Source organism: Lepidothrix coronata, unplaced genomic scaffold (assembly GCF_001604755.1).
Source record: "Lepidothrix coronata isolate B3197 unplaced genomic scaffold, Lepidothrix_coronata-1.0 Scaffold39, whole genome shotgun sequence".
Classification (NCBI taxonomy): Eukaryota; Metazoa; Chordata; class Aves; order Passeriformes; family Pipridae; genus Lepidothrix; species Lepidothrix coronata.
In genome coordinates this window covers 2,957,771-3,029,859 of record NW_016690219.1, presented here as the reverse complement: position 1 = coordinate 3,029,859, position 72,089 = coordinate 2,957,771, and the positions used below count along the sequence as shown (strand labels likewise).

Genomic DNA, 72,089 nt, shown 5'->3' with positions numbered 1-72,089 from the left:
GGCTGCAGGGGGGTCTCTGCACCCCAATGGTCCTCCATGGGCTGCAGGGGCACAGCTGCCCCACCACAGTCTGCACCACGGGCTGCAGGGGCCACAGCTCTGGTGCCTGGAGCACCTCCTGCCCCTCCTTCTGCACTGACCTTGGTGTCTACCTTGTTATTCCCATGTTCTCACTCCGCTCTTCCCTGGCTGGAATTTATTCTGTGCAAAGACCTTCTTTTCTTAAATGTTATCGCAGAGTCGTTACTATTACTCCTAATTGGCTCGGCCCTGGCCAGTGGCAGGAAGTCCATCCCGGAGCCGGCTGGCATTGGCTCCACAGGACAGGGGAAGCTTCTAGCAGCTTCCAGCAGAAGCTACCTCTGTAGCTCCCCCCACTACCAAAACCCAGCTGCAGAAACCCACTAGACCTGCACATTAAAGTACTCCCACATGTCAGAAAACAAGATTAAAGAACAGTGATATTGCACTCACAAAAGCAGGTCTCTGTTTCTTTGTCTTGATTTCTGTATTATTCAGCTTCAGAAAAAGGGCTCTGAACATTTCCAACAGCATGAAGCTGTGTGATAATTTGATTTCATCCCTTAGATGGACTATTATTGGGGTAGGTGTTTGGTCTAAACTCATAAAAACAAATTCAGGGCTCCAGCTGGGTATACGTGAACATTTTTGCCTGCACAAGCAATAGCTATTTTTCAGGCTGAACTGCCATCTTTTATAATCTTCACTATTGATTTTAGTGTTGGTTTAAAAACGCCTAAAATACTTACAAATTCATTGTGACCAAAGGCCCTACCTGTCTTAGATTATTAAAAATAAAAACAAATGAAAAAACTTGACTGTGCACTTCACTATTGATTTTTATTTTCTTATCAGTTTTCCTCCCAAATTAAAAAAATCTTCTTGAGAAAAAAAGGGGGTTTGGACTGTTTTCTTCATTTAAATTTCCAATCTTATTTGGAATTTTCAGGTTCAAAAACTGGGGGGGAAAAACTCATAGAAAAAAAACTTGTAGAACTTGTTTTCCTTTTTATTTAAAATTAAAACTGTCTGTTCCTTGGTGTTACCCTTTAAAGTGAGATTTTTTCCACCACTACAATAATAATTGACATTTTTGAGTAGTCATTTGCTACTGCTTGAACTATTTGGTTGGTAGTATGTTCAGGCTGAGGCGAAGTCATCATCCTCTCAAGAAGCCAAATTTTCCATTAATCTATTTTCAAAGAAGTCTAGTGGTGAATAGGCTGGATTCCTCCCCATAAAACCTCCTCCCAGGACCTGCTGTACTGCATTTGTGCACAGCAAGCTGTCTCTTTGGAAGCAGAGCACTTTCCAGGCAAACTCCTGCTTTCCCAAACACCACAGGAGAGCACGTCCAGGCCAACCTGGGAGGGAGGAGAAGCAGCCAGGGCAGGGGGCACAGCGGGGTGCAAGGGCTCTGCTGCCCATGGATCGGGGGGTTCACCTCTTTCAGGACTTTCTTTTGAAAGCTGTAAGAACCAAAAGAGAGTGGTCTATTCAAGCTCCAAATACACAGGGTCTCTTTGGTATGAGTTTTTTTTGTCAGTAAAAACCAAATCCAAGCTCCACGTCCCTGTGTGCAACCCAATTATGGAGATTTCAAAGCCAGGCAGGGCTATTAAGCCTGTTTAGCCAGAACTCCACCATAACACAGGTCTTAGGTGTTCACACGACAAACCTTTCACTGAAGTTCAATAACTTCAAAAAGAAGTATTCACTGAGCAAACCCTTGCATTTTGAATTGAAAAGCTCCAAACAAGCAAAAATCTGTGGCATACCTTCATAAGCAACACTAACAGTTAATTACTGTCCTTGTTAAATGCTTGCATCTTGTTTCCAGCAAGAATTACTCACAACTGGATACAGGCCCAGGCGCTCTCTATCTGAGGTAAATGAGTGTATTTTTCTCCTCTCAGTTCCTTTCCCTATACTTCTGGAATACAAAATAAGATCCCCTCATGGTAATTGAGCTGTTGACAAGTCTTCCCGGCCAGGAACATAGAATTAGTGTTTCTAACCTTCATAATTTAAATTACAAACCTAACAGTAATTGGTGTTTTTCTTGGAGCTCCATCTCCTGGAGACAGGTGATTATGGGAGAATCCTTATTTTACTTACATTCAAAGTATATTTTAGACACCATGGAAAAATCTAGAAGTACCTTGAGTAACTGTAACAGATGTATGGGTACAACCAAAGACAGATTGAATTAATTATCACTTTACTTATTTCTCATTAAAGTAATTATTACTGCTATAGCAGATGTCATGATTTGTCACTGTTGAGTGTTTGGAGAGAGAGAGACTGCAGTTATCTCTGAGACAATTAAAGGCTGAGAATATCAAAGGAAACCAAAAAGCCCTTCTGGGACTGAGAGGAAAAGGGATGACCATGAGTTTTCAGATTTGAACAGTCACCACGAGCAGAAATGATGCAGGCACCAAGGGAGCTCACATCAGTGTTGCTGGCAACTCTGGGAAATCAAGTATCAACTCTCATCACTGGAAAAGTCTGAAGACTGCTTTGCCAAGGGAAATCTTCTCTGGCCAAGAAGACCTACAAAAACTCTTTACAATGAGGTGCTGGAACAGGTTGCCCAAAGAAGCTGTGGATTCCCTATCCCTGGAAGTGTTCAAGGCCAGGTTGGACAGGACTTTGAGAAACCAGGTCTAGTGATAGGTGTCCCTGCCCATGGCAGGGGGGTTGGAACCCAATGATCTTCAGGATCCCTTCCAACCCAAACCATTCTGTGATTCTACACCTATATGCAATATCAGCTGAGACACAGAAAAATCATCATGCTCCTGATTCGACCACATCAAGGTAGGTGTATATCCTGCAGTTGTTCTGGTGGCACAGGACAGGCAAGTCCTACACAGTAGCTGAGAAATGATGACTACTATAAAATATCACTGCTACTACTTAATGATAATCCATTAACTGAAAACGACTCGTGCTACTCTATTATTTGAATGTGATATTTGATTTGAGCTAGTAAGTTTAAAAGAAGACAACAGAAATCTAATTGAAACTTCCCTGCAGGCTGGTCCATGTGGATTCTGAAAACCAAGACAAACATCTTTTACAAACACAGAGTGACCTCCCTGATTTAACAAAAGGCAGCACCAACTAATCTGCAAGAGCATTCAGGACTTTCAGCTTTCACATTCTTCACATGTTTTTCTTCTTCTGAATCTGCACTGTCAGTGTTTGTCTCCCAGTTCAATTTGCCTCAAGGGCAATATAACAGTCCTCAGGTTCTTGCACTACACAGGGTTAAGTTGTGTGAATTCGGTCCATCTCCCACTGACCTCAGACAAACAGGTCCACCCCAGGCAGGGGAAACGCACCCTGAGAAGGACTGCACACTATTAGTAGCAGTTGACACCCCCTTCTATCAATAAAATAACATTTTCTAGTGTCTGCAGTAATCATGGAAGGTATTTTCCCTGGGAATTCAGCCTTCCCTGCTCAGTTGGAAAAAGATCTTACACACAAATAGCAAATTTATGCTTTATTTCTGACTATTCAATAAAAAATTCTACTCATGGCATGGTAAACAGATTATTGGGTGCTGTTTTACTGAGTTACAGCTCTGCAGAAAGCCATTTGATAGATTATCTCTTCCTTGGATGTGATCCCAGAAGACAATGCCAGAGGTCTCCTATGAGTAAATGCTCCTGTTCAGCCTGTAAATGCTTCACCCTTTTTGCTTATTTTTGCTTTCAGTGTGTGGCAGACAGGAAGATGATCCCACAGTCAGGTTGCAGTGCATAATCTCACTATATGTTTATGTGATTTCCCCATTTACCTCTGTGCTGCACCAAGTCCCACCTTACCTGCTCCAAGCATCATCATTCCCACAAGCATTTCCCCACTGACTCTTCACTTAACTGACAATCCCTTTGATAACTCTTGATATTCAGATAGCATAGTCTAAAATACATATCTATAAAAGGTTTAATTGTCCTTAATTTATTAACTCTGATTTCCCTTTTTCTCAAAATACAGTGCAAGAGAAAAATAACTAACTTCCACCTATGCTGCTTCTTCAGCAACGGCATCAAATAAGAGTCTGCAATGAATCTCTAACTTACAAGCACATTTTAAAAGCACTAGTAAACCCCGTTAGAAGTTTTAAAATAAGTTAATATTTAACTTGTATCTACATGTTTTAAAAGTTTATTCTCCTTTGGATTTTTGTTCCAAAAGTGGGTTTTGTGTGTAAAAGTTTAACAAGAAATGCTTCCAAATAGGGAAATCCAATTTGATTTGGCTGTGCTGCTGCTCTGTTTGTCTTAGAATTATATAGAAAATATTTATTTATTTATGATACAATTAAATATGTTTAAATATTATAACTTTATACAAATTGAATATATATATTTTTTTAAAAAAATCCAGATACACACCAAAATTTAGCATTTCCATAGAATTGTTAAATATTTTTTGAGTCTCAGTCTTCTTTACAAGTGGAATATATGCTACAGATACCTAGAAACTAACAGAGGGATAAATGAGGAATCCAGGATTGCTTTTAAAAGTAGAGCAAAGAGAATATATCCCCCTCCTAGAACTGTCAGTTGGCATCGGCTTCCAGCTACATCTGCATGGGTTTATAAATGGGAAACAATAGTGCAGAATGGCAATCTCTAGCTGCACCTGATCAAGACAGCATTTTCAACTGTGACAGCTGAAAACACCACGGAATTGATGGGAAAAGCAACCTTTCCAAAGGCATGTGCAGAAGCATTAGGCACCTGTTTGCTTTATTGACAGGGCGGGCTTTGTTTCAGAAGAATAGCAGGCATATTTAATCTTCATGTCAAAAGACACAGTGGCATTAAAGGGTAGAGAGTTACCTCAGGGACAAAACTGCAGTCTTTAATCATCCCGATCTCCATTGTTTTGGTCACTGGAGCTTGATTCAATAACTTCACCCTTGTGTTCTTTGTCCCCTCTTCCACTGCGCTGACTTCGAAAGGTTGGGGACTCCAGCCCTCGTTTTAAAGGTGGTAATTACACAAAACTGGCAACACCAACAGGTTCTGGTTCCAGGTCAAGTAACACCAGAGAGTAAGAAGGAGATATTAATTATAGAGAGTGGATAATTGCTTCCTTAGCAGCTAATCCTCCCATTTATCCACCCAAAAGGTCAGATCCAGAAACCCGACACCCTTTCAAAGTACAGTGAATAATCTGTCCTTGTGGCCCTATGCCAGAACTCTTGACTCTGCCGTAATCTGGACTACTCCAGGGCGAAGAGCCTGCATCAGCATTTAAAGAAAATATAAATACTCGTCTTTCTTCCTGCTGGGCGAAGCACTCAGGTGCTCTTCTCTTTCCCATGGGGATAGAAGGCAGATTTTATCAGTCCTGCCAATAGTGAGCACATAACCAGCACTGCCAAAGCACATCTCTGAACAGACAAATCAAAGCCATTTGCCAAGGGAATAGTCTGGTTATTGACCTCTGACTAATCAGAACAAACCAAATAATAAAGTTAACATTGATTTCCTCTAATGAATCCTATTAATCAACCACCTTGGATGTATGACATGCAGAAAATCACAGTGAGGTCTTTAAGGCAGAATATTACTGGTCTTTTTTCACTCTTTGAAGAACCTGCACACCCATCAAACAAGCAGACCTGCCCCATTATCTCTAGCTCTCACCTCCAAACCATGTGCTCTATTTTATTTTGGTCAGACTATTCTTACATCCCCATTCACAAGCCTTCTCATGTGGCAGGCAGAGGGACAGCAAGCCACATCGTGGGGGAAAAGCCATGGGGCCAGGAAACAGTTGGAAATCTGCTCTGTGCTGCAAGCCTTTCCACAACTCCTGTACACATTTTCCCCCATCCCAACTGCAGAACAAGACCACACTTCTGAATTAATATAAAATTAAACCCATCAAACTCAGTTTTAACAACTTTGAAAACACAGAGGAAATTCTTACATTACAATGTTGCAGAATTTGGATTGCAGAAGCCCTAAAGTCAGATTTCCTTTTTGGTAAGATTAGACTCCCATAGCAAAGTTTTGTTCCATTCATTATTCCAAAGACAAATAATCCAGTAACTTAAAGCTCAGACCCAGATTCAACACAATATTTAGCTCTTGGGTCCTGCTTGAAACCCTTACTTTTCACAAAAAAACAACCAAGAAGCCAGGAGCCTGAGCAGGAGCTAAGGTCCTACTTAGTTAAGATCTTACTTAAATTTCAGTTCCTCCTCATTCAGAGGAACTAATTTCTGGGACTGCATTTCCCACCTTGATGCCCATTAGGGAACTATAACAACACTGAATGTGGAAGAAGCTAAATTCCAGCCCCCCAGGTAAGGAGACATCATTGCAAAGCAGTATTTTCACACAAGAAACCACCTCAGATCAAAGCAGAGCAAGGCAATTTTGCTCTATGTCCTGTAATATCTAGATAATTCAAATAAGCCTTGATAGCTTCTTACACAAAATTGGAGAAACAAAGTAATGGGGCCCACACAAAAGAGATAAATTAATGCATCAGGCAAAACAATTATGCCCTCCATGACATTTTAAAATGATGCAATATCTTTTATTTCATGTGTCATCGACAAGTCACATCTGTTTTCTTTTTTGATGGCACCTTTTTCTTCCTACACATATCAGAATATCAGTTTGTTACAGGACAACAGAAACTCTTTTGCTTTTGTATTTAATGTCAGTTTGTTTGATGCATGTGGAGAGTATTTTGAAACGTCATATTTCCCAGTCTCTACTCTGCTTACTCTGGTGGTCTAGTGGTTAGGGTGCAGGACTCTCACCGCTGCGACCCGGGTTCGATTCCCAGCCCCCCGGGCAGATGGAGCTCATCAGCCCTGTAAGGCAATCCATCTAAGAGAAGGTCACTCTAAACAAACCTACGTCCTGGGGACCTCACTGCCACTGTCCAAGTTTGCTCGGCCCCGGCAGATGAACCTCAGGATTAAAGGGTGGGCTCAGTTCAGCGCACGCTGTGTCTCACCTAAAAAATCCACTGTGCAGGCTCGAAGGGTTAATGACCTTTCCCAAATCTTCGCTCGCGAAGACTGGCCATTATTATTACATTACACTCTGCTTACTGATCAGGAAATGACTGAAGAGCTGGGAAAAGCCAAAGCCAGTGCCTCAGCAGCAGCTGGCAGAGGTAACAGCCTGTTCTTCCCTCTTCAGTTATGTCTTTGCTGCCTTGGAAAGAAAGAGCAGGAGGAAGAACTTCACAACATCAAATTTAGGCAGGATTTCATCTTCCCTTCAACACAGGAAACACCACAGAATCAAACTCTGTAAAAAAATAAATCAGTTTTCAGCTACAGTCCTGTGGCAAAGACTTCATTATCTGAAGAGTGCCAGCTTTGTGTTTGAACTACACATTTTGGGTTTCCCCCTGGTTTTAGTCTTTTTAAAACTCTTTTCCCTCACCCTGCTTGTGAGTCAATCTCTGCCTGCAACATTCCTCAGAGAAATGCCTTTGTTTCCTTTCCTGTTGGGAAAATGCCTGCCGTACAGTGGGCACCATCACAGCCTAGTAACTTGGCACTTTGTTAGGCTTTTCCACTCCAACAGCTCCCTGCAAGCCATCAGCTGCAAAACAGCCTACAGAGGCTGCCAATTAATTTACTGGGCCATTAATCAATGTATCCTACACCGGTAACTTTCAAACAGATAAAAGCTATCCAGGACCAGAGCAGAGGCTCCAGACTGCCCATGCTTGGCTAAGCTGTACTTGGTTCAGTTTCTTCTAAGGGTGAAAAGGGAGAGGAGAGGTTGGAAAGCAGCTGGGAGGGCTCCAAAAGACGGATGGTGGTACATTAAAATCAGATGGTTGAAGCTATTTTCCTGCCTCCTCTCCTTTGTTGGAAACATCAAATTCACACACAATTTGGCTCCTGAACTGACAGTTCTTACTGTGTTTAGTTGAAGAGGTGCCCAACCTTTGGCTAGGACAAGTCAAACAGGCTGCTCACTTCAAACAGCTTTATTTACAATGTGAGCACAAACCAGATGAAGGACAGAACATGAAAATCATACCTGAATCCCAATATCCACATTTCTATTGTGCATATACAAGTGACAGAGGCATTTGTGTTTGCATCATATAACACTTGGACAAGTGCCTACCAGGTGACATGGGACCAAAAGAGTCCCTCTGAGACTGTGACAGGGAGAGGTCACAATAACAGTTCAGGTGGCCAGAGGCTATTCCCTGTCCACATGTTGAGGGGATTCAGTAAAGAGGATGCCTGGGAGCAGAGAAGGTCAATTTTTCTGGCAAAGACCTCCACTGCAGGAAATTCAGGAAACCTCAAAATGCTTGTCCTCCTGACCACAGTTCCCAGGCACACAGCATATTTACATCTCACTTCCAGCTAAACCATCGGGGCTGCCAGAACCTTATGCTGGGTCATTGGGGTACCCAGGCACAGAGCTGGCAATGAAGTGTGAGAATCCTCCTCCACCCAGGAGCAGCAGCCCCCTGCACACGCTCAGGCTGGGTGGGTACATATGTATGTATGTACATAAAGACATGACCTGCTTCAGGCATGGTTTCAAGCACATGCTGGCAACAACCACCACCCCAAACACAACCCATCCCCTCTGTCAGGGAACCACAGTGCTGAACAGCATCGTCCCTGGACCACCAATACTGCGCTCATAGGGGCTAACTCCAGTTAATGTTTATGTGGGGTTTACCCTGCCCAATTCCTTCCAGGCTTTTACTACCAGACCAATCTGAATTGACACTGTTACTTGACACAAACATTACCAGAGAGAGGAGCATTGAATGTCTCCAAGCCCATTTACCCCCACCTCATAAGGTACAGGGGTGGGTCCTGTATAAACAGGTTTTTTGTTTGAGGGCGCCTGACAGAGCAGAGCCTGACCTTTCCACTTCGGGGGAACAGCAGGCTTCAATCAAACCTTGCTGAGGGCTGGGGCTATTTTCCCTTCTCGCAGGTCAGGGTGATGCTTGAACTCTCCTTGCCTCAGCTCCCCCACCCACCCCATCAATCTCCTCTCTGCTCTGCCTGACATCTGGGGCCACTGTGACTTACAGCAAACTCCCCCGAGGCTGTGTCTCCACAGGGACTTTCCCTGCCACTGCTGAGTGACTCCACTCACTGGACTGCCAGGCAGTCAGGTCCCCTTACAACAGCAGAACCCAGACCCTTTGCAGGAGATTACTTGCCAGATTAAAGTTTTCCATGATAAATTCTACTTCCCGCACGTGGCCTGGTCTTAGGAAGGTGTTAGGTTGGAAGTGGCTCAGCCATATGCATTGTGTCAAAGTACTGCAGTGTGCAAGGAACTTATGGCTAAAAAATTTGCTAATTCTGCCCCATGATAAAGTAAATAGGACTCGAGATGGAGGCTAAGAAACCACAGCCCTTATTACTCTTTGGAGATGGTAAAGGATACTGGCATGTTTAACCCACTCTCAGGCACTCTCAGGTTGTACACAGATCACTATCACTGCAGCATCACTGCCATCAGACCTACTTTATTGTACACCCACTGAAGATCCAGCCCCAAGAGCTTTCATAATACCAAACACACTCAGCTAAAACACACTAAAAAGTTCCTCCTTTCCCTTCTGCCAGGAAATACAGGTGCTGACTGGCTGTGTTCCAGTTACGAGTACATTTTTCAATAAGATTTCTTATCATAAATACACTTTTCATTATTTCACTGGCCACCATTCTGGACACTGCTTCAAGGACTAAGAGCCCTTATCAGACTGTTCCAAGTTTGGGTACTCTTCAGTAGAGCTGCTGCAATGGCCCAGAGCCCAGGACAAGCTTCTGCCTGCACTGGATGCTCACTAAAAGAAAATAGCACTGGGGTGCTGCCAGGTAGAGTCGCCAGCATGTGCAATTGGATTTCCTCAGCTTTTGTTTTAGGCAATACAGCCAAGCTTGGCAAACCCTTCTCATTGTTTTTTTCCTGGAAAAGTGTTGGTGAGGGTAGGCAAGGGAGGTAAGGAATGCGTGCTTGTATCAACCATGGAGCAAAGTGCAAAAGGACTACAACTTCTTCCCACTTACCTTTGGAGTATCTCTTGTGGCACAACCCTGCAAAGAAACTCGGGATGGGAAGTGCCTCAGTGTGTGCTGGTGCCAAGCACACAAAAACTGAATGGAAATTAAAGGAGTCAGTGGGTCCTCCGTGAAAGCAAAACCTGGTGACGGTATCTCAGCTTGGGCCAAGCCAAAGTAGAGATGTTCCTGTCTCAGAGATCACTCTTGAAAACTGCAATTTTTTTTCTACTCTATTTTTTATCCTCCATACCTCTATCTCTTGCCTATTTTTGTGAGGATGAAAGGACTGATCCCAGAAAATGAAGAGCTGAGCCTAGACAAATGATTATGCTGAAAGAGCCTACAATCTCATCCCAAAAACAAATATTGGGATTTCTGAATCTTAAGTATTACCCATTTGTGGATAAGGGGACACCATAAACACAACCTTCCCTACTAAGATAATTAAATAATCAGCCACTTCCAAAAGAATGAGCAGTCAGGACTATTTCCTCTTGCTGAGCCACAGATCATACAAGCACAGCAACATACTGCCAGTGCCTCATTAACTTTTGCTGGAGGATTGTCTGCTGCTGCCCAAAAGTGGCCAAAAAGGCAAAAAAAAAGAAAAAAGAAGACAGCAGGTCTGGATGGATCCCACAGGCCTCCACTCAACTGAGAAATCACAAAAACAGGTTTTTAGCTCAGAGAATCACATGCCACCTCTTGCTACAGCTTTTGTTCTTCTAAGCTACTGTTGGCTCTCCTTCCTCACAAATTAGTGGACCTACTGTGCCAGGCCATCTGGCACATCAAAATTTATCTTCATATTTCATTATCCAGCCCACTGATCCCAGTGTTTCCTCCCACTGACTAATGAGATTAGCCCATCACCTCCTAATTGCAGCAGTTACACCTAGTCTGTTTTACAACACCCAAGAAAACAAATCCCCACGTTGTTTCAGAGTGAATGAACATCATTCTGCTCTTCAAACAAGTGCAACATTTCTAAGAACAGGAGATGGCACATACATCAAAACAATGAATGGAAATCCCTAGGCTGAAAAGTGAAAACTAGAAAACCCAAATGTACTAATCCCAAACCACTGAGGTCAGTGTCACTCCTTGGGCTTGTTTGGCTCCATCAAAACAGTACAAGGAGTTTTACCTGGTATTTCTTGGGGTAGGGGAGCAACTGTAAGGCTACCAATCCACTGTATAGACATTACTTGTAAGGACACAGAGTTAGTGTCCAGTTCCACACCTCATACCCCCAACAGGAAGTGTCCTAAAAAAAGAGTCCTAAAAAGAATGACAGAAGGAGTTACAGAATCCCATTATATCCGTTTGCATTTCAACAACATGCCAAGACCTAAAACAGGCCAGGAGATGGGCTAGAAGGCAGATTGTCAGCTTTGCTGCTCCCCACTTTAGTAAGGTTTCGATCAGGATTCATCTAGTCTAAAGGAGCTGTGTGGATCCTCTTTGAGTTGATGGAGAGAAACCAGCAACCCTGGGATGCCAGTGATCTCTAGATGTAGCTGCAAGGCAAATCAGATGAAGTATCCCCTAGAAATCCAAAGGAACAACTTAGGTGAGATGAAGGTGTCTTTGGAACAGTTAAGGAAAACAATTCCACTGCCAATGGTACAATCTGTGCCTCAGTTTCTTCATCTGCAAAATAGTGCTATCAGTATTTATTCTCTACAGTAAAATCCTTCTACAGCCATGAATGATCAATGACCTGCAACTGTGAGTTACTTCTGAAAGATTTATTGAATGTGTTTGTTAGCTGGAGATCTGCTGGAAATTCAGAACTAGAGGGAGAAGAGGGAAGAAACACTACAACTCACAAAGTAAAGCTAGAAAATTTAGTTAAATAACAAACAAAAAGCACCTGGCCTGCCTTGCCTTGAAGGCCAAGCCCCCAAGGTGTTTAATTTGCAGGCTTACATTTTACTATTGCAGGTTTAAAAGTTTCCAGAGCAATCTTAAAAGCCTCATTAGACAGCAAAAATTATTTACCCCTGAAGTACTAGCATGAACAAGCCATCAGACTGAGAATAAAACAGCTTTCCTCAGACTGTTCAAAATACACCAAGTTTTGCTTGTGCATGGACATTAGGAAGGCTGGATCCTCCCTTCACACAGCCAGGCAAGATTAAGGTGGAGAAAAACCTGGGAGAGTAAATTTTCACCTCAGTCCACCAATTTCCTGCATGCTCAGTCTCTGTTTAAATACACCATCTGAGAGGTATTTCCCTATCTCTCCCCACCACATTTCTGTGATATGTGTTCCCTCCATATGCCTGATGTCTCAGAAAACTTCTTACCCTCATTGCACATCCCACAGTGGCTGGAGCACAGCTGAGCCCTCTTATCACATGAGCCAGACACCATTTACATGACAGCTTCTCTACAATGCAAATCAAGCTTATTGTCACCAATGGAAAAAACCCTGAGTGAAAATTTATTGGCCCTGGTTAGCCAATCCTTCGAGAGCAGAAAAAGGTGTTGACCTCACTCTTGCCCCATCACCAGGTCAAGTGTTCAGGGAAAAGCCTGATCTCTCCACATTCATCAGTGCTGCCATTATGCCAGTGGCATACAGCTGGGATGGAGGCAGCTCTGATGTTCTCCAGAAAACCATACTAGGAAATGGGCCAGAAAGGTCCTGAAACAAAGGATCAGGCATCCAGCCAGCCTCCCTCCCCATCCAGCATTCTGTAGCTTGGGCTGCTTTGGCCGGCAGACACAGAAATGCAACTTTGTACTAATCCATCAATACCAACAAGGCTGAGAAGGGCTTTATAAGGCAATTCCACATTCAACAGGCATGGACACTAGGGTAAATCTCACTAACAGCATCCTGCAGCCCTCTCTAACCCCATGGCAGAAAAGTAGTTTTCAACCAGTAGAAGATATTTGCACAAAGGGACAAGTCTGAGTTTAAAGACAATTCTGAAATCTCAGAACCACAGAACAGTTTGGATTTGAAGGGACCTTTAAAGATCATCCAGTCCAACCTCCCCAACACCTTTCAGTAGATCAGGTTGCCCAAAGTGCTCTCCACCATAACCTTGAATGCTTCCAGGGATGGGGCACCCACAGCTTCTCTAAGCAACAGCAACCTGTTCCAATGTCTCACTACACTCACCATTAAAAATTTTCTTTCTTATGTCTAGTCTAAACATTTCAGTTTAAAACCATTACCTCTTGTCCTACCACTGTAGGCCTTTGTAAAAAATATATCTCTGTCTTTCTTATTAAAAGAAAGTACTGACAGGCTGCAACAAGATCTCCCCTGGGGATCAAGTTGGGTCGGGCTGATTTGGTCCTTTGCAAGACAATATATGAAGTTTGGACCCAGATAATTCTGATACTGCATCAGGGAGCAGAGGGGGATGGACCACACCCTCAGTGGTGAAAAAAAATCAGTAGAAGTGTTTAGTTCTCTACTACTTTCACAAGAGAGACATGGAGATATTGGAGAAAGTAATATCAGAGCCCATCATCAGGCCCAGCTGACAAAGAAAATGGTCCTACCAGCCACATCTGCATGATATAGGCAGACAGCCAGCATTGATCTTGGAGGCTGGCAACTTGCTACTGCAGTGTCTCATCAAAAACAATGCGGGCAAACTTCACAGATGTGGGCAAACTCTCTGTATGCTACTTTTGAGCCTATTCCAATATTCTGAACTGCAGCAATACAAATAAAGGCATCCTTTCCAGGATTAACTTCATCTACCTAGTCACAGACAGGATCATTCACTTGAAAGCAGCAGACAGACCTTCTAGATAGACAGACTGTCTACCTAACCATCTGCTCAGAGTTATCTCTCTACTTTAGGAGACCTTTTTGTCCCAGAAAGTCTTCAGGGAGGCAGCACTATTAGTGGACGAGTACACATCCTTCAACTTCCCGAACTATAGAAGTTACCACAATCCAGGTAACAGTGGAATTTGGGCTCCAAGAAAACCAGCAAGGACTCAAGTTACAGTAAAAGACACATGGAGACAATCAGGGAACATTTAATGAGAAGAGACAGGCATGAAAACAGAAACTGGGTCCCATAGGCCCCAGCTCTCACAGTGAGTTTCAGGGCTGTGTAGGCAGGGACACACAGAAGGTTTGTGACAGTCTCTTTAATGACAGGCTCCCGTCACACTTGAACCAGGCTTGGGGCTACAGCCTCAGACTTCAGGACACCCAAGGACTGTGGCTCCAATTGGCTTGATGATATTTCATTTCACTGCATGTGAACTCTTTCCCATATGCCTCATTCCCTTCTGTGCACATAAAGGATGGAAACCTTGAAAAAATGACTGAGAGAAGTTCAGGGTGGGCATTAGTTACTATTTTTGACAGCACTAAAACAATATATGAAAGGGGGTTTGGGTTTTTTTGCTGCGATTTGTTTTCTCTGAGTTGCAGCTTATAGGGGGAAAACAGAAGACAATGTCCCATCCGATGTCTGCCTGATGGAGTGACAGGGGCTGGCTCTGCCACAGCACTGCAGTAGTTGTGCTTTTGGAGGAGTATAGTTTTTATTTCAGGAGAAGAAAAAAAAAAAGGAAATGAGCAATCCCAGAAGGAAAGGGTCTGAATGCTTGCTCAGGCTGCACCATGAAGAAAAGAGATTGCTATTGTCAACGGGTGTTTCATTGTTCTGGTCTTTCTGAGAAACCTTAAAATATATCCAGAAATGTAGCAAGAACAGAAAACAGATCTGTTTCTTTGGCTGCCCATTTGCAGCCTGGCTAGTGAGAGACAGACTCTATCTTAACAGTGCTAATTACCCTGGTTAACCCTTGTTCTCACTTATGACACATATTTAAAAAAAAACAACTTCATATTCATCTGGAGTGGGTATAAGTGAATAGCCCCACTGCTTTATATTGAGTTACTCACCAAGTCAGGCCTCCTCACCACTTCAGCATCAGCCTCCAGGTTACTCAATTGCAACAACTTACTACAATAACTGGCCAGGCTCATTCTTTAATTGGTGCCACTTTCAAACACTGGCCACAGTCTGCCCTCCCTTGACAGATTGCTTCAAGCACAAACTTCCAAGCCAGGAGTCATGCTTGAGGCAATACCTCCAAGACCAGTCAGAGAAGACATAGGAGAGTTGCAAGGGCACAAGGATTTCCTCAAGGATCAGAAAATGCACTTTAAGCCAGGAAGAAGTGGGATTTGCCCCTGTTAGCATCCTTAGCATGGCTTCATCTCATGGCAGCGGTTAGAATCAGCCAGGACTGTACCTTTCATCTCCCAGAGCTGAGGGAAATCAGGAAGAGGAAAAATTGCAGATAATACAAATAAGTAGACAAATAGACAGACAGATAGAGTGGACGGCAAAAGCAGAATGTGAGGACGCAAAGGGAAGAAAGCAAACAACAGATAACAGCAGCAGGTACAACACCAGCACTGAGTTAGGACCAACACAGTCAGGCCCATGAGCATCCATAAGCAGCACCCCCACAGCTCAGCACTGCTCCTGAGCCATGACATCTCCCAAAGACCCTCTTGCAGGCACAGCTGTGCTATTCTCTTGCTGGCACTGGTGTGCACAGAGTCATCTCAGGGCTCTCAGTCCCAACTGCCTCATAAAGCAGCTTGGACAGTCCACATGCAACCCACCAGGAACCAACAACCAGCACCAAGAAGGACAAACAGGTCACAGTTGAAAAGGTTTGTCTTTCTTTTGCCCCGTGTTTAAATGTTGTGAAGACTGGTGTGAACAGGTCCCGATTTTCTGATCTGTAGAAGACAGTAACACTGAGAGGCAGAAAAGGATCAACTTCTGTCTCACAGGTCAAACGAGTGAAAATTGGCCCTTAATCTTCAAAACAGTGCAAAAGAAAACTTGGTTGGTCTGGTACTGCCATGCCTTGAATCAAAAGAAACATTTTAAAAACACTTTATCATTCACATTGTGATACCACACTGGCCAATCAGCTTCCTTTTCACCCCTCAGCAGGCTTTGCTTGAGCAGAAGTAATCACCCCCAGCTCCACCACACAGATGTAGAGCGATGGGAAAGCTCAGAGGAGGCTGAGTGAACAAAGGGCACTTCAGGCCTGCTGGGGTCAGAATGTGGATCTGCATGGTAGGTTGGACTTTCACTAATCCAGCTCTGTTTCTAATGAGATTGGTTCCCACTACAGCAAAAGGAGCTCCATGGCTTGATTTGCCAAGGGGACTATTGTCATGCAGCTTAGGGAAGCAAAATAATCTTATCAGTTTGAACTTGAACTTTGCCCTCCAATTATATGGACAACGTTTATGAAAAGAGAGATAAAGTGATTTTCATTTATCTGGCAAGAAAAATGTATTGTCTAACACCAAGCATTCAGTTTCCTGCAGCTGCTGATAGACCTTTACACTCCAGCCACTGGCTGTACCATTGCCAAAATGCACTAACTACTATCTGTGCACATTAACTCTGAACCAAACCCATGGCAAATGACACCATCCGCATTTACAGTGCAACTTATAGGTATAGCAGAGTTTCTACTCCTGTAGTACAGCCAAAGTAAAAGCCTCGGGTTGTCAGCTAAAGACAAGCAAACCCAAAGAGCAGGCAGAATCAGAAAAATTTTTCACCCCTTCGTGCTGACCCTCTGTCTCTGTGTCCCCATCCAATCCATCAGCACCCCCTTGGCTGCTATAGAGACCATCCTCTTCTGGGAGTTCTGCATCCCTCACAACGCAGCTAAAACAAAGAACATTTTGGCAAATAACAGCCAGGCTTCATCTATTCTTTTTTCTATACAATTCATTCCATCAAAGTTGTTTAGCTGAACAAAACCCCAGCGCTCTCCTTTATTGTGAGGCCAACAATAAACTAACATGTGAGCACAGCGTGGGTCACAGATGTGTGCGCTTCATCATCAACTGTGGAGCCACTTCCTTGTTCCACTCACTTTTATAAAGCTTTAACTTCTTTGAGCTGGAATTCAGAGGAGCACATAAACCAGGAAGCAAACAGCGTTAACACAACAGAAGCAGCCTCTGTACAAAAGACACATGAGGAGACGGACGTGCTTTGGAAACAGTCACATCAACAACCTCGTTTTCCAAGGGGTTACCCACACAATAAAAATCTAGGGAGAAATCAACTGAACAAATCCCAGGGGCTCTATTTTTAGCAATATCACTTGCACTGCAGGATCTTTATTTGTGTCTTTGAATAGACGCATTTACTTTTTTTTTTCCTTTCCTATGAAGTGACAGAAGCGAATAAAAAAAGTTTGGAGGAAGAACGTCTTCAAAACTCATTTTTATAGATCTCTTAGAATATGTTCCAAGGACAGACCCCAAATTTGCAACCCAATTTTAAATACTGCTATCTCATCCCAAATAAAGTAACCCTTAAAGCATGAGGAAAAAACCAAACAAACAAAGGCAACAAAAACTATGCTTCCTGTAATATCCACCCACTCATATTACACATAAAATACAAGTATAATGTTGCCCTTTCCTCAGTGTACTGGGTCTGGCTGTGATGGAGTTAATTTTCATTGTAGCAACTTGTACAGTGCTGTGCTTTGGATCTGTAACCAAAACAGTACTGATAAAATATTAACGTTTTAGCTATTGGTGAACAGTGTTTGCACAGCGTTAAGTCTTTCTCTGTTTCTCTGCCCCCTCACAGTGAATAGATTGAGAGTCTGCACAAGGGGTTGGAAGGAACACAACCAGGCAGGTGACCTCAGCTAACCAAAGAGATATTCTATGCCATACAACATCATGTTCAGCAATAAAACAGAGTGGAGCAGGGTTTAGATCAGTCAGCCATCCATGCTTGGGAACTGGCTGGGCATCAGTCTGCCTGTGGGAGGCAGTGAGTGATTGCCTTTACATCACTTATTTTGCTTTCTTTTTTATTTCTTCCACTTCTCTTCTTTCATTACTTTCAGCTCAACCCATGAGTTTATTTGCTTTTACTCTTCGCTTCCCCTTTCCTTTCTCCTGTCCTACTGGGGATGGGAAGGGGTGGTGCTTAGCTGCCTGTGGGTGCTGACCCACAACATTTAGTTATGTGCAATTGTCTTTGCAACTATAACGTTCATTTTAACCTGTGCAATCTATTTTCATACAGGTATTATAGTGTTGCAAAAGAAATTGTGTACTGATTACCACATATTTCTTCCTCTCACAACTTGAGAGAAGGGTAAGGGGCTGCTCTCAGAGAAAAAGGTAGATACTGAACTATCTCTGGAATAGTGGACAGTTGGAGCTCATGATGCCAATCTCTGCCTCAGATCCTCATCTGTGCAACGCAGGTAACATTCCAGACTCTCCTTCCAGAAGGGTAAGTACATCCCTGTTTGTTGGACACTTACAACAAGCAGAATGGGGTTTAAATAACAGAATAAGGTTTAAATAGCATTAAACACATGGTAAATAATGCTCCAGGGCCATAAGGATCAGAAGAATAAAGAAAACAATTGTGAGGCAACTGTCCCATGGGCAACACAGGAGTCCTACAGAGGTGGAAAAAACAGTATATTCTCATTAAAAAGTAACACATAACATAAAAAGCTGGATTTAAATAAGTAAAACTACTTTTATGTTTAACATTTCCTAATTTCCAAATGTTTGATTTGCAAGCCTAATTCTGTTATTCGAATGTTCCACACAAAAGCTAAACTTCTTCAAAACCAAAGTGCAGAATTTTGTCCCACATCCTCGCCAGGGCCACAGCAGCACTGCATGTACAGACCCAACACAGACCACAGGGAGAAGAGATTTCCCAAAGACTGAGGCCCAAAATAATAATCCATAATCCAGCTACAGCAGCTCAAGTTACCACCTATCACTATAATTTCACTAAGTGTCTGCACTCTTGGTCCAATACAACTTTAAGGGAAGTGTGAGCCAAAAGCCTTTGCAAAATACAGCAAACATGGGAAATAAATGTCAGGAATGGTACTTGCCATAGAGCAACTTTAATATAAATGCAGAGGAGCAATCAATAAATGATCACAGCTGAGCCCACAAGTCCAAGGCACAGGAGGCAGGTCACCCCAGCCCACAGTGTGATACAAAATGCACAGAGGAAACATTAGCAGAAAATCCCCCCACTGCTGCATTTGGTTTTATATTTATTTGTTGGAGTAAAAGCCCACTTTAAACCCTGGAGGTTAATACAACACGTGTTGATAATATCATAGCAGCAAAACCACAGGCATCTGATAGCAGATGAAAATAAAACAATACAAGCACACAGGGGGTCTCAGAGTAGGTGGTCTGAATGGCCCCTTTTTGACAAGCAGCACCATCAGATACCCAGCCTGTCAAGGGTTGAGTATATCTCACCTAAGTCAGCTCTCTCTCAAACACTGATGATTCTGGTGCCTTTATGGGCTGCTGGAGGAGTGAAAAATGTGTCTGCTGGCAACTAGTGTGTTGATACCAGGTCAGAAGTTGGTGCACAAGAATACATGACAAAGTTCTTTGATTGCAAATGGTTGATTAATCTCCTCTGGCTCTCTAGGCCTTCTTCTCTTAATGCAAAATTTAAAAAGGAACTATTTTTTTACATTTTTCTTTCTCTGTTGTTAAGGATCTGGGATACTTTGCCAGCAGCTGGATGTGACCTCCCCTGCCCACTACAACTAAAGTGCTTGGACAACATCTACTGCAAACTCTTTAGCAGCATTCTACATCCATCTGTTCATTCACATTTCTGATACCTGAACAATCAGAGTTTGCCCAAACTGCAGGTCACTCACACAAGGCCCCATCTTCATGCAAGGATACAAATGGATCCAAGAGTGATTACTGAATAGCAAGCCTTAATATCCACAGGAGCCCCATTAACACTGATACCACAGCATTTACCAACCAAGTTCAAGAGCACAAAGTATATCTAAAAAACCTCAGACAAAATTTATTTTACTGTGCAACTCAGAACTACCAAACCATTATTGTCTCTCTGATGTAAGAAGACACTGGGTTCCAGGCAGCCAGGCATTAAGTATGCCTGAAAGAGCAGACATTCATAGTTTAATTACTACAAATGAGCTCATATCCTCAGTTAGTGAGCTGAGCCAGGCACACTTGGATCAGCCCAAACCCAGGCTGAGAGTCACAACTCACCATCCTTCCTCAGGCAAAAGGAGCAGCTAAGTAAATTAATAATAATAGGTAACCCAAGCAGCTCTCTTAAAGATGTTCACAGTTAGTACTTCTACACTAGTTTTAATCAGCAAGATGAGTTGGGATTATCTTCTGTGCTTCTGTTCATCCTGCAAAGCTCTTGGCAAGTCAGCAAAGTTGCCTCTCAGCTGAGCAGAATTTGACCGTTGCCTGTCTTTTGGAAAGAGCACAAAACCCCCAGACAACAGCAGTGCTAGATCAGTGATCAGTGAGGCACAGCACTGGCAAGGACACAAGGAACCTTGTAGCATTTTACAAAACCAACCTGACCAAAAGTCCTCTAGGCTATTTTGAGGAGCACACTGGGTCTGTTCCTGCAGGCAGTCACACACCTTTCAAGGAACAGAATCTGTGAAGGTCTTGGGTATCTATATAAAGAAATTACAAGAAGTACAAAAAAACAAAACAAATCAGGGAGAGTTGCTTCCAATGGTCTCCCCCAGACTCTGGGGTTGCTATCTTGGAACAGAAAGCAGAAAGTTCAATCTGTACCTGCACAACCATGCCAAGCATAAGCAGCCAGTCTCAAATAAGACATGTAAACAGTCCTGGTGTTGGCCACCTAAATCACTGCACACCCACCTAAACACAGTATAGCTCAATCTTCAGTTCTGAACACCGAGCACTTTGGGAGATCAGGCCATGTTTAAATTAGCATCAACAAAAGGATCAGCAAAAGTGCCAAGTATAAATACATAGTTTTCCTCTTCCTGCAGAGACTAAGCTTATTCTCACCACCCTCACAGCTTATATTGTGATTTTAGCTTCCAAGTATCTAATCTGAAAAAGGGATAAGTTAAAATTCACACTTTTTTTTTTTAATTGACAAAACTCTTTGTGATATATAAAATCTGCTTTCACAGCATCTTAAATCAGGGAAAATTTTTACCAGAGGACATAAACAGTTGCCTTTTTTAATTCTGCAGCATTTGTATCCCCAATAAGACAGAAAATGCTGCAAGGAAAATTTCCTCAAATAGTCTGTGCATCTAGTGGGCACTGATAACCTGGGATACTTTGAAGTAATTAAAATTGCCACAGTGGATTTTTCTTTTTGCTAATAATACTAATTAAATAAAGTGTTCCCGGTACTAACAAAAGTTTGCATCTGTGGATCAGTTTCTGGGCCCCTGCAATTAGTAAATATTATATAAATATTGCCAGTCATCACACAGAGGTCATGTATGTTGATGCCACAGAGTTGCACTCCTGATGATAAACTGGAATAACTCTCTAAGGCACCAAAATAGCCCCAGCTTCTCTGCTGCTCCTCCTCCTCTCGCAAGAGCAGCGGAATTGGCACTCATCCCCACACTGATTTCCTCCTCCAACACCTCTCAGCTCTCTCAGGTCTTTAGACTGTTTTCCTCTGGCAGACAGACATACATGACACAAAACTCTCTTGCAGCTTCCCACTGTGAGAACCCTCAGCCGTGGCTCCCAGACCCAGCCGTACCCTTCAGCTCCTTCCCCTTGCAGACACATCTCCAGAATGTCACCAGAAGAGGCCAACAGTGGTTTTTAACTAGCTTTGATGAGGTTTTGGATTTTGTCACCTCTCCAAAGGAGAATTTCTCTACTCCAGCACAGACAGCTGACCCTCAGTAAACCAAACTGCAGCTATGATGGATGGGTTGGCACATAAGGCTTCCAGCTGAGGACAAAAATATCACCTGGGGGGCAAGGACCTCTTTGAGCAACAACCTGAGGCCCATCCAACCTCATCACTCAGAGCCCTTCCCCAAGAGTAGGTATGGAGGTGGCCTGGGTTTTGCCCAGTCTTTAAACAAAATCTAGAGCATATCTGTTTGCCCCTGGGGCCAAAAGCTCCTTACTGAGTTACACCACCACACCGGAAAAGAAATTTTCTGCTTTTTTCTTGAAAATCCCACTTTCACAGCCTGAAATCTTCAACACATGGGCCACCCTTGATACCATGGATTCATTCAGGGCTGTTAGGCAGTCAGAAGCTGTTACTATGTAGATTTTGGTGATAATTTGGTGAATAGAGTTGTCAAACAAATTGCCTTTATTAAGGACTGATTAAATGCAATCAGAGAGTGCCCTTCCCCTCCCAACCCCAGTCCTCATCAGCTCAAACAAACACACTGAGCCAATTAGCAGTGAGGTGGCAAAAGCAGCTTTCACTTGAAACCTGATATTCTTGGGGAAAAGAAAAAGAAAAAAAAGAAAAAAACCACCAACAAAAAAACCCTCTTTGCACTTTCAAAGCCAAGAAGAGCCTCCGGGGAGAGATCCTGAAAGCTACCCTAGGCTCACCTGCAGGGTGTGGATGGGAATTATCAGTATTCATCTGGCTGGATGCCAGATCAGCTCCCTTAAGCACTGTGCTGCTCACGTCCAGCTTGTGCCAAATATAATGCGAAGAACGTAAATATTAAAGCAGGCCTAAGGGGAGCAGCACTACCAGGGCTGTTTTTCCTTTGGCTGCATTCTGTATCAAAACAGGCATGAGCTCCTAGCCAAGCTATTTCCATGCCTAGAAACCTAAATTTTTGGATTAGGTCCTTGCAGTGGAATCTCTGGTGTCTGCAAATGCCTGAGTTCACAGTACAACCCTTTCTGCAGTAGTGAAGGGACCTGTCTCCATCAACACAAAACTCATGGCAACCACATAGATTTGCTGGCACTACCCTTCTGTGCCTGAAATTATGATTCATAGAATCATAGAATCAGCTGAGTTGGAAAGGACCTCTGAGATTATCAAGTCCAACCCTTGATCCACTACCACCGTGGTTACCAGACTATGGCACTAAGTGTCACATCCAGTCTCATCTTAAAAACCTCCAGGGATGGAGAATCCACTATTTCCCTGGGCAGCCCATTCCAATGCTTGATTATCCTCTCTGCAAAGACTATCTTCCTAATATCTAACCTAAACCTCCCCTGGCAGAGCTTAAGACCATGCCCTCTTGTCTTACTGATAGCTGCCTGGGAGAAGAGACCAACCCCCACCTGGCTACAGCCTCCTTTCAGGTAGTTGTAAAAAGTGATGAGGTCTCCTCTGAGCCTCCTCTTCTCCAGGCTAAATAACCCCAGCTCCCTCAGCCTCTCCTCACAGGACTTGTGCTCGAGTCCCTTCACCAGCCTTGTTGTTCTTCTCTGGACCTGCTCCAGCACCTCAATATCCTTCCTGAACTGAGGGGTCCAGAACTGGACACAGCACTGCAGGTGTGGCCTCACGAGGGCTGAGTACAGGGGAAGAATCGCTTCCCTGGTCCTGCTGGCCACGCTGTTCCTGGTACAGTCCAGGATGCCATTGGCCCTCTTGGCCACCTGGGCACACTGCTGGCTCCTGTTCAGCTTCCTGTCAATCCAAACTCCCAGGTCCCTTTCGCCTGGCTGCTCTCCAGCCACTCTGTGCCCAGCCTGTAGCGCTGCAGGGGGTTGTTGTGGCCAAAGTGGAGGACCTGGCACTTGGCCTTGTTGAACCTCATCCCATTGGAATCAGCCCAGCTCTCCAGTCTGTCCAGGTCCCTCTGCAGAGCCCTCCAGATCAGCCTTCCAGCTGATCGACACTCTCTCCCAGCTTGGTGTCATCTGCAAATTTGCTGATGGTGGACTCAATTCCCTCATCTAAATCATCGATAAAGATATTAAACAGGACTGGGCCCAACACTGATCCCTGGGGGACACCACTAGTGACCAGCTGCCAACTGGATGCAACACTGTTCACCATCACTCTCTGGGCTCAGCCCTCCAGCCACTTCTTAACCCAGTAGAGAGTGTCCCTGTCCAAGCTGTGGGCTGCCAGCTTTTTTGGGAGAATGCTGTGGGAGACGGTGTCAAAGGCTTTGCTGAAACCCAGTCCAATTCAAAGAAGGGGAAATTTATTGAGGAGAATTGGAGCACAACATCATAATCACATAATCCTAATTCCTTACAGGTATGCAGCTGGAAGTTAAATGGTCACCTTGGCTGACAGCAGGCAAAGCAGAATTCAACATGTGTTGGCATGATTGAGCTTCAGAGACAGGAACATCATGGCTGGAGCAGAGACAGCACACAGGATATGAGCAATAGCTGTTGACTAAGCTGTCGACTTTCAACGCCTGCATTTAAAGTCAGCACCAAAGCCTAATTTTGGTCCCATTAGTCCCTCTAAGTAGCAAGGCCTGTACACTGCACATGGATCGCTGCTTCCCAGAGCCTATGCAGGGGAGCCGTGGCATAGCTTCCTCCAGCAAGGCAAGGACTTGGCTTTGTCTTGAACTCCCACCGCAAATAAAAAGGGGCTAAAACAAAGTTTTATTAACCAGCAGGGATTTCGGAGAGTTCATTGCTGGGACTTAGATCAGGACTAGAGGCTTCCAGTTAAAGTACAGGGATTCAAAACATCAGACTCTTACACCACACCTCATCGTAGTCCTCAAGCGTCACCTTGAACGTAAAGGGGTAATCCACATATCAAGACACTGTGTTCTAAGCCTTCAAACAGTCCTGAGCAGAAGAATGGATCACAGAATGAGATTAGACCAAGAGCCCATTCTACAAGCAGCCACAGAGAAAAAGTCCAGGCCTTCTTAAAAAGTGGCTGCAAAGTGCCTGATAACTTCACTCTCTCCCTCAGGACCTGCTTCCTACCCCCACACTCCAATGCAAACATCAATGTTTAAAGAACTACTAAAGAAAACAACTTCAAAACTCTTCACATAGTTCAAATACTTCACTTAAAAGGAATTTGAATTCTTACATCTCAGATTGCACCAGTCCCCAGCAGGACACGCACTCATCATGTTCCCGTTGTAGCAGTTTGAGCTGTTCAAACAGGAGGGACGGAGCCACAGCAAGAGACCACGTGCTCAGGCAATGGAGATCCCCACCAGCCCTGCCTGTGCTTTCCTGTGACAAACTCAGTTCGTCACATCACAAGTTCATCATAAGGCACCTCTCAGGGTTCCTTGCTATGATCTACACAAAAATGAAAACCTCCTGCAGCCAAGGGACACACACCTTGAAGACCCAGCCAGTGGGAGAGTACTGGGAGCAGTGGGTGTGCAGTTCTTGGTAAGCCTTTTAGCGAGTCCTACTGCAGAGCTGCAGCATGAGAGTCAGGTCAGTGCTGCTTGTGATTTGCTTAGAGCTCAAGACTGGCCGTCCCTGAGCTTTCCAGGGCTGCATCCACACACTTTGTCTGGCCCACCACAACAAGGCCATGACCTATTACAAACAGCAGCACCTCCCTGATAGTGCTGAGTCAAACCAAGCAGAGAAGCCAAAGAAGCTTTTCTGCTAAACAAGGTCTACAGGACTGAGTTAAAAAAAAAAAAGCCATTCTTCTCCAAAGAGTGTCAGCTGCTCTCTCTGGACAGTGCTGCTATTTATTTGCAAGCTGGAAGAGCCTTTACATCCCAATAAGCTGTGTCATCTCCCTGCAGCACAAAACTGCTGCAGAAACCTCTGTGGCATCACAGCAAGCCTTGCATTCCTCAGCAGCAATAACCAATACAAATCCATTCATCTCCTTGGGATGCAGACAATTTACGTTTTGGATGCACCACCTCTAGGTGTGATGGCATATGGTAAAGCTATAAAGCTTCCCCAAACATATTCACCTGCTCAATTCCAGCCATGACAGAGAAGAACACAGAATATCCTGAAGTATGGAAAAGGTATATAAGAGGTTAGAAATCTCCCCCTTCCTTCCATTCCTCACGCCAGCTGACAATTCATATGTAGGGGTAACAGTGACAAACAAGCTGCTCCATGAGGTAGGTTTATCTGGGCCACTGCTCCTTCAGAGAGGCACGTGGTCCATGCCCTCATGCACTGGAGGGACATAAATGGAGTATTTGGAAAATGTATTAGGGAAGCATGAGGTGTGATTTGGGAAATGCTGTACGCCATTCATCTAGTGGCTACCCAGCTCCTGAACTTACAAAACTAAATTCGAGCTGCTATACACCGGGCACAGCCCTTTCCTGCAGCAAGCCATGTTTCCTGTCCTGCAAGGTACACTCAGTCCAACAAGACTGGGAACATTTCCCAAGCCTTCTAATCAGCAAACATAGCTTGGACCTGGCAGAAGGTTTCAACAGTTGTAGAAACTCGTGGAGATTGTGCTATTGGAATTACAGACCCTGCTTCAGAGTACAGCCTCACCACACACATACACAGGGATTTAAGCCACCCCTTTTCTCCCAAAGTGTGACAGTACAGTTGGATGTTGCAAAAAAACATTATTTTGGTATCTGCAACCTTCTTATCCATTTTTTAAAAGGACAGCATCTTCTCTGGACAGCACCACCAAAGCCTATTGAATTTCCTTCCATTGCTCTGGCTATGTTGTACAAACAGTGTGAAGTACCATTGCCCTCGGACATCTGTACATGTTTTAATGTTTAGTAATTTGGCCTGACTGGGAAAACTTTATCTCTATTTCAGAAGGATGAGTCCTTTCCCCATTGCAGCTTTAGCTCCTGTCGTTCCCACTCCATGAACCCCTTCTCCATCAACTTGCTTGCAAGGAGGAGCATAGAGAAAGCCCAACACCAAGAAAAGGATAAAAACACACTAGAAACAGGGAAATGCCTCAGTCCTTTACATTCAGAGGCAACCTGCCCCGAAAGGAAGCCCCCAGGACTGATCTGTCTCCAAAGGAGACTGAATCACGGGCAAGCCAGCCCCCTTCAATTCACATTAAGACTTCAAGCTACTGTATGTATTCTTCCCCCCACTCCAGCACAAGCTTCTTCTTTCTAACACAAATCTCTCACAGCACACAGACGCATGCGCTCCCAGGCAGTGAACAGCAGTGCTGTGATGTGTTGAAACGCAAGTCCAGTGAGATTCAGCCCTTGCAAATGACACTTTTTCATCAGCAAATTATAATTGGCAGCTCTTATCTGCTACAAGAGTTTTGCAACACACCCCTAAAGAATATGCCAGACTAGTTCCTCACACTAAGACCCAAAATTAGAACTAATATCCTAAAAGCAAAGTGACCCTCGCCAGGAATTCCCAAGCAAACTAATCAACACTGTAGTTTTAAAACGAGCTCTGTTATATTTTCTCAGATCCACATGCACATCCAGAGAGAACAGAAGCAGAAATGTAATTTTAAAGCGACTGACGCAGCTGTAGAGTTATAAAAGTCATATAGGACTCCAGACTTTCTGCTGTGCACAAACCAAAATAAAATTGTAGACCCAGAAATTATTAAGAAAGGAGACACTTTTTCTCCTGTCTTAAGAAAACAGCAACTGAGAACATAATTCATTCTGTGCATGTAACATCTCCTTTATCTCAGCTCGGGGGGCTTTTGCAGCCATCAGGAGTTGTATGTTAAGAGAAGGGAATCTGGCCCATTACAAAATAATTGGGGCTTGCTGTACTAGTTTTAATTTATGTCCTAGACCTTCATAGTCTCCTAATCCAGCTCTTTTCACTCCACTGAGAAAAAGAGCACAAAACCTGCCACAAACTTTCACAAGAGTATTCCTTTCCTTGTTCCCAAAGTTACTCAGGCTAACTCTGCTGAAATAGTTTTGCTAATTACTGAGAAACGCTTTTGAGAAACGCTTTTAAGAAACTCAAAATCCTCTTATAGAAGACACTTTTCATCCACTTATTTTTAGAAGATTAAAATTACTCCCCACATAATTACCCCAGATCTGCTCACACCCCCTTTCCTTGAGCTGCTCCTGAGCGCTGGAATAAGAGCTCCTATCCACGAGCAGCGCATGAAAGGATCGGCGTTTCTCCCTACCTGAGAAGTCTGCAGAAGTCTTAGCAAAGTTGCTGAAAGCTGTCAAGCACATGAGTCCCAGGAGGAAGATGGAGGTGGGAGGCACGTCTGGGCAGCACATCCTTAAGTGTCCTCACGGCTTGTCTTCTTCCAGAGAAAAGGAAAGCGTTTTCTGCCCCAAGCCGGCACTCCTCATTGCCCGGAGAACAGTGTTAGTCCCACTACTTGGAAGGCTCGCAGCCAGCGGCGGGGAAGAAAAAGCACTCGACACACACACACACTCACACACACACATGGAGTGAATGAATCCCGGCTGACGAATGAGACAGACCTACCTGAGCCCTGGTGGAGTTCCCAGGGTCCTAAAAGCCACCTCTTCGCCCAAATTTGCTGCAGACTGTTCCTGTGCAGCTGTCCGGAGGAGCTGCTGGGGGGGGCAGTCGGGGTGGGGGTTGCCCAGGGGGGCTGGTTTGGAGAAGCCCGGTTGTGTTATTAGATTAGTTATCCGGGGATCTTGTCTGTGTTGCTAATAGACAGAAAGATGGGCAGAGTTTTCAAAGGAGGGAGCCCAAAACAAAGCACCTGAATTCACATGGGTTTTTGGCATGACAGGTATTTGGACTGCTGCTGAAATCAGTGTGAGCAGTGGTGTCCTGCCAGACTGGGGACAGGACAATTATTCTGTGTCCCCTGTTGAGAGTGATCCTACAATGGAAGAAACTTTGCATAGGCCCGGGGATCAAACCCTCCTGGATCTCATTGCAGGACTGGGACTAGTGTCAGCCACGTATCCAAAAATCCTCCTTTCTTTTGACAGCAGACAGCCATGCCAGGTGCCCTTTATCCCACTGGACCCCTTTCCCCTCCATCAAAATCAACAGAGGGTTTTCACGCAGATCTAAACCTGTGGTTTTCCTAGAATCATAGAATGGCTGGGGTTGGAAGGGACTTTAAAGATCATCTTGTTCTAAGCCCCCTGCCATGGACAGGGACACTTCCCACTAGACCAGGTTGCTTCAAGCCCCATCCAGCCTGGTCTTAAGACTCAGAAGACTTGTCTCCTTCCATAGCAACTACTTTACCTCCAACTAGCACAGCCTTAGATGCTCACTCAAGTACTTCTCACCCTGCAACGTTAAAAGAAGGCTCCAGCTCACCCGGAAGCACATCCAGCATTTGATCCTGCCTGATTTCCATCCATCTCTTGGCAGCATCAAGATGCTAATTTGTAAGAGCTGAGCTGAGCTCTGGGGACACTGTTCTCTGTGGGCACAGGAAGGAGATCCTGGGCTCCTGGGCTTTGGTCGCCAGCATTAGCTGCAGCTCAGGCATAGGTTTGCATATAAACAATGGGCATATCCAACATATCCAGGCTAGAGCAGAAGCTGAGCATCAGTGCAGAGAGCAAGGGGCAGTTTTCACAGGCAAAGCCAACACCAGACATTTAGCAGCCTGTGTATACATATATCCAGACCTACAGAGCAGCACTGTGTGGGGCTGCCAGGGAAGGGCAGATGAAGCCAGGCACACACACAGCTGCTGAATAAAGCTGCAGCTTCTATCCAGCAAAAATAACCTCAGTGGAAACATCTGAGGAAAACCACAACTGTTTTTTACTCCTCTGTCCCGTTCATCCACATAGAATTAAGTGAAACTTTCCAAAAACATTGACCCTAGAGCTGAAAACAAGTGTAAGAAACTTCAGCCTGAAGGGCTCTGTTTTTTTTTCAAAGCTAAGTGCACTTGTAAAGAGTTTCTTATGCTGAAGTTTCTAACAATGTTTCAGCTGTTCTCAGATGAAAATCAGTGGCTGCCTGATTATATATGAAAGATATTTTCAAGAGTGCTGCCATGAATACCAGAGCAATTTTTTCCACCCAAAATCTGTCCTGGGATGGTCTGTGTGCTAGAAGCCAACTCCAAGGGGAGCTGTAAGTCCTGTGGCCCTGTTTGCTTTCTGTCCATACAGCCACTTGCTCAAGTTCCAATTAGCCACACTGAGGATGAGGATAGTGTGGTAAAGCTGGAGTTTGAGTTCAGATCCTGTCCCTGACCACAGGAACAGGAGGCAGGTCTGGCCTGAATTGCCCCTAAGCAACCCTTTTTCCATCAACAGCTATTCACACACTGAGGGTCTACAGTGAAGGTGCAGATGAGTCTCCCCAAGGACAGTGGTGGCTCTGGGCTGACCTGACAGCACAGACATACCAACCCAGCAGGCTATGTACAATCTAGCCCTAGTCCCTTCTCTCTGCAGGCAGTTCTGCCACCTTGCCTTTTTGCAGAGGGCTGCTTAAGCAAGATCAAAAACCAGATCTTCTACAGGCTACCTTACTCTTTGTTTCACCTGATACTTGAATCCCACATACTAGACCTCCCTGATCCGTATTTATCCAGGGGTAACTTAAGTTTTAAAGAGAAAATACCAGGGCATTTGTTCCTGAGCATCTATGTATAATTCTTGTCTCACCTACTTCTGCTGCCCTTGCCCAGAGGAAGATTCACCACTGTTGCCTTATAAGCATGAGATAACCATACCCATTACCAGATTATCAGTCAAAGCTCCTTATCAGCAGGACAAAGAAACAATAGGACCCCTGGAAATTTATCAGCCTCTGGAAAAGAGAAGCACTATTTGCTGAAAAGAGCCCACCCTGTTAGCAGGTGTTGATTTTACTGATTAAAGGGTAATTAGGTTTAGCTGACTCAGTATATGGGGAGGAAAAAAAAACTCTGGAGACAAAGGGTTTAAGGCTGAACATGGGCAGCTTGCTTGAGCAGCCCTTTAGGTTATTGCTAAAAGAGTCAAACCGGGGGGGAGAAAGTTTACATCAGTGTCCTATCCTGTGAGGGCTTTGTTTTTAAGCAAGTTTGTAAAGATGCCTTCTTCCAAAAGGAAAGAAGAAAGCAGCTCTTGCCAAAGAGAAAAAGAAAAAAAAAATAATATATTGGCCTTTGAGAAACAGACAATTCAGTTAAAGCCTATCTCCATAATGCCCTTATTCCCTAGAGCATCTGGGAACATCAGCTGTGCGTTTCAAACGGAAAGAGGCCACCTGTCCCCACGGCAGCACAAACAAAAGATGGTCACTCTGTCATGGACAGTCTCATGGGGTAAACATGAATCAATGGGACACGAATATGGAACTTTATTTTTAGGAGTAACAGCCCTTGAAATCCACCCGTGCTTTCAAATATGTCTCTGGGGATAGGTAATAATGCACATAAAGGACCTCTTGGATCCCTTGTTCTCGAGGCCACCCAGAAGTGGGAATAGGCCAGTACTGATGCAGTTCAGCATTGCATCTTATCTTGGAGGAATGATTACTTAGTCCCTTTCCCTCCACAAACTGACTGTGGAGGAGTGTCTGTAACTAAGTCTAGGATGCTTAACAACTGTACCTCAGTCCTCTTTTTGACTATGATACATAAGTGCATTTTTCTTTCTCCTTCCATACTCCTCTCTTCTGGATCCTCTCCTTCTCCTGCTACAGATAAAACGGTAATATCTGAAACATGCAAGTAAATTCCCAAAGCACTTTAAAAGCAGTTAAGTTCAACTACAGCTGAGGAAACCAAGGCACTGAGAAGTGAATCAATTAGTCATTTAACTTTGTCACCCCAATCACACAGTTTATAAATGGCAATCAGTTTGGGTGATTCCCAGTTTAATCTCATATGTGCTGATCTTGTTTCCTTCTAGGGCTGATTTTTGGTAATGCTTTCCCATTTTTCACTGACCCTGCACCATTAACCTCTTTCTTGCAGACTAAACCATCAACAGCCTGAAGAAGGGCTGGTCAGTAGGAAAGCTGGACCAGGAATAGCTTTCAGCTAGAGAACCATATGTAGGATTGAAACTCTCTTTCTTTACACAGCCACAAGCAGGTTTATTAGTACAAATTTGCTAGGACTAATCTTGCTTTTGAACCCTAGTAACATTACTCACTTCTTACTGTGTTTTCCATAAGGTCTCAAAGCACTCTCAAAAAGACCACTGTTGCATTCTGCCATTTCACACATGGGCAAAGCACAGTCATGTTTGAGGTCACTACTTTTTCAGTGTCAGCCAGGGGAAACTCTCAGAGATAAGAAAATATTAAATACTTTTTATCTTAAAGTCCAGATAGAGCTCTTTCCACTTGGCCACATTGCCTCCTGTAAAAGAATATAAATTAATGGCAAACTATATGTGCATTTATAGCTACAAAAATATATGTAAACTGGGTGGTCAGAGCTTCAATGTAAAACAGCAAAGCTTCCCTGCAGAGGACAGCTTTTTGTTCTCCTTTTTTTTAATCTTTCCCTTAAGAGTGTCTTATGGAAACAGATGGGGTTACTCATTTAAGTAAGAGTTGTTTGCTTTCAATTTGAAGGCAGAGGACTTCACATAATGCAGTTTTGCAATACAACACCAAGTACTCACAAGTAAAATCCTCCTCTCTCTCCATATTCAATGTTAAACAACAGCTGTGCAGAATATTCAAACTGAAAGGCCTTTGAAGTTTTCACATTTTGTGTCACTCAATCACTTCAGTTTGCAAAACGAATATAAAACCTGTGAGACTCTGCTCCATACTGGGACAGGTTTGGAGAGGGAGTGTTGCTTTAACAGAATTCCATGTAGAACAAAAGTCCCAAGTGATGCACTCATCTCACTAAAACATTGGGAAACATTGAACAGAGTGGTACAAAACTTTCCAATGCATGGAAATGTCAAAATAAAATATTTGGAGACTACAAAGTGGTCCACAACAAAGCCGAAAACTTTCTCCTCGTGTCTGCACCAAAAATTGATGTTAAAATTTCTCTCAGCTGAAATTCTCTTTAGTATAATGGTTCCATGTTCTGTGTTAGAGGATACTGCGCAGTCTGATGATTTATCTAATACCAGCATATCTGATTGGGTTTAGTTGGTGCCTTGTGCACAGGATGTTCTTGGGCTAATCACTGTACTAGAACTAGAGGAATTTGGACTCATCTTCAATCTTCATCTTTGTACTACACTGTAAGTCACATAAGGATTTAGAGTCAGGGATTTCAAAGATCAGACTTCCTCAGATGTGAATTGGATCTCTCCTTTTGCCTGTGTTTCATTTGTTCTGCTTGCTTGGATATTGTTCCCTGAGATTTTTTCTATGTGGACATGCAGCACCAGCTGAGACACTAAAGTTCATGGAGACCTTCAGGACTTGCACTGTCTTCTTATATCTGTAATGTAAAACTATTCTCCACTTGACCTGACTCACTAGTCCTTTCCTAACAGTTTTCCTGGGTAGAGTTCTACATTAATTGGATAGAAACTTGGAATCATCTCAACACTCTCACACTTAATATGATACCACAGGCACTTATTCCAAACCTCAGGGGAACTCTGGACTCCACCTTGAAGACATGCAAAGTGCAGTAGCACGAAGGACAACAAAAAAGCACTTAGCAGTCCCCCAGATCCTTCTGTACCTCATGGGCACACATCCTGCACCCAATCACAGCCCATCCTTACTGCAGCTATTGTTATAACTTGCACTAGAAAAGCCATTTTTGTTGCCAGAGACCTTTCCCACAAAACTGATTGTTTCCAAGCATTATCATGAAGCCTTTGCATAAAATCCACATCTACAGTAATAGGCTAAACCAAGCAAGGGTCTGGACACAGGCACTGCCACTCACTTGTTGGATTAGTCCTTGTTATACTTTCAACAAAGGCCACCTGGCATCCAGACAATTTCTGAGCATGGTTTGGGAGTTGGCAGGGACTTTGGCCATTCCCAACAGGCAGAAAGGAACCCAACTTTGGAGTTTGATAGCATGGACACAACCAGATGATGGATTCTAAAAGAGCCACCAGTGTTTCAGAAGTTTTTAATAGCTTTGGTGAAAACACAGTGGCACAGGCTAAGAACTGAATAAATAACCCCAGACCCAGGACAGACTGTCTGCCAGTGCTACAGGCAAGCCTGATTAGACCTTCCCAGGAATGACAGTCCAGACTACAGCACAGCTACAACCCAAGCTCGGACAGATCAGCTTTCACCTCAGGCTTATCATTGCCTGGGACACAGGATATTTCCCTGACATTTGCACAGACAGCAAATTACACAAAAACCTCTGGCTCACAGATCACAAACTGGTAAGAAATCAAAGGCAACCAGAGGAAATACTTTTCTGCTGAATGGGTAAAATTAATCCCAAGTGTAATTTCACTGGCATCAGTGCAAATTCAACAATGCACTGTCTGCCATTTGCAAGAACAGGTTTGTGTTCTCCTTTCACATGTGCTTAAACATACATTTTCCTTTTGCTTTCTAAGTATTTTCCATTTGAAAGGACTGTTTCAAGACTAACCATATGCTTTCATGTGCATTTGAGTACTCAGAACAACAATATCACCAGATTTTTTTTTTTTTACAATGGTCTCAAGAGACTATCCAGTGACAGAGTCCAGGTGTGCTGGGCATTGCACATGGTTCTGGACTGTGTCATCTAAAACAGCCCAGGGAACTTACAATGGCATTGAAGTTTAAGCCATCCAACCTTTGCACTCTGTAGCCACAACACTATCATTAGGGAACTCCAGTTAACTTGCTTCTAGGGCAAGAGATGCTTCTCTCTGCAGGAAGCTCATACTGGAATTACTGCATTCATTGTCTCTGGTTCACATATCACTGATACCTAATGTGGTAACGTTACCTACCAGACCAGCTACAAAGAATGCAGAGGAAGGAAGGAAGGAAACTATACAATGACCTACAAGAGATTTACAAATGTCAGAGTTCACCAGGCCAGACAGTGTCTGGACTGGTAGCAGTGTTCTGTGCAGAGCTCTGTGTGTCATTAGCTTAGTGGTTGCATGCAACAGGGAACTACATAAGACTAGTATAAAAAGTGGCTTTTCTACACACAAGTAACTTGCCTCAGAAACAGTAGAAGTAAAAAGGGACTAGAGCCCACTTACATTCCAACACCTTTTCAATTTTTGCTGGACTACCCCTTTGTGATGATTGACAAGCCAGTAACACCCTCCCAGCCTTTCCCTGCCCACCAGTCTGATGCCTGTGCTCTGCCCTTCCTGCAGTTGTCCCCTGGGTGCTGTTTCATGGACAGCCTTCGCCTGGTCATTCCCAACCTCAGATGTTGTTGCTCATGGACAATCTTTACTAGTTATTACTACCTGAGGATAATTTCTTGCTTCACTTGCCAACCCCATCATGGACATACATAACTAGCCAAACCCCCTTCTCCTTTTCTGCAGTGGCAGGTAAAATAATTTATTTTCATTTCCCTGAATCTACCCTGACACAGCACACCAGCTCGCTTCCACATAACCTCCCTCTGCAAAACGAATCTTCTGACATTAGAGGAAAAGCATCTTTGTTTATTAAAAGGAGTCTCAGTCCTAAGTGCTCATTTGATGCAGTTTGGTCTCCACCAAAAGAAGACTACCACAAATGGTGCTGTGAATAACCAGGAGAGATGAGGGCTTCTTCAGCTGGTTTAGGAAGCCAGTGTCCAGAGCTGCTGCTGCTTCAATGGAGGAAGAGGCAGAGACACAAAGTTGTAAAGCCCAGTTTTCAGGTAAAAGCCTTGCTGTGAGTCCAGGGGAAGCTGAGTGAGACATAAAACAAAGGACCAGTTTCTCTCTCCCACCTATCTTCACACAAGAATATTGCAAACAGCTGAACCAGTGCACTGGAAAATAATGTTATGATTTCTAAAGGGGTTTTGCAAAACAAAGGATATTGGATCACATTTTCTTTTCAGTTCAGTCACTATTCATACAGTAATGAAGAGCAGAAGTTGGTTTGCTTTGTTAAAAATAATGAGAAGCCATGACTTGGAGCAATTCAATCATAAATTCTTATGTTGCTTTTCCTCCTGCACAAGAAGATTGAGATAGTAGGTGTAATTTACTGTGACAAACCACTAGCATTAATGCATTAATCAAGAAAAACAAATGGTCCCCCTTTGAAATCTCCTGCCCACCTAGAGAGAGTAATGGAGTTATAAATGGAGAAAGAACAAATATTGACTCTATGAAATGTAAAGGTACCTGGGAGTTCACCCATCAGTCTTTAGATTACATTTGCCTTTCAAGATGAATGGGATTTCTTCTATAATACATTTGGATCATTATTTCTTTTTAGCATCTTGGGAAACATGATGGGGACATCAGTGATCTCTAGGTTTTCAAGATATTCCATACTATTTCCGAAGGACAGTACCTCCAATTTCTGGAATGACGTAGATGCTCCCAACCCAAGAGATGTTTCTTAGTTTGAGATAAGTACTGAAGGAGCTGCCTGCACTAGTCAATGAGTTATTTTTTTGATGGTGTTTCTAGTGGAGCTTTCTATAAGATTGCTCCAGAACTCACCCTCCATCACTTAGACTATAGAAACTCAGGGACAAAGACACCCCTTGGCATCTGGACCCATACAGGACTCAAGAGGACTCAAAAATGTACTGCCTAAGGGAAAGGCCTCTGGCACCATTTACTGAACTTAATCTTACTTTGTCACGCACTCTTCATAACTTTTCAAAATCATAATGTCTGTCTCATTTAGCCTCCAAAGTCTTCCACAGAGATTTTTGGATTATTGGATTATTGGATTCATTTTGACTCCTCAATTCAACTTCTCTTAAAAATGTCTTATTAAATCAGAAAATTAGGAGAATCGAGGGTTTCATAATTGTTGAGATCAGCCAGTGTTGTTGTCCCTTCTGTAACCTGTAAGGGTGCCAGGCATCCCACAGGGAACTCAGTACTGAGCAGAGACATAATTAAGAGCAAAAATCCCCAAAAAAACTACAAAGCCAGACACAACTTAAATTCTCAATGATCTGAAAACACCACAGATTCCAAGAGGAATTTAAAGACACTTCTGACTCTGGACACAGCACCAGTGTCTACCAAGGCCCTGGCAAAGCTTCCAACAGACCATTTCACATTTCATATATCCCCTGCACCCTGATAGAAATCATTGGCACCCTTCTCCCATAAAGGTTATAAAATAACAATTTACCCTTCAGGGCTGGAACACAACAAAGGAAAAAGGAAATGGAAGAACATAGGTGTGCATGAACACAGTGGTGATGTACCATGGAAGCTGTGCCCATTGCCTGGAGCCCTCCAGGAGCTTCCGACTCAGAGGAGCAGATGTGACCACTTTTCCAGCAACTGCATGGGAAGCAGAGAACATGCAATTGGCCTGGCAGGGTTAACTGTGCGTGGCTCCAACAGGATGTATGCTTGAAAACAACCGAGGCCTGGGGGTGTTTGGACGTAATGAGTGGAAGATTTTCCAGCTCATCGCTTTCCCAAGCTCAGTGCTGAGATGCTGTGTCTGAAGAACAGTTCTCTCTCTCCTCTTTGCTTGCTCTACAGTAAAGTAAAAAATGTAATTGTGGATGCTTGATGACCACCTTAATGAACAGCTGTTCTAGCCAGAAGGGTCTGGCACCTTACATTATTTTAAGAAACCTTTTGGAATTTTTCTGATTATTTTCAGCAAGGTGAACTCACCTTCAGTTAACTAATGACTCATGTCTCATTAAAGGAAAGCTTCCAGAAGGACTAGAGCTGCCATCAGATTTTTTAAATGTTTTAATAATATCCACTATACTCAAAACTTTCTGGAGTTGTTTATGGAACTGCTTTGATATCTGGGATAAACAGGACACAGAGGAATCCAGGCATTGCCCAGTGTCCATGCTGACATGGTTTTGCAAGACAGCTTGAAGGATTCAGATACCCCTGGACAGTCTGAAAGGAGCTACATCTGCTCTACCAGCCACTGGTAAGGCTACAGAAACCACAAATGACTTGACAGTTGTTCAGCAAAGAGCACAGTTTAGGTAAGACAAGAGCATACTCTGGGCTGACGTCTCAAGAAGACATCACCATGCAAGCCATGGACCTACTCCATACCAAGGAATCTGTCCTCGTCCTTCCAGCTGGGCCTCTTTTCCACCACTGGAAAAGCAACTCAGAAGTTTGGGATAACAGCCCAGCATCTCCTAGTAGTAAGGGTCCACTGAATGTTGGAGGGGATTAACCTATACACATTTTGCTCCCACTCTGACATTTGGATGACACCTCTGTGAGCAGGGATGATTTCCGGGCCCTGTACCTGGTGTTACAACTGTACAAACCAATGAAACACAGATGAGAAGGCCAGAGATGCATTTGTGCCACACTGTTGCATAAATGTCAGAGGAAGCAGTTTCACTTCTGAGGTAACAATTGCCAAAGTAAATTCATTAAAAATTAATTACTGAAAGCAATGTTTCCACTTTCAAATCCAACGAGACCAAACTGTGCCAAGCCTTGAGGTCTGTATTGAGCCAGTGCTCGTTCCCATTCATGAGATAGATGACCACAAGTTTTCTGCACGCACCACAGAACACGGGGTAGGGAGGCCCTCCATGAGCCAGTCCCATTTCTTTTGTAACCCAGGGACATCCAGCTGCTTCTTCTCAACCCTGAATGGACAACAAACCACATCTTCAGAGCAGCTCAGCCCCTTTCTGTTTAGAGACACAATAACAATAACAGCAGGTGTTACCACCTTTTGCTGTGTTTCCCATAAAAAGACATCCAAGTTCCCTCAGGCAACATAAAAACCCGCTCCCTGCTTCACACCCCTGATACACCATAAACAGATGTGTTGGGGTTGTTGCAATGTGGCCTCAGGTGTTTAGAAAAAGTCTCAGGGATTTCGGTCTGAAATGCAGACTTTTTCAGAAGGTAATCCTGACAACCCTGATTCTGGTGCTGCAGATACTGGTGCTAGGACTGAAGCATTGTATCCCTGGCCTCATGGGGACATAAGCAGCTTAAATCCAGACAGCACGTGCTAGATGCAGGTAGGCAGCTCATGTGAGGAAGCAGTCTGCCAGTGGTCACACAAACCAGAGTAAGAGCCCTGCCCCAATGCTGCTAACAAGTTTTGTAGTTTCTTAATTCACATTTGGTGTTATACAAACCCAGATGTGTCCTAAACATCAAGTAGCTGTCTCTAAACTCGTTCTGAGCTAACACCAGTACAACCTGTTGGGCATCTCCACATCAGAAAAGTGTACCACTTCCCTATTTGGCCAAAAGGAGCATACAGCCTGAGAAGGTCTATTCTTTGGACTTTGCTTACAACAAAGTGGAGTTAAAGCATAGAAAACAAGAAAATTAATGTCTCAGAGTCACAAAGAAAGGGTGGAGCAAAATGCAAGCTCTTCTTCATCCTTAAACATCGGCCTTTTTTCCTCTGCCGAGCAGGACCATCGTTCAATTAAATCTTTAGCAAGGAAGTGTGAAGAGGGATCAGTTACACTGCTGACTTGAGAGAGAATCTGTTGTCTTTATTGATACATTTGTAGGACACAAACCTCAGAGGAGGGAGACAGGTCACTGATATGCTGATGCCAAAAGAGATTTGGTTTTGAAATAGGCTGGAGGTGGGAGCATATCCAGCTGCATAACTGAGTCAACCTCTCATTGCAATGTTGTGGCCAAAGGGCCTTACCTCAGCACCAGATAGAAACACAGCTGGAAACTGTGAGCTATCATATCTCTGTGTTTGAGGTGACTGTGAGCTCTGCTGAACGACCATGTTCAGTCTTAAAACAAACAGCTCAAGGAAGATATTGAAATAATGGAAGAGACTTCAAAGACAGAAACATGAAGGACAACATTTAGATAAGATCTTGTCGCCATCCTACTTCCATAGCTGAGAGAGGATCAAACTGAGCACTATTTTCTACCTCTCCGGGTATTCTTCCCAAAGAAACTCAGATGCTCAGACTCAGGGAATTGCAGTGCATTTTGGGAGCAACAAAAAAGAGCTGCACAGCATCCCTACATTGATGCATAGCTGCCTAGACACTGAAGAAACACAACTTTAGTATTCTCCATAGGATGTCCCAGAGTAGATTTGTCCAAAACTTCTTACCAAAAGAACTTAAAGACTGACTTGAACAGGACTACATCAGAAAAAGACACACATTTAGTCATAGGAAGCTGCAATTCATGCTGGGCAAGCAATGCCAAATAAATTTTGTATAGTAGTAGTAAGGAACCAGAGATGAGCTTCCCCAGAATCTGACAGGGTGGATTAGAAATACGCTCAATTCAGCAAGAATTAGTTCAGAGAAGTCCCAAAGTCTGTTTAATCTTTGTTAGATCCCCTGAGAACAGCAATGCCTTTAATTTGTGAATCCCACCCTATTCCTAGAAGCATTTTATGGAAGTGATTAACTCATGTGATCATAAAGTGATCTCTATTTTCACAGATTTTGTTATATAAGTAATAACCTATATAACCTGCACTTGTGCACCTTAAAAATAAAAAGCCAGGGTGTACCTGACTGGTTTGCCAAGCAAGTCGTCCGTGTCTTGGTACCAGGATACCTCAATAACCCACACAGGAATTAGGCACAGGGTGCAGGGGCAAGGTTCTGGGCCTTATGAGGCACCTCAAAAGTACTAAGGTTCACTTGGGAAGTGAGGGACAGAACTTAAAAAAAAAAATTAATCTTGAAAAGGAATCTTTGCTCCAAGTGATGTGCTCAGTGTTGGTGGAGATTTTTTTGTATTTTAAAGGTCAGAGTGCCCTCTTCTGTCCCATCCATGTCCTGATTATTAACTCCTGTGTTAAATCAGATTATAGAGAAAAACTGTGACTTCTTTTCTGCACACTTTATCATCTTCTCTAGCACAACTGAGAAACCAAACAGCCGATCACAAACTAAGAAATAACTCCTGTTCATTTGAGGGCTTGGCAATCAGCTCCTACCAATAAAAGGGGCTAGGGAAACATCACAGGCAACATGATTGATCTAATTAGTTTATGAGTTCAGGTATATTTTGAAGTGAATCTCTGCAAAGTTTAAACAGTGGCCCACACTCTACGTATAAACTTCACCTTTCTCCTGCCTGTCTAGCTGCTAATTGAATCCAAACTGATGACTGAGGAAATCTGACTGACACAAACATGTTAAAAGTAGCTCAACAGTGTCCATGCATATAATAATTTCTAAAATAATCTTGGTGAAAGCACTGGGACTGCAGTTTATCTGAATTACAGATGGAGCTAACAATGGCCTGGAAAAAATGTTTAGCTCAGCGTTTCTTTCATGAAAGTGTGTTTCTGGAAAATACATCACCACTTTCATGCGGCAAAGCCAGAATTAATAAATTATGCGGTGGATCCCTGTGATGTCTGTGATGTCCAAGGAGTTACTGCAAGTGTGGCTGGGCTGTGTTCCCACACTCACTGATGAGCTCCAGCTCTGCATCCCAGTGACACAGCACCTCCATGGGGGATGGGGGTGAAAGGAGCCGCTTTGTTTCGTTTCATTTTTGAATAATAGAGTGTTTTGCGTTGGAATGGACCTTAAAGATTACCAAATTGTAATTCCCCTGCCATGGGCAGAGACACCTTCCACTAGACCAGGTTGCTGAGAGCCTCATCTAGCCTGGCCTTGAACGCTTCCAGGGATGGGGCAGCCACAGCTTCTCTGGGCAACCTGTGCCAGGGCCTCACCGCCTTCACAAGGAGGAATTTCACCTCATCGTCCAACCTAATTTAATCTTCAATTTGGCACCGCCCCGTGAGGGGGTGTTTTGTCCCTCCGCGCTCGCCGTAGCGGACGCGCCGCAGCCGCCATGGCGGCCGCCTGTGGGAGGCTGGGGCCGAGGGGCATCGCCATCGCCATCGCCATCGCCCTGCCCGCCCGTGAGCACCGCTCGGCCCCTCGGACCTCATCCCTCACCCCTCCCGAGCATTCCCCCCTGCCCGCAGCCCTCCTCATGCCCGGCCCTGGCCCACAGACCGGGGGCGAGAGGGGGTGTCCTTGTGGCGGGATGCCCGCTCCCTCTTTTGGAGGGCAGGGGGGGTTGGATCAGCTTGAAATCACGGGGATTATATTTATTTCGTTTATTTATTTTATTTATTTTACAGGGTGTTTTTCCCTCTCGGGGTGTCGAGCGAGCGGCGATGGGAAGCCAGCGAAGTTCCAGCCGCCGCCGAAGCCCGTCATTATTGACAAGCAGAAGCAGAGGGCGGAGAGGAGGTAGGGAAGGAGAGGTGTCTGTGTCCCCCAGACACAGGGGACACAGGGAAGGTGGGGTGTCTGTGTGTCCCAGAGGAGACAGGGAAGGTGGGATGTTTGTGTGTCCCAGAGTGTCCCAGAGGAGGTAGGGAAGGGAGTCTGTCCCTGTGCCCACCCCGGGCTTGTGTCCAGGTCTGCTGCAGGCTGGTCATTGTGTGAGCACTTACTGAAAGAGCCAAGGCGTTATTACACAAAATAGAAAAAAAAAAAAAAGAAAAAAACATACAATTTGTAAAACTCTAGCAAAGATCATTTGTGTTGAAATATGCTTAGAACACCTTAAAATGCTGTGTTCTGGAGTTCCTGAAAGCAGTGAAACATGAAAAAAAAAGTGTACAGCACTAAACACTTTTGCAGATTTGGGGTTAACATGTTATGTTCTCTCTGCTAAAAGCGTCTCTTTCATGTGCCACTGGGTGACAGGGACATGTGTCCTGTGTCTGCCTTTGCCTCAGACCTTGAGATCAGTTGTGAGCACATGCCTTACTGTTTGTAAAGTGGAGCTGATGTCAGCAGTGGTGAAATCCTTGTGAGGTGTCTCATTCTGGGTATTTTTGATGTCACCTCAACCCATTTCATAGAATCACAGAATGGTTTGGGCTGGAAGGGACCATAAAGATCATCGCTTTCCAACCCCCCCTGCCATGGGCAGGGACACCTTTCCCTTAACCAGGTTGCTCAGAGCTCCATCCATCCTGGCCTTGAACACTTCCAGGGATGGGGCATCCACAGCCTCCCTGGGTTTTAAACCCAATTTGCATTGCTTTAAATGACACCCTGTTAAAACTTCAGTACCATGTCTGGAAAGAGTGGTAGTACTGTATTGTTCATCTTCCTCTCCAAAAAAACATCCACTAAACCCATAGCATGTAGGCAGCCCAGGAAGGGGAAAGGTATTAAAAATCAGGTTATAAAAATGCCCACTCTGTCTTCAGATAGAAATATCTTCTAAGAAGCGATGAGTCTACATGGCTGTTCTAAAAAGTGCAGTGTATGATGTGACAGCTGAGTAGAATGGGGGCTACATCATTTAAATGGCATTTTAGTCTTCTGAGGTTGTGTAACTTTGAAGACCATGAGTAGGTTTGTAGTTGTTTATTTTCTGTGTGGCTGCCTGTGGGCAGCAGCAGAACCTCTGTGCTGTCACACACGTTCCCTGTGCTCCCCCCACAGCCCCTGTAAGGTTTGTAAAGCAGGTTTGCATTTATTCTCCTTCTCTGTGTTGGGCACTTCTCTCCTGACCAGATCCAGGACTTTTAAGTCACATCTGTCCTAGTGAATTAAACGAGTCCACCTTCTTCCTCGAGCTCTGAGGCCAAGTGGTCACTGGAGTGGCCACATCCAAATGGTCTGTTGGAAGTGGTCTCAGCCCAAGCCAATCCATGTCAGGAAGTGTTGCCTTCAACTCAGCAGTCAGATAATTGAGGTCCGGGCCATGTGGGAATTCCTGGGCATGATTTAGTTTTTTGGAGCAGAAAATAGCTTTACGAGTCCCTTTAAGCTTCTCTAACACAAAAGGACATTTATGTCATGTCTCCTATAGAATCAATTTGTGAAAACTGTAATAGAGTGTAAATAGATTGAAATCTGTAATACATTGTTCCATATCTATTACTATAAAATCAACAAATAGTAAGTGTTCTGTCATGTGGACTGCAATTAAATGATGAAATAACCTGTTCCTCATCTGTGGCAGCAGTAAATGAACCCTCCTCTTTCAGTCAATATCAAGCTCCTCCAATATCAACACGTATTACTGGTTTTGGAAAAAATCTGTTTAAAAGAACAAAGCAACAACAAAAACAAAACAAGAAGCCCCAAAAGCTCCAAAACAATAAAGCCCCGCAAAAAAAAAAAAAACCAAAACACCTTTTGGATAACAAAAAACAATAATAAAATAAAATTGGTGATTTCATGAACTGCAGTTCATATCTCTGAAAAGGCAGCTGGTGGTGGTTAACCAGCTGGTAATTTTTAGACCAAATACTTGGACTTCTCTACTACTTTTTATGCAAATGCTTTTGTTTCATACTTTTAAAAGTTTGGCTGTTCCTACAGGTTCCTGAGCCCTGAATTTATACCTCCCAGAGGGAGAACAGATCCTCTTAAATACTATATGGAAAGAAAGGACATGATACAGAGAAGAAAAGTCTTCAACATCCCGGAGTTCTATGTTGGTCAGTAACAGCACTAAAACTTTCATAATTCTGTCAGTATTTTATATTCTGTGGCGTGTTAAAAAGTGTGGTCAGATTTAGAATAAAATAAAACATCAGTGTCACATGTTAGAACAACTAGTATGTGTTTTATACATAGTACTTTGTATTTTAATCTCATATTTACATCCAGATTCATTAAAAGTACAATCCTAATGTGTTACCTTAAGTGGTTTTTTTTTCAGTCCTGGCACTTGAACATATGGTTTACCAGTAAAGCTCAGGAAAGGAAAATACATTAAAAGAATTTCATTCAATTTGGATAGTGAAGAGTAAAAAATAAAGATGAAGAAGGTTTGTAGTTAATCTGCAGTATCACTTTAACATATATTCATATTTTCATTCAGGTCATGTTAGAAGTTTGTTCTGTTTCTGTCATTTTTGATGGAAAACAAAGTATTTTCCCAATGTGCCTAAATATGTACACTTTGTCTGACACTTCCCACATTTATTGACTTGGACAGCCTGTTTATTTTAACTCTTTTTGGCAGGCAGTGTGCTTGCTGTGACCACTGCAGATCCATATGCCAATAACAAATCCAACCGGTTTGTTGGCATCTGCATCCAAAGAGGAGGGAAAGGACTTGGAGCTACGTTTGTCCTTCGGAATGTCATAGAAGACCAAGGTGGGGCTCTAACTGTGGTAATTATGGTACAGGTGTTAAGCAAAAAATGTGTTAAGTTGTAGAAATTTAGTCTGTGGGGAGGATGACAGCAGGCTGAAGTAAAATTGTGAGTCTGCCCATTAGGGTATCCTGCAAGTCTGAAACTCTGTACACAGAGATGTTAATGTGCTCGGTATTTGAAGGCATGGAACTGCTTAGTAATTTTTTTGTCTCTATACTTGGTGGTTTTTAGACATTCCATGATGACTGTGCTTATGTCTGAGCCTGGGCAGTCTGTTGCTAGCCACATAAATACCAGCCCAGTTTGAGCACATGAACTGGGGATGTGTGTGTGAACTGTTTAACAAGCAACAGATTAGCAGAGTTTTATCATAGGATCATATTCTGGTTTATGACAAAATTAGGGGCAATTAAATACTGAGGTTCTGAGAGCAAATACAAAAGGGGTGGGTGTCTTTTCATATACACTGAAATGAACAATAACATCCATAATAACCAAAAGGGAGTGAAGTTTAAAAGCCAAGCTCATCTTCTTTAAACTCAAGTCATGCAATGTCTTCTAAGCCATCCTGTTATTAAAGGCTTGACTTTCAAAGAAACCTGCAGTTGCCTGTGCAGACACAGTGCAATGACACGTGCACACAGCACTGTAGTTCTCTGAGAAGTAAAAAGCAGTTCTGCAATGATACAGGAACGTGTAGCACTAAAGAAGTACTAATTTGGTGTTAGTATTTCTAATGAATTTAGTTCATTAAACCTGACTTTCCCTCTCTAAGGTGTTGAGATATGTTATGAACTGTACAGTCCTCGGATCCAGGCGATCGAAGTGCTGAAGCTGGAAAAGAGGCTGGATGACAACCTGATGTACCTGCGAGATGCCCTCCCCGAATACAGTACTTTTGATGTGAATATGAAACCTGTGTCTCGTTTGGACCACGAAGAAATTCCTGTAAACAAGGTAGGAGCCACATGTTTCAGAGAGGGGAAGCAGAGGATTATTCAGGTAACTTCCATATCTGACTGTATCAGCTCTTTGCTACATTAGTTACCAGGGTGACAAAACTAGATGAAATCAGGCAAGTCTTTGTACCATTTCTATAGCGAAAGAATGTTGAGAATGTAAACACCTACTATCCTCAGTAGTTAAATTTGAAGACATGCAAGGAGTAGCAGCCTCCACCTGCCTCTGTAGAACTCTGTGCAGAGGGGATGGCTTTTCTTACAGAAATGTCATTGTTAATGGGGTTGTTTGGGAGTGGTTGGTGTCAGGAAACACCAAGGTAAGATGGGTGAGTCACCTAAAATCTGCATCTCAGACAAGATCCAGAAACCAGCAGACACTGTTAGTGTTGTGTAGGAACTCAATAACTTACAGGGATCATTCCTCCCTTTCCCTATCACACTACTTTTATTTTTCCTTAATAAGGAACAAAACTACAAAAGATGAGTTCACTTTATGTTTCAATTATGGACTGTGTAATAAATTGAGACTGTGTTAATTAAAAATTTTCACAAGATGCTGTGACAACAACATGGACAGAAAAATTCCTTTTCTCCTAACAGTGTAAAGTAGTAGTTCCTTAACACACTGACAGATTGGTCAATTTTCTCTTACTTCTGTTAGAGCAGCAGTTGTCTCACCTTTTGCTAAGCTCACAGTCAAAACTCCAATTACTTAATACCTTTTTTAATTTTTTAATCCTTCATTTTAGCTGCAGGTACGAATGAAACCTAAACCATGGTCAAAACGGTGGGAAAGACCAAAATACAATATAAAAGGAATAAAGTTTGAGCTACCTGAAAGCAAAATGAAAGAAGCACAGAAGTGGAGCCAGCCATGGCTGGAGTTTGATATGCTGCGAGAATACGATACTTCAAAAATAGAGGAAAAAATTTGGAAAGAAGTGAATGAAGGACTTAAAAAATAATACTGTTTTTCACAGTCTAGGAATTACTGAGAAAATTAATATTTTTAATTTACTGTGTGGATGAGCAGTTGCCAAGTTTTGTATATACACAGGCAAAGCAAACAATAAAGTTAACCTTTCCAGAAGATTTTAGTGTGCAGACTTTTGTGACTCAAGTGTCCACTGCCTTCCCAATGCTTACAAGTCATTACAAGGAATATTTTTTCCAGAAACAAACATCTACAGAGCTAAATTGTGATAGAACAATTAATTACATTTTTGCAATAGCACAAGGCTTGTGCTAGAGACAAGCTGGGATGAGACAAAGGAAAACAAGAGAAAAGCAATGAGATCATCAGCTTGTGGGGATTGCTGATCAGCAGTTGCATTTTTGTTGTCATTCTGAGAGGAAAAGCAACAGAAATTCATTATTAGAAAGCAGGATTTGCAACATAACTCCCAAAGGTAATGAGGGTTAGTGGAGCCTGAGGGTTTTCTTTCATACTTAACATTTTTGTCACATGTGAAGGAATTGAACTGTAGGAGTCATTAGCACAGAAAAATATTTTATTTTCAAAATAAAACAACATTAAAAAGTAATCTTTTGTCTGTTAACACTGATCAAAGCTATTTACAATTAAAATATTTGACAAAAATATATTTTTAACTTAAAAAATATAAAAGAAATCATAAGAGATTAAGTCTGCAAGAATTAAATTCTAGTCCCAGATGATTTTGGAGAAATACAGCCACAAGTAAACACAGAGTCTTTGATACACTACAGTTTCCACAGTGAAGCATCCCTGTTATTCTGTAAAAATACTTATTGTAAATATACAAAGTTCTAAAACATTAGAAATCTAACAAGGATATGAAGAAGTAAGGTTCAGTAGATCTTACCGGGAAGCAAAAAGGAAAAGTTTCCTAGAATTCCAATTCTTAGAAAGTAACTGAAGTTGGTTTGTACTTATCATTATGGTGTCTGTAGTAAAAGCTTGACTCCTTACACTGCCCCCCTTGTTTCTCTATCAGGTCCAAACTCTGGCAGTGTTATGAATTCTTTTTCACTAGGAATGGCTTAACAACAGCCCTCCCAAAAATCACTGTGGACCACAAGTTAGAAGAGCTCAATGACTGCTGAGTCAGAATGACATTTAGCAATTAATACTGAAAATAGCTTGTCAAATTGTCCAGAGGCTAGCAGTGACAAACTTCAGAGGCACTTTCTGTTTCCAGGAATCGTTCCCAGACAGATACAGCAGTAAAGCACTGTCATACATTTTAGAATGCCTGAACCATCACTTAACTTTGACAGCTGTAACTTCTAAAGACTCTTTAACCTAAGAGTAAATGGCAGTAGAAGATATTTGGGGAAAACACCTCACATATTTAACATTAGGACAGTGATTACCATTACATCTTTGGGTAGGCAGGATCCACTAATTAAATGTCATATTAGAACTGGTCCAGTGTGAATAGCAGGCTTGTTTCAGTAATGTAAGTACTGCTTCAAACATTTCTATTTCCCAATCATTGACTTAAGGTGCTCAAGTTTATGCTCGTCAAGGAAGTCTTCAACAATATGCAGAGCTCCCACTCTCACCAACAGGAGAAGAACTTCTTTTGTTTCATCACTATTTAAGAATAAAAAAAAAAAAAGGAAAAATATTTATAGCAGCATTTTTATGTACCTGTCTTAAGTACCCTTTATGTTTTTTAACTTTAAAAAGACTCAGGTATCTCTCCTTGGCCACTTGTCACCAGCTGACCTTGGCTTCTCTGGTCACCAACAGTACCCAACATCTACCACTTCAAACTATCACATTAAATGAGAACTGCAGAAGCACTCCTTCACATCACAATCCCTATCTTTTGTTTTATGTATGTATGTATGTGACAAGAGCATCCTTGACAGTGCAAAATATGTAAGGCTTAAGGAATTAAAAAAGTACTTAAAAGTATTGGAGGAAGCACTTTAATCCCAAGGAAAGCCTTATCTAATACCTGTGGTTATTCTTGTGTAGAGTACGGGCACATTGCAGCAAGTGCTGGCAGAAGTTCACTAATTCGGGGAGAGTTGATCCACTTTTAAGATCTTGGAACCATCTTTCTGGGAGGCAAGCAACCACCTGCTCACACAAAAAAATATTTGGAAAAAGCTTAAAAAGTATTTCAATATAATCAAGTCACATTACTTCTGACAGGAACCTCCAGGCAGGTTCAGTCATTATTAGTGTGGTTTTTCTTTCAAACCAAGATTATCCTTCCAAGTAGTTATTCTTAACAACTTAGAGACCAGTATTTGCTCTAAAATGTTTTTATGCACCAAGGTCATTAAAAAAAAATTAAAAACACATTTTAAATGTTGTTTAGGTTTTTTTTATTTAAATATTCCATCTTCATGAAGAGTTTTGACCCCTCTTTGTGAAAAAAAAAAGCTTATAGCATACACCCTCTTCCAGTATACGTTATCTTTTACCTTTTTACATTTTTCTATATTATCTGGCCCTAGAGGTGTGTTTAGGATGTTCAGGAGAAGGTAACGATTCAGTAGCTTGCTCAATCCCAAATCACGGACCTTATCTTCTTGGACAATCCCATCCCAAAGAACAACATTGGAAAGCAGCTGTAGGAACAAAGAAACAAAGAATGCGTATCTGGGAGCTGTAAGTGTGCTAAAACACAGTGTTACAAGTTTCATGCAAGAGAAAGATAAAACAGTAATATTATGTCCATTACCCCAGGATTCACTCTCCAAACTTACTGTGACTAAGCCACTAATAAACTGCATATCATAAATAATCTAATTAATTTTACATGTGCATATAGATATAGATATAGATAGATATACATACACACACACCCCCTAATACATGTATATATGACCTCCCAAGGCTGGGAAGAGCATTTTACCCTTCTAACAGGTTAACAATTTGCTAAGTTGAGAAGATTACTAAGTAAACTGTCAGAGAATCCAAGGCAAAACTGTAAAAAATTACTACATCTGCTCAGTCCCTCATAACATGATGAGGTTGGTGGCCACAGTTCACTGCAGCACAAAGATTTTTATGTCAGTATTATTAGGCACCCAGGGTTTTTCTTGTTGCCCCTATCACTATAAATACTTACAACTGTTGTCATTTTTGTGTCTAGTGTAAGGCTGTGTCTGTGAGGTATTTGCTCACAGACATAGGAAGGTAAGTTACTTGAAAATTAACCTGTTCTGAGTCAAGGAGGACAAGCAACTTGAATAGCAGGGAAACTGGAATACCATCTTCGATTTTAATGTTTTTTTATGCATCTAAATCTCATCTTCATAAGAAGCCTGCTCCCAGAGGAAACACAACTTAAGTAGAAACTGAATCACAGGCATTCAGGAATTCTCAACTCAGTACCCCAAAAGTAAAACTGTACTGATACTGCTTATATGAACACCACAGTGACTGTATTCTATAATAATGGTTACCATAAATAACACCATTTCATAAGGCAAACAGCCATTCCCTGTGATTGAGCTGGTCGTGTATTAGACCAATCATTTCTCCTCATCAGCAGGCCATGAAGGTCCTGTGCACCAAGGAGACAAACCAAACAGATTTCTTCTTTCCCTCCACATCACCCTCAAAACTCCTGGGTGACAGGGTGACTACCCCATCCTTACCAGCCTAGAAGGTCCCGGGCACCTGTCCAACCCAGGGGTGGTGACAACCCTGTCACAGAAGCAGAACAGCACACAGAGCACTGTCTAGAAAATCAAGCCATGACAAGTACTAAGGGGACCTTGAACCAGAACTGTTGCTGTACAGAGACACCCATGAGCAATCACAGTGGCCAGGGACACCTCCACCATCCTCCGCTTCCTCCAAGGATTGAGTGACTCATAGTCCTTCATGTTTCTAGTCTAAAATCTGACTTATATTACTGATTATGCAATCCAAATATTAAGATTTGACCCAGTCTACAGAGAATTCACATATTTAGGAGCCATAAACTAAGCTATGCTATAAGTTTTGTGCCATGTTACTTATAAAATTATGCTATGCTGATTTGGATTATAACAATACTGTGCCATTCTGGTTATAAAACACTATGCTGATCCTAAAATTCTGTTCAAAATACTAAAGCTTTAATTGTAAGTACAGCTTAGTGCCATCATCATTTTGCACAGGATCTCCAAAAGAACCTGTCTGTTCCCACAGTGTTGGGTGACAGTGACTAATATGATGTAATGCCAACAAGCCTGTGGACCCATTACATGAAAAAAAAAAATGAACCAGCAGGAGCAGATGGTGAGATCAGTTTCTTACCAGAAGATGTACCAGTTGGCTAAACAGAAAATGAAATGCTCGTTTATAGTTCATTCTTAAACCATCTTGCTCAGTGAAGGATGGGTTCTCTGTGCAGGTTGCACAAAATTGTTATCCATCCTAATAAAAATGTATTCAGATCCCAGGAATTAGACTTGAAGAAATATTTCCTGACTGAATTTTTTTTTTTTTACACTAAAATAAATTTCAAAGAAAAAATAAAAACACAATAAAAAAACCCTTTCTTTTCTCTACCTTAACAGCTGACCAAAACCGTCTTTCTTGAAATTTAGAACATGGTGACGACTTGTCTTCCACAGCGCTGGTCATGAGAAGAAGGAAAAAAAGAAGTTAAAATAAGAATTATTTTTTTAGTTTAAAAGAAGATAAACAGGCAACTGATCTCTCAGATACTGATGAATGTTAATTCTGTAATTCTTTTGGCCACAACCAGAATAAAGGCCTAGGGAAACAGCTGTCAATTTGAGCCCATTATAGTACAACTACTGTGAAATCATTTCCAATAAAATTACCAGCTGGTAACACCCATGTCTACGTTTCTTGGACTCGTATCAGAACAACAATGCTTAGAACCAAACATTTTCTACATCCCAGATTTAGCAAAGCTTCTCTCCTAGCTGTACCTTAACCCCACATGTCCCAGACTCCTACTTATTCCCATCTTTGAAATACTGTCCAGTAATCACAGAATGGTTTGGGTAGGAAGGGACCTTAGGACCATTTAGTTCCTGCAACAACCTAGAAACGTTGCTTAGAGCTCCAACCAGCCTGGCCCTGAACACTTACAGTGGCCACAATGAACATCAACAACAAACCCCCTATTTTAGGAATGAGAGGAGGAATCCAGGGAAATATCTATGGGATACCAGACTATCTAAACTAACACAAGACCTTCTGATGTAAGTCACTACACTAAAACCAGATCTGGACCTCGTATACTGAGCTGCTTTTGGTTACCAGTGCAAAAAAGCATTAAGTCAGTAGAGTTGCCCTTATTAGAAAGAGTTCATAAACAGGAATAAGGCTTCATAACCTTTCCTATAATAAAACCAAAGAAGACACGTTTGTTCCTTTTTCTGCTAATGGATGTCTACAATATATTATCTACATCAGTGGGGGAGAAAGGTCGAGGAACTAAAAAAAAAATATAAGTTATGAAGAGTCACAGGGTCATCTTACCTTTTAGGATAGAGAGGAATAAAGACATCTTCCTCTACGGATTTCTTCATTCTTAGGACAACTGTGTTCATCAAATCCTATTAAAAAAGAATTATTAATATGTCCTCAAAAGAAAGACTTCATATTCCATTTGTAACAATGGCAATGGTTATTTTGTTCATGTAGAAGTGTAATACGTTAACTAGAGATATTACAGTTGCCACTTGTATATAATATATACGAGACCATGAATATATTAAAACAGTAGAAAAATCACTGTTGCAATTCTCTACAGAGTTAATCTAGAGGACTCTTTAAAATGAAGTTATTTTTTAAGTGAGGCCTTTTATTGCACAAGGCAGCAGGAAAACTGTATAGATTAACAACAAATTAAGCTATACACATAGGATCCCCATGAAAAACTGTGAAATTCTACATAAAAAAATCACCATAGCTAGGATACATGTGTTTCTAGGCAACATGCTTTTAGGTGCCATGGATTGCCACCTACCTCTTGTTTATGTCTATTTATTTAAAGTTCTGGTTTACTTTACTTTCTGTACAAACAGTATCTTGGCTAAGGTCAATTGTACCCCTTGACTTCAAGTCATGGTTTCAAAACTGCAACCTTTGGAAGGCATAAACGTTTTCTTTAAAATACTTCTTTTCAGGGACCAAACAGCTACCTTATTTCACCAGTTTTATACTAAATGAACCTTCAAATTTACATCAGAACAAAACTCGAATCAGGCTAAAGAAGGGCTTACTGGAATGACTATGTGTATAAAAGTAATTATTAAAAGATTGCAAAGATTATGAAGAAGTTTTTCTTCTCACTAAGTAATTAACATTTGGGGATTTTCAAATTTCGAAATTCTAGGTCTACTTTACAAATAAAAGCTTAAATAATGAACCACTAGAACATTATTAGCATTCAAAGCTCAAATTTGGAAAGATAAGTGAATGTGAATCTAAATTCTAACCATGGTTATTGTGGTGAAATAAGATTAGATCTACAAACAGATTCTGAATAGGTACAGGCAGAATTTTTTTAGTAACAGGAACTAATTAGTGCCTCAAGAGTGTCCCATCATCTTCAACAAGGAGAGGATCAGAGACCTGGAAGTCTAACTATTAAATCATCTTAATATAAAGTGACAAAACAAACAAGTAATCAGAACCCAACAGCTTCAGAAGAATGTTCTCAGTGCCCACAGGAGCACACACAAAAGCACACAGTGGGCAAAGTTCCCCTTTCCCAGTACCACAGGAGCTTTTACCTCTCTTGCTCGACTAGACTCATTTTTGGAAAGGACTTGTTTTCCAAAGATGTTATTGCAAAGCTGCACAAGGTTCTTTGTCTGTGAAGTAGATAAAGGATCCCACACACTCTTCACAAATGCTGAAAAGAAATAGGAATTTATTTCATTCACAATGAATATACAAGTACTTATCCACCCTAGTTTAAAGACATTACAATGTAACAGAAGTAAATTGTATAAAAAGCTCAGCCTCTCACAATAACCTTAAAGAGGATACTCTAGCCTTACTCTGTGGAACTACATAATCACTACACCTTGGAGCAACATTATATAACTAACATTATTTGATAGCCACAGTCTTATTGAAGGTTTGATTGCATAGCTGCAGTGAACATTTTCAACACAATCTTATTATACCTGTAATTTTGGGAAGAATAGTTTTTTCAATCACTTTAGGCAAAACTTCTTGATCATGATCATCATCCCTTTTTGATTCAGACACGTTTTCTGCATCACTGAATTCTTCTATAGCTCTGAACCAGGGCATCTCTTCCAATTCTGTAAGATTCTGCTAAAAGATCACTCCTGTTAGTTATTCAGCTGGTCAGGATTAAGAGAAAAGCTCCATCCAACAATACCCAAGATTCCCACTTAATTTCAGATCCACCCTCAACACTGAATGGGTCAAAACAGCAAACCAGGAAAACTAGATTTAAACCTAGAATTAAAACAATTTTAAAGGGTGGGATTGTTGAAGTGTCTTCAAAGAACTTGGGAGAAGAATTCTTTTTACAGGGGATGTTGCAAAAGGAGCTGAAGGAAAGGGGAAAGTTTAGAAAACTCCAACCACATGCTTCAATTTTTGAGACAATACAGTAGCTTTGTATTAATTTCTAATGCACTGTGCTGTGTATAGAAAAAAATATTTTTTTCATATTAATACATAATACATACACACAATCTTTTAAAAAGGAGTCAGCTGATGCACCTACCTCAAGAGGATTCCAACTTATTAACTGAACTCTGATCAAAGGATTTAACAGCTTAGGCAGGCAGAAACTGATATAAGCATCACAGTAAGAGTCAGGAAACTTCTCTTTCCATTCCTGGAATTTCAACAGGATTTTTCTGATGTCACAAAAATCTGCATGTACATCTTCAAAGACTTTCCTACTATCCTCTAAAACGTTATCTATGGATAATATTCATTGGGAATAAAAAGAAACAATCACAGAACTTATTGAGGCATAAGCTGAAGAGTTTATGCATCTATAGGACATAATAAACATCTGTGTGATAATTGTACTTATTATTTATCTTTGACACACCTGACACTGAAATGGGTTTTAAAACTGGCTCCCTGGAAAACCCAGTCTTAGAAAACAATAGTGTCAGAAGACCAAAGAAAGGCAAGTTTCTTCATTATCTATTTCACAGATTTATATGACAACTATGTTTCAAACTTTATTCCACAGTGATAAAATTTCAGACATGAAAACTCTTCTGCTGTTATGTGAACAAAAGATATTATGCCTTTCTCTCCTCTTCTTCATCCATTCATTCCAGATAACTAAAACATCAACCTTTTAATTCATTCTCTACCTTTGGGAACAAATTGATCATACAAAACACGTTGTAGCACTGCATTGAGTACTGTCAGATCAGCTCCAGCATAATCTGACAGAGCTTACTCCTAGTTCAAGAGCCAAGTGCAATGCTGCCACCACAGAACTCACACCAAAAGAAATCTACAACCATCCATCTACTCTTCCCAAGTCATTAGTCAGAACTGCCTGAACGTATTTCTCTTCTACAGCATGTAACTAAGAACACAGAACTCAAATGAAGTATTTCTTCACCTTCACTTAAAAAAAAGAAAAAAATCATTAAAAAATATCAGAAAGGTATTTTGTTGTAGGACATCACATTAATACTGTCACCAACCTTTGCTCTTCTGGAACTCGCCCAGCTCTGTGGGAGTCAGCTCATCATCACTCGACATGCCCTCGTGGTGATCAGCTTCTCCTGATTGCTCCCTCGCCTGCCGTCTGCAAGTCCTGTATTTTGGAATGAACTCAGTGAGTTATCCTCTCCCATGCAGGCAGGAGGAAGCTGAATGAAAAATAATCCAACTTCAAAAGATGTACTTAAAGCAAGTTGTGAGAGCAACAGCCTAAGAAAATGCAATGAGAGAGCAACAGTAATTGTGTAACCATAAGGACACAAACTGTGGAAGAAGGAGGGGGTTTGGGAACTGACATAAAAGAGGTTAGAGCAACACCTCAGACCTCCCCATGAGCCATGTAATAACCTTCATTTCACCTCCTTCCCACTGATGAGGCTAACAACTCATCCCACCTGGAACACTGAGCATCTGGCACGGAACTGGACACTGTCTGACAGTTTCAGTGTGCAGTCAACAAATGAGCTCTTAGACTTTGTCACCTGAGTTCTGGACCACTTGTCCAACAGTCTACATAAAAACTGTGATAGCACCCATGTGCCAGTTGGGCTCAAAAACTATTGCAATGGCACCAAGAACAACAGGTTGTAAAATCAATAACTTGCATTCCTGCCACAGGAAAATGATATATGATAAGAAATTGATATTGTATAAATACTTTTAAACTGTTAATGCCAATTGATGTACGCAAAAGTTAACTGCTTCAAGCAAAAGTTCTTATTATACCATTTTTCATCCATTAAAATTCCAAGTCACTTGCTGCTTCAAAGTATAGTTACAAGTTGAGGCACCATTTCAACTGCAGAACTTTCAAAGCTCCCAATAATGTAAAAAAAAATTGGCATCAATCTCTGAACACTACAACATACCAAATGTATTATCTGTCACCTACATTGATAGCAGACCTGGGGCTAGATATCAATTTGCTTCACTCACCACCACTTCCTCAATAGAAACAATTTGCCCAATTTTCTTATTTATACATAACACAAAAATATATTTCTGCATAAGTTCATAATATTATTAATTAAAACAGGAAAGAAAAGGGTCCCCTCATATACTTTCACCTCACTTAAGACTTGTTAATCCAAAATATCCAGCTCTGTTAGCATTCAGATTCAAATCAACGTGAAGAGAATGACATTAACTGATAGACAGTTTCCAAGTACATCAAGTTTTGGAAAGCAAATACATATTTTTAGTGTTATCTCCTTTAGTAATCCTACAGGTTTACATTCTCCATGACTGCAGGAATGATAGGAAGTTAATGCACAGCACTTTGTCAGTTAAGTGCACCTCTATGCAATAGCTACCTTCGATGCTCACACATTTCCAGAAGCTGTGTCTTCTCACCAAATTCCAATCCACCTTCCACTGGTTTGTTATTCCCACCTACCAAAGACAGAAACAGTCAAAAACGAAATGACAAGATTCCTTTTTTTTTTTTCCAAACAGGAAACAAATAATCTCCTACTATTATTTTTTATTTAGAAAACAGCCAATGAAAAAAATCAAACTTCCTAATTGAAACCCCAAAGTAACTCAGAGTAAATTCCTTTATAGCACTGTTAGCTGGCTGATATGTGTACAACATGCCAAAAAAAGTGTACTACTACTGAACTGTAAGAAAAAACAGTCTTTCCACTATATTAAATACAACTAGGTACCTAAAACACAATTATAAGTGCTGCTAAACATGCAAGCACATCCTCATTTGTAATGAGCTGGAAGTAAAACCACTTTAATGGCAACTATTGTTATGGCATTACCCTGTTCTTCTTAACACCTGCTGTCAGTTTGCTGCACCATTTTACAAAATCATCCAGGCTGCTACTTTCTCTCATCAGCAGTTTATCCCATGAAGACTGAACCCATATGATTAGTAGTTACCAGGAACCAGTGCATCTGGCCTCCATCTGTTCCCAGCAGCTCCAAGCATATTGCTCTCAGCTTTGCCTAAACAGTTTTAAAGGGCTTGGGTTTGGAGGTCTGGTTTGTTTGGGTTTTTTAAATAGCAGCAGCAAGAGATTCACACAGCATACAAACAATACATTGGTGTGGAAGGAAAATATGAGATAAGAAAACTGCAGTAGCTTTTCCTATAGTGACTGCAACAGTTTTCTTTTAGATAAAACCCATACACGAAGTGGCTTCTTTCTTCATGTTCTGCCACATGTTTAAGTGTCACCTCCTGGTTTAGAATCTCCATTCTGAGCAGACACACAGCCTGATGTAAAATTGTCAACATTGACAATTAAACACCCTGCTTTTCCAGATATTCACAGAATTCCACAATAAGTAACCTTTCTCCAACTTAACACCTACTGGAAAACTGACTCTCATTTTTTAAATACCAATGGGAAATTGCTGAGTCAAATAGCTAAAAATTGACAAGGTACTTGGTTATGTTACATTCAAAGCAATTAAACCAGAGAAAAACAGTATCTTGGGCATTACTGAGGTAAGAATTTTAAATTAGGTGGAGTATAACACACCTACAGACAATAGAAAGGGGAAAGGAGATCAAAGACAAAAATTAAAAACTTGACCCAAAAAGTAACTGTGTATTTCTGCTCAAAGAGTGGATGTTTCAGTAAGAAAGTAACTTCTAACTTCATACTAACTTGTCACATGCTTAATATAAGCAGATTCATTTTTCAGTTCATCTTGCCTTCTCTTCGATACTGTCACAGCTTGTTGCTGAAGCAGTGCATGTGCAGCCAATTCCAGTTCATTAATGTCCTTCAGCTGAAATACAGGAAACAGTAATCAGGTTTTCAATTGATTTAAATCCCACAAGAAAGAACAAAAAACAGTTTCCATGGGTTTTTAGTATAGCTGTGAAATTAGAACTGAAGTATTATACATTGGAAAGTAAGTTCCTGATCATTGGAGCTTTCCAGGCTTTTTTATAAGGCTGAAAACACAAACTAAATGCCAGTTGCTCATCAGGGACTACCTAAGACTTCATACAAAAAGGTTCACCAATACACTATTGGTGCCCCTTGTTTGCTCTCAGTTTGCTTTTGAGCTGCCAGCATTAAAGAAAACATATTCATTAACTAACATTTCTTCTCTTTCTAGTTACTTAAAGAAATTCACAACTGCAATGCAATTAAGAGACATAAATTACATTTGATATCACAATCTATAGAGGATAACAGCAGTTTACTTCCAGTGATGCCAAACTTCAGGTCGCTCTTCCCCTTCTCCCAACCTTTATCCTTCTGAACACATGAAGTTTGCAGTTCAGGAAACACATACAGTCCTCACACAGCTCTGCTAACTCAATCCCAGCTTGAACCTAACACGAAATTCTTACTACCTCTGCTATGTAATCCTGAGTAAAGATGTTTTGAGATCCCAAAAATGAACTTGTATGTCACCTCTCATTTAACTTCAGTCCACTCTGCTTTCTAGAACTGCAGAAAACTCCCTCCAACAACATTTTGTTTTCATCCAACAGAACCTAAGTGAGACCATAGCTCAGGTCTGTATGCCTACATTACCTGGATCATCACTTCAAGTGAGGATTTGACTTGTTTTCTCCATATTTTGTATCTTTCTACATTGAAATTTCTAATACAACTGTGATTTTTAACTGAGTGGTGTTCTTCATCATTTCCAAACAAAAATGCTTCATCTTTCATTGACAGAATGCACTTTTATCATCTTAGAAAAAAAAAAAAAGAAAAAAGAGGAGAGAAAAACATACATACTTTTTCATTCAAACAGTTTATCAAGTTTTCTACGTATGTTTTCATGGCCCTGTAGAATTTGTAATTCAGAGCTGCATCTGAAGGCTTCTCTAACTCCTGGACAGTCATCTTTGAGCTCTCCATGTCCTCCATGTATTTTTCATACTCTCTCTGGTGGGCACGGTGCACATCCTGTAAGGATGTTATCCTAAAAGAGAAACCCAGACAACTAGAACTATTGCCAACTTAACAGCTGATGCATTCCAAACCAGATTTCCCATCATAATCACATACAAAATCTCCGCCTGTGCTAATAATAGTACTTGCATTTGACCTAAGCAGCTTTGAAAGATCTACTCATGCAAACATTTGCAGAAGTATGGGGTATGGACAAGCATAATGCTTAGGAGACTCAAATGTCATTTATAGTGTAGTGCTGGTTTTGAAAGCACCACTAACAATTTACCTAGATTCCTCAGTACACCACACTTCCCAAAACCTAAAAAGGTAAATCATAGGATATCACATTATCAAATGGATTGTACCCAATGTAATCTGGGGAAAACTACAGCTCACATCAGCATGTCCATACTAGTGCAATGTAAGTTGCATGGACAGCAGTACCTATAAACACTCACTACTAAATACAAACCAACTGACAACCCTTGATAGTATGTGATAAAACCCAAAATCTGATGTCCACATCTGTCACTATTAGATAGACAGCACATTTATATACATTAAAACTGCTTCCTCTCTTTTTTCCCCCCTTCCCTCCTTACATATCCCAAGTGTTTGCTCAGCTTGAACAAGCTTGTAACAGAACCAAGAAACAGATCACAACTTATTTCACTTCCCTGAACTGAACACTTTTCAAAGAAAATAACTGAACTAAGCTATTTTTTATTACTGTGCTAAAAGTTAAAAAAAAAAATCTATTTCAGCATTTATGATAAACACATCTATAAACTTGATATCAAACAGGTTCCCTCTCTCCTTATTGCTGCTTTCCAGACAGATTTCCTACTCTTGATAGCTGTATTTGCATTTTCCTTATTTGATTTTGTACATAAATTCCTACTTCAATTAACTCAATTCCTTTTAGATGAATATGGCAAAGAAAGCATGCAATTCCACAAGTATTCAGCCCGATTTAGTTACAATTCTTTAAACAAATGTGTCACTGATTGTCTGTACAAAGCAAGGCATATAAAGAGAGAGATCAGTGCAAGTTCATAGCACATATTTACAATTCAGTTGTATAATGTTACTTGTCTAAACTTATCTGAGCAGCTGCTTCCCAGTGCTCTGAGGGATGACAGGGGATGGCTCACCTTAAGTTGCCTGACCTCAGCTGACCTTCCCACACACCCTCTTGGAGGTTCCCACCTCCATCCCAGGACACTTCAGCTGCCCACAGAGCAGCTGAACTGCTGAATAAAAGTCACAGCCTGGCAAACGAATAAAGAAAAAAAAATCCAGAGAGGTTCTAAACAGGCTGTAGAGAACTTACTGCTGCTTTAGGAAATATTCAGCTATTTTTGCAGCTAGTCTAAGAACAACCACAGGAGAGGTAGGAGTGCCAGCTCCACCTGCCCCAGATGAAGCTCTGCTTGCTGGGCAAACATAACATCAAACCAATGCTCCCGTAAAAAACTACCAGCAAGCACAAAAAGCTGCTGCCATTTAAATTGAAGTTACTCTTTCAAATGGAATCTACTCTCTGAAGTTCTAGTTGACAAAAACACTCTTGAATGCTCTCCTACAACAAAAAAATTGCCAGGTAAAGTAAAAAATTTGCACTACTCCATTAGATATAAAAAAAGGTGTATTACTCATGAAAACAACCCAAAAGTCCCCCAATACACTGGAAAAAACAAGACTTCAAAGCTGTTATCTCATTCTGTGACAAAAACTCAGACAACTCATAAATTAAGGAGTTACCTTTCAGTCAGTCGCTTCTTCACAATTTCCAAATTCACAGGTGGTAGAGAAACAGAGGTATCAAACTTGGGTTTAGCTGGTTGATATTTATGCACAGAAGCATCATCATAAGTTTCCTACAAGAATTAAGTGTCAATTTTGAATACACCATTTATACTGTTTTTCTCTGCAGCTCTATAGATCAACAGAGACATATCATTTGGATACTAAACATATGATATAAAGACACATATTTCAATCACCAAAAAATCTAGCCAAAACACAAGTTGAAGCATGAAGTCTATGACTAACAAGGTCTACTGCTAAAAATTGTTGCAGTTTCCTGAACACCAGAATTAAGTTTTCCAGAAACAAGTAGAGTATGAGGACCTGGATCAAATCATACTGGATTTGAACACCAGCCACAGAAAGATGTAATTTTCTCCCAGTCCTCTACTCCCCAAAATTTGCAAATCGGAAAAATTACTACAATTATCAACTCTGACATAAAGAGCTGGCTATTCAGATATTCCTAGTCTCATCTAGAGTAGGTGATCCAAGCCAGAAACAAAACTTCCAACTCATCAGAATACAGTTTATTTCAGAATTCTGCTGAACTATGAAGAGAGCTCTCAGATTGCCACCCAACAGAAATTAAGGACAACAAAATAATTTTTGCTTTGCAGCTTTATAACACTTGTATTGTTTGCATACTCTTACTTTCAAGATCCCTTGCACGGCAGGAAAAAAGTCAAGAGTTCAAAATTTTCTTTGCTGCTTCGCAGTCTCTTGTCACACACGGGTACCTGCCTTTGGGGCTGACACCACTACCCTGCTTTCTCAACAGCCAGATAGATATTCCTTATCATCTTCCCATATTTCTAACCATCCTTTCCCTGAAGAATCAGGGTATAACTTCCTAAAATCCTCTCTAATGAGAGGCAGGAAGGAGATAGGACAGTACTCCAGACAAGTTCTCCTGTGCAAAGAAGCAAAGAAGCAACTTCTAGTTGTTAGGAAAGCATGTGTCACCTGAGAGAGTTTAACAGCTTTCTTTATTTGCTGTTCTTCCCACTTAGCTTCATCTTCACTTGATCCATCACCCACAGACACTGCAAGTTAAAACAATCATTATTAGATGGAATTGCATCCTTTATTTTTTTCCCCTCTCATGCTCTCCTCCCTCTAAAGCAACAGTGGGTCTCCCAACCACTACGAGGAAGTGGTACACATAAAAACCAGCAGGTGAAAAATATGCAGCCAGAGGACTTCCAAACCAAAAGGCAAGGAATGCTTGGAAATGGCTACTGGGATTTGCAGAATTCATACTAATATTAATTTCCCTAACGTACTGTTTCTCAGTCAGCTACTGCAGTAGGAGGAGAACAAACATCTTGGTTTTATGCCTCAAAGCAAAGCTGTGTATAACATGTAAATAAGAGTATAAGTACAGCCTGTAACCCACTGAGTGACATTACAGCCAACAAACCCTCAAGTGTTCCAAAACACTCTACTAAAGAAACAAAAATATCTCATTAGCATTAACTAGAATTGCAGAACTGGCTCGTAGTTATGCATTCCTTATAACCCTTATTCAAATAATAAAGTAAACCTGTGCTTCATAAACAACACTATTAAGCTCCAAGAGGATAAAAGCAATGGAAAAGCCAGGTATGTTTTGTGTGCAATAGGTGTGTTCACTTCTGAAGGGCTGGAATGCTGGTTTGTTTTTTTTTTTTATTTTTTTCAAGAGAAGTTATAATGTCAGTGCACAGAGAGGACTTGGAAGACCAGATCAGAAGCAGGAGGTAGGATTTACAATAACTTTATCCACATTAAATGTACCTCCTACAAGGCAATTTTTTGCAGTCAATAAAGCCAAAAAAAATTTTTAAATGGTTCTCAAAGTATCTTGCACAACTACAAGCAAGACCTAAACAGTTTATGTCCCATATAACCCACAAGTACCAGCTGTACAGCCTTTTTCCAAGAGCTCTGAGGAGCAAAGCCCTGCACTACGCTCACTGCTTACTGGACAAGTCTCACATTCTTCCAGACAGTAAAACAAAGCCACTGGGAGAAATGACACAAACTCACCCATTTGTTCAGTCATCCTCTGCCTAAGAGTTTTCATTTTAGGGGCAAAATCGATATTCTTTGTTTCAGACTCATCCTCACTCTCGAAATCACTGCTTCTTCTTCCTTGAGAGATGTGGTGACTGTTTGAAACATCCAATGGAAGATAATCAGCCTTGGTCCTGGCTAAGTGACGTTTCCTCCGAGCAGCCTCAACGTGAGCTGCACTGGGGATATCACCTGCACCAAGGAGAAAGAAAATCTAAGCAAAAGACTGAAAGCAACACCCTGTATCATTCCTAATGCCAATCATCACAACTGTTCAGCACCACTGTACAATTCTGAATAGGGGACACCAGATGTTTTCCTACTACACTTACCATGTCAAATATAAGAAGATGGAAAAGCATCCTTAAAAAGTGGCTCTCAGTCCAAAAACAAACCTCAGACCTTTTTCTTTTAAATAAAACTCTGTTAGCCCATCCTGGTTTTTTGTCTCCCCAAAAGATCAGTGTCACTTAATTTAGTGAGCTTACAAAGGAACCCAAAGTTTAAAAATCAGCCCCAAAGTGAGGTTTTATTTTCATCTCATGAAGGGAATTGTGTATTGTTAAAGAGGAATTTTCTGCTGCCTTTCTTCTACAGCCAATGGTCATAATTTCTGATCTGCTCCCAAAATCAACAAAGAAATACAACAAATATTTGCAACTAAAACAATGGAGGAACCATTGCTATTCTTCTGGAAGAAGGGTATCCCTGACTCAGCACAAAGAGATGCCTACATCTTACGTGATTTAAGCTGCGTGGGATTCGTCTCACCTAACTTGTCATGTACTTCAAATAAAGAATGTTCTAAAATAACTTCCTTAAAAAAAAAATCCAGAAACTAACCTGGTGATAAATCCTTCCTTCTCTGTGGAGAGTTGGAATCATTTTCAGAGTCTGAGCTATTGTAGTCCTCATTCAGTGAAGAATAAGTTTCATCCTCCTTCTCCTCATCCTCCTCTTCACAAGTGCCTTTGGTGTTGTCAGGTCCAGGCTCCAACTGGCAGATCTCTGTATTAGGGGGAAAAAAGTAAGATAAATGATTTTAGTTTTATTGCTGGAATCTGATGTGCCATAGCTGGTTTCCAGTAATTATTTACAGCTTGCTGCAGCAAAGACTGGTCACTTGTCCATCCCCACCTGTTCTCATCAAAACATGTCAAATTGTGACATTCCAAGATAGTCATTTACAAGCCAGTTCTTGTTTCAAATCAAAGCATCTTTGATAGTCCTTCTGAGACACAGGGCGTATTTACATGCACAAAAGCAATGAGATCAGCCTCCAGATAACAACTGATTAATATTCTGATAGCTTACAGTGTATTTGGGTTCTTGACTTGAAAAATTGTATTTAGAAAGCACTTTTTTAAAGCATTAACAATGAGGGAGCTCTTATTTAAACTATAAACATTTATGTGTATCTGTCTTGTCTATGGTTATTCTCAAACTCTTTAAAAATATTGCTTTCTTTTCATCTGCCACTACACCTTCAGTAAATCATCAGATTACTGAACAACAGAATGTGCCACCTTTTACCTTATATACTTTTATAAGAAGTTACTAAGAAAATTTACCATCTCATCTGAATCACAATCTCAAATGGAATTATTTCTCAATCTAATTTATTTTTATCTAACATTAGCAAATATAGTATATCTGTGAATTGACAGAGGTGTCAAAAGGGGAAGAGAACTTTTAGACACACTTGTTTGTAAAAACCACAAACTCAGAATTTCCTAGGAAACTCATCATAGAATGGTTTGGGTTGGAAGGGACCTTAAAGATCATGTAGTTCCAAACCCCCTGCCATGGGCAGGGACACCTTCCACTAGATCAGGTTGCTTGGGGCTGCATCCAACCTGGCCTTGAACAACAGGGAGTCCACAACTTCTCTGGGCAACTGACTATAGTTCAATGAAGCTGGGAATACAACCAGAATAATCAAGGCTATTGTGTATTTAATTAACATATTCAAATAGTGTAAGAGCACACAATTTAATAACACAAAGTTTAAGGTTTACATTAAGTTTTATCAAACAAAATCCTACTAAGCTCACATTTTCTCTCAATGCCAATACTCAGATCAAACTGCAATTTGACAGCAATAAGCAGTGAACAGGTGGCACATAGTTTGAAATATATGATGCTGAGGTAAAAATGTAGGAGAACTTTACTAACTGATGTACTATAGGGGTTGTGCATAATCAGATCTTTTCATGAACAGTCTCCAAGTTCTGATCTCTTTTACCAAGGTCATATTGAAAATAATTTCAACAGAAAGAGATTAAAATTATAAACCTGTAAAGTAACAACCAAAAAACCCCTTAAAATCAGTATTTGTGCATTACTCTCCACTAACTGATTTTGCAATACACTGACATATAAGTATTTTATAACATACTTAACTAAAAAAGTACTTACTTTTGCTTTCTTCAGCTTCTCTCTGTGCAGGCAGTAGGCTTTCCTTCTTTTGAATTCTAAAGGTTACTTCATTGAAAGATGGCTTTTTAACTTTGAAAAACTCTTCACCTATCCAGATAAAACAAAATGACTCTGAGTAACATTAACAAGAACAGCAACATCTGCATACACATATAGGTATCACATATAAAAGTGCATGTACATCTCTATGTGTGCATAGCATAAATTCTGAAGTTCTGGCTAGATTAAGTCTAATTCTTCCTATGGCTTTATCACTCATGATCCACCACCTCTTAATTAAAAACTGTGCAGCTCAGCCTCCTCAACACAGTAATGCTGCTGCACTGCTAAAACACTATTTCTTTGCAGCTTGTGTTCATCAAAGTGGCCACATCTTGCCATCAGCCACAAAGGCAACACCCTAAGAGTCAGTTAAACATTTATGTTTCACTTATTTAAGCTTATTAACTAGTCACAGAATCACACACTACTTGTTCTTTCTGGTTTTCTCCAGCGGTAAGATTTCAAATGTTTTCCAGACAAAAGCACGTGGACATAAATAATCATCTGACTGCTTTTCACAGAACCACAGAACTGTTACGGTTGGAAGGGACCCCTGGAGATCATTCAAGGTAGGGTCACTTAAAACAGGTGACGCAGGAATGCATCCAGGTGGTGTCTGAATGTCTCCAGAGGAAGACTCCACGACCTCCCCAGGCAGCCTGTTCCAGTGCTCTGTCACCTCAGAGTAAAGAAGTTCTTCCTCATGTTGAGGTGGAACTTCTCGTGCTTTAGTTTATGGCCACTGCTCCTCGTCCTGCCACTGGGCACCACCGAAAAGAGTCTGGCACCATCCTGTTGGCACCTGCCTTTGAGATATTTGTATGGATTGATCAGATCCCGTTTCTGTCGTCTCTTCTGCGGACTAAACCGGCCCAGCTCAGACTTTTGTATGGGTTTGTTCTGCAAACCCTCAACAGCCCTACCCACGACCCGGCACCGCTGGGTTTGTTCACAAAGAGGCACAAGGCGACCGCGCCCTCAGCCCGACGCTCGGTGAGGCAGCAGCCCCAGGCAGCCCTATCCCGGGGCTCCCGGGCCCTGCTCTCCAGGGACACACACACGATCCCTCACCTTCCCGTTCCTCCTCGCTGCCGAAGCTCAGCAGCTCCTTCCCTGCCCGGCCCGGCCCCGCCGCGGCCCCGGCTCGGCGCTGCCCCCGGCCCGCGGCCGCCTCTCCGCTCCGCGCCGGCTCCTCCGAGGGCAGCGGCCCCTCCGGCCCGGCACCCCCGCGGGAGTCCCGCTCGCCCTCCTCGGGCTCCGCTTCCTGCTCCGAGGGCGAGCTGGCGCCGGAGTCTGGAGATGGGGCGGCGACCGGTCCCGGCTGTGGCTCCGGCTCGCCCTCGCTGCTGCCGCTGGAGGCTGCGCGTCGCCGGCCGCGGAAGTTCCGCGGGGGACGGCGGAACATCGCTCCCAGGGGTCGTTCCCGGTGATCGTTCCGGGCGATCGCTCTCGGATCCCGCCGCTGATTCCAGCGTGGCTCCCAGCGCGCACGCGCGGCGACCCCAGCGCGCCGCGCCCGCCGGGAGTGGGCGGGAACAGGGAGGGGGCGGAGGGATGAGGGGACCGTGTGTGGTGTCTCGCCGGGGGAAAGTAAGGGGCGTTTTGTTGGTAATTCATTGGTCATTGGTCCGTGAAAACGTAATTTGTTTGCCCAGCTGTGAGCCCGTCAGTGCAGGGGCTGCCGTGGTGGGTGCTTGGAGACATAGGGAACACAGTCTTAGGCTCCGCCGGGGAAGTTCAGGTTGGACGTTAGGAAGAAATTCGTCACAGAAGGGGTGATAAGACATCGGAATGGGCTACCCAGGGTGGAGTCACCGTCCCTGGAGGTGTTTAAGGAAAGGCTGGTCGTGGCCCTCAGCGCCATGGTCTGGTTGACAAGGTTGGACTCGATCTCGGAGGTTTTTCCAACCTATTTGATTCTGTGATTCCGTGCCTGCCCTGCTCCACAGCTTCCTGCTGGGCCATCAAAAGCTTATCCGGTTCTGGTATTCTGAATATAATAATTTCTAAATCATATCCATCAATGATAACTGTAATTAATGACTACTCATAAGTATTTTTTTATATTTCTTATACGTTATGTAAATTAATAATAAATTGATATATTGTTGCTAATGTCTAACCACACAAAGTAGCTATTTTAGAATTAACAACAACATAAATTAATAACAAATAAATATGCCTTGCAAGGCCAGGTTGGATGGAGCCCTGATCAGTCTGGTCTAGTAGAAGGTGTCCCTGCCCATGGTAGGGAGGTTGGAACTGGATGGTCTTTAAGATCCCTTCCAACTCAAACCATTCTGCGATTCTATGATTATTATAAATTTAAAACTGATGCTATAGCTTATTGTCAACAACTAATCACACATTTTTCTCCCTTTCCTCAGGCTGAGCTCACTGGAGGAGTCAGGCAGGTGCCAGAGCTGGTGCGAGGGGAGGGGAACATATGGCTGGGAACAGAAGGAAGGTGGGATTGTGACAAGTGATGACAAATTGGTTTGCCTGGGGAGGAGTTGCACTGTAGCTTGTACCAGCCTTTGATTTCTGCCGTGCTGACTTGAGCTGTGTGTGATTTGCTGTGTGGAAAGAAAGCACATCCCACTCCAAATGAAACCAGGCAGAGCAAGTCCTTCAAGTAAGCTTTTGTGTCCCGAGAGAAGTACCCAAAAATAGCAAATATTTGAAATGTTCTTGCTTAAATTGCTCCACCTTTCTGTCCTTCATCTGTAAGACGAAGATACTAATATTAACTTGCCTCAGGAATCTTGTGAAGATAAAGCTGCATTTGTGAAGCACCAGTTACAGGAAGAACAACATAAAAACCCAAGAGAAAATCAGCTAAAGTATATTTCTATTCAGCACTGCTTCTGAATAGTTATTAAATAAAACCCAAGGCTTCTAGATGAATAATGAGAAACTTTTAAAAAACAATTCAGGAAGCACAATTCACCTTGCAAGCATTATTCGTTTTTCTGCACTGAAAAAGGCTGGGGTCTGTTGGGAAAATAAAGTAGTTTCACAAGTGCTGAAATTATACCTTTCTATGGATTTGTGCCTTAAATTGACTTATTGCAAGCTCTGATTCAAAGCTGTCTGTGGAATTGAGATGTGCTTTCCCTGTGTAGTTCCTCTGACTGAGGGGTAAAGTCAAGGATAATCTGGGGATGCACAGATATATTTAGTTGCTCCATTGTGACCTGGGCAAAGCAGAGTTTGCTGTCATAGATTGTCCTGGAATAATGGCCACGGAGTTGCCTGTTTCTCCTTTACCACTCCAGGACTGATGAACAGTTCATGATGCCAAACAAAGATCTTATGGGATTTACCAGGAACCTTTAAATCCTTGTAACACTGACAGAGCTCCTTTCCCTGGCTATGAGTCTGTATTAAAATGTTTCTTCTCTTTCTTCTGATTTTAAATCCTCTCAATCTAGCGAGTGCTACTCAGGCAGGACTGAGCTGGCTCCTTGTAAGAGAAAATGGTTCAGGAGTTCAGCATGGCAGAAACATGGGACACAACTATTGTACACTTGGTATTTCCAGCAGGCTGAAACTACCATGCTTGCAGTTGTCACTCCAGTTAATATGCTTGCTAAGTGCCAAGATATTAATCTAGGCAGTGGCATCCAATCTAGATGATCCTCGTTCAGAAGAGGAAAAGCAAATTGAGCTGCAGCAATGCAGCATAGTATTTCTTGGAAGGACGGCCAGTGCCAAGTGCCAATGGATTTATCTTGTTAGGCAGTAAAAGGCTTTTTCCTGATGCTGCTGACACAGGACAAAAAGATAATTTTGCCTTAAACTATACAGAGCTGAAAGTTAAAGGTACCAGATAGATAGGTGAGGATTATAGGTCAGAAATATTAGAATTGTTTGTTCTTAAACAACCATTTTAGTGATTCTGCAGTCTAACCATTCCTCAGGCAGATGAATTTTCAGAAAAGCTGAGTAAATCAGCAAATTGTTATAGATTTCCCTTTCCAAAGCAAGAAGCAGCATGAAAGCAAGATAAACTTGGCATGAAAATTCAAGCAAAGCATTAATGGCTGATAGTATGGTCTCCTTTCACACTCCATTGATTTCAGCTCTGGCTTGAACTCTGTTAAACTTTAATGTAAATTTAAGTTACAAAATGACTTGCTCTGAAAGACCACTCATCAAAAACAACTTTCAACTGCAGAAAACCCCTAAATCTAAAAGGTCAGTTCAATTCTGGGGAAAGAATGCAAAACTAGATCCAACCTCCTAAATGCAACAACTTTAAGTCACTGATTGGAGGTACAGCACAACGTTGTTACTTGCAGCACTGGGAGAAGAATTTGTCTTTGCTTCTGTTTGCCATGGAAAAGTCCAGCGGGATGTCAGGCAGAGGGGGGCAGCAGCACCTTAAATTGTCAGTGTTACACTGGGCAAGCAAGAGCCACAGTCAGGAGAAACTTATGTGTTTCATCAACACAGAGCTTTTTTGTAGACTTCCATAAGCTGGTTTAAAACCACAGTGGTCTGTTTGCCCTTTCAGTGAATCCCTGTTTTTGTTAATTATGTTATTAACCATAGTTCACTGTCTTACTCTGTTTTGCTCATGGTACTTACTTGCTCTGTAGCATGCCTTTCCAGAAATCTGTGAATCTGGAAAAATTTCCTTTTCGCAGCAACTCAAAAACATTCTGACACATCTGACAAGATTTATTTCAAAGTTGATATTTATATCATTCAACCCTTAAAAGCAACGTGTAATTCCAGGGAACCTCACAGAATTCAGGTAAGAGGTAAACCAAGAGGTACACTGTTCAAAAGTAGAACTGGTCCCTGGATTCCAGACTCCCCAGTTGCTGCCTCCTGAACATATGACTCGCCAAGACCCCTGTATTTCCCACACTTGTTCCTCTCCAAATCACCAAGTCCCTCCCTCTTCCTACCTTTGGTTCCTCCCCTAAACATTCCTCACTAAGTCCTATACAATCTTAAAATGCTCTTCCCCTGCATCCCATAATGTGCAGCACGCGTCCAAGGCAGTAACCCTCTGGAGCAGTCCTGGAGAGCTGCTCCCAAGACTCACCTTGGAGAGTTTCACACCTGGACACAGGGGTGATGAGTCTGCTGGGACAGCCCTGGGAAAGGTCCAGGCAAGGTGTTCGCTCCTTGGGAGTCTGTGACTTGGGTTGTCACCTGCCACTGTGCCTCTGTGCTCCTCTGGGCTTGTGGAGATGGATCCCTGATGGGCTGATGGCCCTGGGTATGATTTGCTCTTCCCCACCATTGTCTCTCTGTGGGCATGCACATGAGCTTTTACCCCATAACTGAACACTATGTACCCAATGACAGCTTTTTAGCACCTAAACCAGAAAGATTTGTGGGGAAAAAAATCATTGGTAGCAAATACAGTAGGGATCTTACTGGGATCAGGCTGGCTTCTTGGCTTGCATTAAAACATGAGCGTGGAGAAACAAATGCATCTGAAATGAACTTGCAACTCTGGCTTACCAAGGTATTATTTACTAATTGTGGCATAAGGATTGCAAATTGCAACAAATAACCTTGCTTAACCCCAGTTCTCTGTTATTGTCAGCACTTGGCACTTGTGAAATTCCTGTGTGCCTGAACATTTCTGCCTGGCTGTGCTGCAGTTAGGGTTTGCAAGTAAAAAACCCTTGTGTCTGCTCAGCAGTTGGCAAAATTTTATTTGCCATAATTCAGTCTGCATGAGTCAGCGCTGCCTCCCTTCACAACAGTCTGGCCTGTCTGGAAAGCTGCTTTCTCTATGGTTACATAGATGTTCTGTAAATCTCAAAATAATTTCAGTGCGGTGGGCAAAGAAGCCTTTGCCACTCTGAACAAATACAGTCCAGCTCCCCATCCACTACTAAACAATATCAGTACTTGGCAGGGAACAGAGCTGGGACATGACTGTTTTATTTTATACAGCTATGAAGTAACAGAAAATCCTGCAAATTAATATAGTAGCCATTTGTCATTTTAAAACCTGTGTGGGCTTCTGGTTTAGAAATCAAACCAGCAGCTCTGCAAATACTACTTTTGATGCAGCGTGTGCTTTGTGCCTTCTATACCTTTTTGATAAATTGCTACTCAGAATCAATATCAGAAATGAGCCACTCCTGTTCTGTTAGGTGTGGAAAGTAAATACTAACTTGTCCTTTTGTTTATCTCATTGTGTTTTATGCCTCCATTTTTAAATAAAGATGTGGGCTAAAAGACAGTGTTTAGCATTTACTCAAAAGGAAGAAAGCGGTTGAATACTGATGTAAAAATGAAACCTGGCAGCAGCATTGAGGGCTCATTGCTTCTGTGTTAGCTGAAGGGAAAAAAGAGGAGGTGCAAAAGAAAATTTAGCATA

At 42.0% G+C, this 72,089-nt stretch overlaps 3 protein-coding genes across 3 annotated transcripts in view; 1 reads left to right on the top strand and 2 right to left on the bottom strand.

Moving 5' to 3' along the window:
- EVA1A (eva-1 homolog A, regulator of programmed cell death) overlaps positions 1-28,063 on the bottom strand; it is a 212,817-nt gene extending 184,754 nt beyond the window's left edge. The window contains exon 1 of the mRNA XM_017812971.1: positions 27,964-28,063. Within this exon, the coding sequence (XP_017668460.1) occupies positions 27,964-28,063 (100 nt within the window). The remainder of the gene's footprint in view (positions 1-27,963) is intronic.
- A 13,510-nt stretch (positions 28,064-41,573) lies between these two features.
- Positions 41,574-46,945, top strand: MRPL19 (mitochondrial ribosomal protein L19). The gene is made up of 6 exons (XM_017813093.1): positions 41,574-41,672; positions 41,898-42,009; positions 44,107-44,225; positions 44,756-44,890; positions 45,667-45,848; positions 46,603-46,945. Exons 1-6 carry the CDS (start codon positions 41,603-41,605, stop codon positions 46,816-46,818), a joined length of 834 nt encoding a protein of 277 aa, XP_017668582.1. The 5' UTR covers positions 41,574-41,602; the 3' UTR covers positions 46,819-46,945.
- A 407-nt stretch (positions 46,946-47,352) lies between these two features.
- On the bottom strand, positions 47,353-67,139 carry GCFC2 (GC-rich sequence DNA-binding factor 2). The gene is made up of 18 exons (XM_017812987.1): positions 66,806-67,139; positions 65,672-65,779; positions 64,097-64,261; positions 63,227-63,445; positions 62,162-62,241; positions 61,151-61,266; positions 59,228-59,414; positions 58,133-58,256; positions 56,822-56,900; positions 55,490-55,602; positions 54,538-54,737; positions 53,963-54,116; positions 53,564-53,685; positions 52,305-52,381; positions 51,360-51,426; positions 49,277-49,423; positions 48,802-48,926; positions 47,353-48,431 (listed from the first exon to the last, which is right to left on the bottom strand). Exons 1-18 carry the CDS (start codon positions 67,137-67,139, stop codon positions 48,317-48,319), a joined length of 2,532 nt encoding a protein of 843 aa, XP_017668476.1. The 3' UTR covers positions 47,353-48,316.
- Between the last annotated feature and the right edge of the window lie 4,950 nt (positions 67,140-72,089).

Excerpts from the sequence above, each read along its gene's own strand:
- GCFC2 (XM_017812987.1), bottom strand. The coding sequence starts at position 67,139 with ATGTTCCGCCGTCCCCCGCGGAACTTCCGCGGCCGGCGACGCGCAGCC. Across the intron at positions 63,446-64,096 it reads AAGGAAGGATTTATCACCAG|GTGATATCCCCAGTGCAGCT; the intron begins GTTAGTTTCTGG and ends TCCTTGGTGCAG. Across the intron at positions 49,424-51,359 it reads GGTTTTGGTCAGCTGTTAAG|CTGCTTTCCAATGTTGTTCT; the intron begins GTAGAGAAAAGA and ends TTGTTCCTACAG.
- MRPL19 (XM_017813093.1), top strand. The coding sequence starts at position 41,603 with ATGGCGGCCGCCTGTGGGAGGCTGGGGCCGAGGGGCATCGCCATCGCC. Across the intron at positions 41,673-41,897 it reads CGCCATCGCCCTGCCCGCCC|GGTGTTTTTCCCTCTCGGGG; the intron begins GTGAGCACCGCT and ends TTTATTTTACAG. Across the intron at positions 45,849-46,602 it reads AAGAAATTCCTGTAAACAAG|CTGCAGGTACGAATGAAACC; the intron begins GTAGGAGCCACA and ends CCTTCATTTTAG.